Genomic DNA, 72,089 nt, shown 5'->3' with positions numbered 1-72,089 from the left:
TTTTTGTAAGAAATATTTATTAAAATTCATCATTTTTTTTTATGCTGAAGAATATTATTTTTGAATCAAGAATAAAAAGTTTGGTTTTAAAATTTAGTGTATTTTCCTTCCTTCTTTATTTTCTCTATTTCTTCCACTTTTATTGCTCCATGTATTATTTTCACCCTTAGATTAAAAGTGGGAAACGTGTAGAGGATTGGATTTCCCAAAACCCACTTATCTTCTTTCTTCCTCTCTGTCTTTTCCTTCTCCTTCCCCCTCCCCATGTCGTCCTTCTTCCCCCCGGCCCACGCCCTTGTACTCTCTCTTCCTCCCTTCTCACTCTGACCACCTCCACCATCGTTGATAGCTCTATCTAAGACAGCCACTGCCACACCTCTCTCTCTCTCTCTCTCTCTCTCTCTCTCTCTCTTGCTCTTGATCCCTCTCTCTCTTCCCTCTAATCTCACACCTCAACTTCTCTTTATTTCGTCACAACCATCTCTGTCTTTAAACCCTAGTTTCTTCTTCTTCTTCTTCTTCTTCTCTCTCTCTCTCTCTCTCCCTCCCTCTCCCTCTCCTTCCTCTTCTTTCCCATCATGATAGCTCATTGCCTCCTCTGTCATTGCCAACGACATTGCAAGAACCCATGATAACACTTCTCTTCCATCACTGTCAAACTCTCTCTAATTCTCTCCTTCTATGTTTCGTTAGTGTTCCACAAACTACCGCCGCCACCCTCCACAAAATCACATAAAGTAGTCTAATTTGAAGAGAAAGAACAACATCACAAGCCATTTGGGGCTAGGTCTTGGCTGGCTTGCAGGGAGGCTCTCTGGGGGTCATGGGAGCAAACGACGCAGGGGGGAAGGCTACACCAAGGGATGAAAATGTAAAATAAAAAAATAGAGAGACAAAATGGGCATCTACTTACAAAATAAGGGACATAATTGGAAATAAAGTAGTAAACGAAAAGAGTAATGCTATACATCATACCATCATCCCATTTGCATCTCATTATATATGATGTGGCGCATTTATCACTATTTAATGATAAAGAAACATTCAATAAATCATCATTTAATGGTGATAAATGTGCCACATCTTACTTAGTGGGATGATAGTATGGTATATAGAATTTTCCTTTTCGGTAATGTTGTATTTTTTTAAAATATTTAAAAATAAAAAAAAATATAATTAAAAAAATTATAAAAATAAAAAAAACTTCTCTAGATGAGTCTTGTGCTACATCCTCGATGTAGCATGGCTCTTATGCTTTATTCCTGTCTTCTGTTTTTTTTTTTTTTTGTCCTTTTGAATTGCATCATCTCATTGCTTACAATCTGCTGAACAGAATTGGGAATATCTTTAAGTTCATACAAGTCTTCAACAAGGAGGAGAGCATTTTGTGCTAAAAGATGAGCTGCTTTGTTGCCTTCATGCTTGGTATGGACAGCAGACCACTCTGCAAAATTATCCAGCATTCGTCTGGCATCTTCAATCATTAATCAGTAAACCACCATAACTCCAATAAACTTTAGATGCATTTAAAAGGTTTACAACCTACCTGCATGGCATCTTCCTCAAGAATAAAGTTTGTAACACCCACTTCTTTGCGAAAAACAGCACTCATATTTATTATATTATGTATCACTAATTGAACACGAGTAATCATACACCTATAACTCTCTTACAACTCATTTCACAATCAACTAGTGTAAACATGCCACTTCATTTAAAATGAAATTCAATTTTAAGAAACTACCCTTTATTTACCATGAAGTAGTAAAGGATTAATAAAAATATTGTAAGTTAATTATTTTCCATTACACAGAATTTGTGAGATCTTCGTAATAAATAACCTCTCAAATACAAATTAATCAAAACCGAAACAAATAAAACAAAAAGACGAAAAAACTAAACAAAGCTACAAGAAAACCACAAATAAATCTAAACCTAAAAAAGACTTGTAATAAAAAACTAAACAAGCTTAAATACACCAAAGCTAAAAAAATAGAAATTCTAAACAGGCCTAGAAAGAAATTTAGAAAAAAGAAAAAAATCAACAAATCTAATGATGGAAATAAAAAAGGCTTAAATAACCCAGCCGCACGATACCTTTTAAAAATCAGAAAAGATCTTTTTTTTTTTTGAAATAGACTTCATTCCATCCAATGAAACCAAAGTTACAACTGTGACTAATCAATACAGGAAAATCCAGATTACTAGCCAAACTGCTCAACTGTGAGGGGCTCCTCCGCCCATAAATTTCTTTATGGCGGACATTGTCTTAACTTCTATATACTCTCAATTGACAACAGTCAATTGAGAAAATGCTCTGTTAAAAAACAGAACTGAAACGACCTCTCTTCCGAAAAGAGAGGTACTAACACGCTCCACCCTCCCTAGGAGGAGGAGTACAAACACTCACATTCCTTCAAAGGAGGAGTGAGACAGCTACCCACCTTCCTCCAAAAGAGGAGTGAGACTTCACTGCTATGGACCTCAAGTCCAATAGCCTATTTCTTATTATTATAAAGTAAACCAAATAAAACACCTAATAACAAAATACATGACCCAGTCTAAAATAAAACATATGGGCCCAGTTTAAGCACATGGGCCCATTAGACAACTAAGCCCACGGACCATGTCTGATTGCAAGAGGGATCTAGGGTTTCATCGTAAACTTTGCCGCCGCCTCCCCTTCTTCAAACCGGCTCACCAGCGCATGGACACCGGCATCAGACGGTTTACTGGAGCTGCATTTCGGCAAGGGCACCGGCTTCAGCACATCCACGAGACAACCTTTTCCACACCTATCCCTCACGCAGGTCACCCCCCCGACCGAGATCCAATACCACCCAGCAAACGCATGTCGCCACCTATCCCTCACGCAGCCACCGTGGGGTTGCCGTGTGCTGGGCAGGCCAGCCACATCTACAACCAAAGCATTTTCAAGAAAACTACTCTGTTATATGCTCTGTTTTAAGCTCTGGAACCAGAGCGTTTTCAAGAAACCCGACCGGGAGCAACCGACCGAGAACCTCCGTCACTTTCTTTCTTTCTCCGTTCACTCCTCCGACCACTTCTCGTGCGTGGCCATCACTACTTTTCAACTCTTTCATCAGCCGGAAAAAGGGGGAGAGAGGGGAATGAGCCACCGGGAGTTTGGCCTATGCGCAGAGCCACCGTATCACCACAGTCCCTCACCAAGCAAACTTATTCTAAGAACCAGGAAACCAGAGAAAAACTAGCTAGCAAAACAGAAAAATAAAGCAGAAAAAAAGAGAGGGGAGGAGGGGGGGAGGGGAGGAGGGAGCCGAGGCTCCCACCTCCCTGTTGGACGGCGCTTCTTTAGGAGGTTTTCTCAAGCCTCTAGAGAGAAGAAGCGGGACGAAATCTTTTCATGATCAGAAAAGATCTTGATTGGGTATATACGGTACATTCATACCCATTTCTCCTTTCCCTAGCAAGAGTGGAAATTGGACCGCTGCGAAGGAATTTCTCGAGGGTAGGCCCAATGCAGTGGGCTCGAGAATCACACACGGGCTACACGGCTCTTCACATTGCTGTTGCTGCTGGACATTTTCGTGTAGTGGACGAGTTGGTAAAAAAGCTGATGCCAGAACAGAACTTGGAAACCCTCGATTATGATGGTTTCTCAGCCCTAACTGAGGCAGCTGTTGGTGGAAAAAAAACTATGGCACAGTGCATGCTTTGCAAGAACGAGAAGTTAATCAGCATTGCGAGTTCGGCTGGAATTCTTCCGGTTAATACGGCCATTTCTTTTGGGCACACAGAAACGGCTCGCTATTTGTATTCTCTCACTCCGCTGGAAGATTTGATGCCGGAAAGTGGCTATAACGGTGCTAATCTTTTTATTGATGCTATATCTGCGGGAACCTTAGGTAACAACTCTTATCTATGAATGTACATTAGTTGTTCTGGACAATTTGAAATCTTCACAACGTAATTTCCTTTTTGTTCATTGTTTTCTTCCAACACAAGTACAGATATTGCTTTGGATTTATTACAGCGTTGCCCACGTTTGATATTTGCTTATAACGGGTTTGGAAACTACCCCTTGGTGGCATTGGCTTCTACGCCTCATTTATTCCCTAGTGGAAGTCGGCTTGTGTTTTAGAAACGATGGATCTACAAGTAATGTTAGTACCACACTCTTCTCTCTTTCGTTTTATTGAAATGTTTTGGTGTTTGCACTCAGTTTATATCAAGATTACCTGAAATACAGTCCGATAGTTTCTACTTTTCTATATAAACCAGCAAGCCACTGAATACAGTCGTGTTAGCTAATGCCCGACATTAGAATGCTGTGGTAGGGTAGAGAAATGATATTAACCTATAACTAAATTTTTAACAATCTAATAAATTCATATTTTCATACCTAAAGAATGAAACCCTCAATTGAATAAAATAAAATTATGAATATTGGAGATGCTGAGGACCGGCAAAAAACATGGAGAGGTCCGACACGCAAGTTAGTGTATAAGCCATAAAATGGAATAGGTATTAAGGAAGCTTGTTCCAAAGAAAGAGAGTAAGGCCTGTCTCGGTTTAGATTAGTCCCCTACTTTTATAGCACAGTACCAATACATGATGGTAGGGCGGAGTGAACACTCATTTTCTGAGTGACAGCATACAGATATGTTCATGTCATTAAAAAGACCTATTTCTATCAAAATTCCTCTTTACTCATAGTCATTCTGTGCTATAAAACTAGGAGAAGAACATAACTAAACAGATCAATTCCTTTGACTGGTCATTTCAAGCTTCCAGTTCTTCTGAATTGCTAATGTGGTTGGATGATGCCGGCGAAAGGAACCAGTGGAAAGGCTCTCATAGGCAGACTCATAGTGTGAAATATGCATATCTTATCCAGCGTATTAAGGCCATTGACCGCCATCCAATTAATCATTGAATGCCTTGGGATCAAACCGGTGTGCAACAAAATATTCTTGTATTCTACCTTGGGATATTTTTTCGTGACCAATTGCCAAGCTGACTTGAATGAGAAAAAAATTGAAAGTTGGATCTGCGATGGATATCACCTGAATTGCCCATCTATCCTCTTGAGGTGAAGTTTGGTTTCAAACCCTGGTTCAAATAGGAGAAGGCCAAAGAGGGAAGGGCCTTTCCCCTTGGGGTAAGGAAAATCATGATCGGGATAGCTAATCCAATGCTTGTACCACGAAGCCTAAAATAGATTTTTTTTTTTACTTGCAATCCACAATGAGTGTAGAATAAGTATTAATAAAAAAACAAATTCAATTAACAGCAAATAATCAATACTTCTTGTGCAATTCAACGAGATGAAAAATATTAGAGTTATTTTTTCAAAGAAAATGCAATTAAACATCTTATGTGGTAGACAATCAATAAACTCATGCACTTGTGGTGCCCAATGCTTTTGTTGATGAAGAAAACCCAATTACTCAATAGTTTTCCCTAGAGCCTATCTTGTCTAGCGTGACATGTATAAAAATTTCTTTAAAGGTGTGTGGTTGTTGATCTAAGGTATATGTGATGAATTATCAGGAGTTTGAGAGACTGCTCATGACCTAGATTGATTTGTTATAGCATTGAAGATTCAGCAGCCACTGCTTGCCTGCTTCCGCAGGCGGAATTTCAAGTTGATGACTTAGGTTGGGTTTGGGTGTTGAGAAGTGTTGAGGTATATTGTGAATAGTAGCGAAAAAGTATGTAAAAAGTAATAATAGAATATTGAATAGTAGTAAAAAGTAGTAAAAAGTAGGTGAAAAGTAATAATAAAGTAATGAATAGTAGTGGAGTATGTTTAGAAGTGAGATACTCTCAACCACTCAGAATATTGCCACTACATACTCTTTTATGAAAACACTGATCAATTCTTATAAAAAGAAATAAATAAATGAAAACACTGAACAGTACATCTTTTAGGTAAAGAGGAAGGCAATCTTAGAATGTGAAGTGTGTGGTCTATTTATAGGGAAAAAAAACTGAAAACCTTAACTACATGTGAAGTGTGTGGTCTATTTATAAGGACAAAACAACTGAAAACCTTAACTACACGTGAAGTGTGTGGTCTATTTATAGGGACAAAACAACAGAAGACCTTAACTACACATGCAAAGGTCAACTGAGGTAAGTTGATGTCGATTGATGATGCAAGTATGGCAATTCTGGTTTGAGTGCATAGCCACCAACAAGGTCATTTAACCTAATTTTCTAACTAGAAAGTTGACTATTTATTGATCAACCCTCTTGATCTAGTATGATGCATCAGTACATCACACATGGTTAACCAAGCTATAGACCGGATGCGAACGGAGCTCATGAATAGTCAGCTGAACTATAAGAGCTGTTGACTGTGTGCTAGTTTTTTCTTCATACTTTCTATCTTCCGGTCAAACCTTAGTTTGACCATGTTATAGACCAAGATTTGTCCAGAGCTCTTGCACAGTCGACTGAATGGTAAAAGTGGTTGACCATACTTTTCATATTTCCTATTTTTGTTTATCTCAAACCTCAGTTTTCTCATGATCTTGAACAACCAATTTTTGTGGGCGGTGAAACTAACATCCTAAAATCATCCCAAGTTTCTAAGTCACCTACCATTCTACTTGAAACTTCGTCTTTTATGGACGATGTCTAATATAACACATCAATTTCTTCCCCATATTTACTAACCAATCCAATACTTGACCAAATTTGTAATCTTCAAACTTGTGGTTCATGGTAACAAGCGGACATTTACCCCGATCACCATATGATATATAATATATGTATCTACAGAAAGGAAATCGATCTCACAATACTCATAAACACTAACATTGTTATTTCTCTTGTGATTCGAAATAATGATCTATTGACGAGCTGAGAAGATTGTAATTTTCTTTCTCTTGTGATTCAAAATGAATGTATTGTGATTTCTGCTAATGCTTATTGATGAGTTGATAATATAGCTTTTACACAATGATTTCAAATGTTAACGTTATGGAGACATACTATTATATGATTTTTTTTTTTTTTTTGAGTTAATGTATATATTTTAAGCTAGACCTCAATTTACAAAAAAATTGAAAATTTTCACCTGAAAAATGTTATAATTAATACACAGATGAAGCTCTACCAAAGAATTTAAAAAATGTCTGTATCCAAGGCTGTTTACAAATAATATGTTAATAAAATGTGGGTGGCCACTTAATCTTGTTCTTTTTTCTTTTAATAAAATTATAAAATAATAGTATTGGAACTATGTTTATATTGTGAAATAGTGAAAGTATTGGTTTCTCCATTGAATCCTTTTCTTGACCAGAAAATAAGAGTTAGTTGGGCCACTCCCTCACCCTACTATAGTTTTCTCTTAAACATTCATATAGAAAGTCATTTTTACTTTATATTAGTTCATGTCCGTTTATTATGAATCCAAATCTTTTTTACACAAATCAAGTACACATGCTACTTTGTAACAGGACCCTGAGAAAGAGGTAGCTTTTGTGACCACGAAAAAGATGAAGCTTTCGTGGATTTGGCTCTTTCTGAACTTGGATGAAGAACATGTATTTCTTGAATCATGTTGGATTTATGTCATCTTTATTTTTAATGAGTAATTATGTCTTGCATCTAACAAAACTTGACCCAAGTCTTCCCCCTTCCACAATCAAAATGTGGTTAGTTGTTATGCGTCATTGAAATAACAATAGAGAATTTATATATAAAAATGGCATCTTGGTCACATTTGCATGCAATATATCTGACTATATAGTTTCTTTTTTAATGCTGCAATTTGCTGTATGAGAATGTCAATTTCATAATGTCAAGTTTTTCAAAATATTTTTATTATCCTTGGATGTACTGAAGTTTTATGTTTATTTATATATTACCTCTCAAAAGAAAATTGCTTATTAATCGAGGTCTAGATTACTATTGTGACTTAAGATTTAATTGAACGTTTTGCTGAAGGTATCCACATCCAATCATCTGGTTCTATCCTCAATGAAACTCATTTGAACATTCCAAAAGGAGACAAACACCAAAGGGATCAAGTAAACACGATCATATTAGGTATGTTCTGCCCTTGTTTCCTCTTAAGTTTTGGCTTCTAATATGAGATCCATACTTATAGCAACTTCAATTTTTGTTTCTTGTGATAAGTGCTTTAAATGCTGAAACCATAACTCCCTTTGATAATAGAAAATATTATTCTCTCTCTGCTGAAAGCATCAATGAAATTGCTTTCATCTTCAACATGATTTCTACTAATAACAATAGTTAAACACGATGTAGTTATATGAGAAGAAGTAGGGGAGCAAAAAATCATGTTGTTAATACGGTTACTTTTAAAAAAAAATGATTGAGCTTAGTGTTGATGTCTGTAGGATTTTGCTAGCTTTGTCTGCAACGGCCCTGCGGGAGAACAGGTTGGTGGACAAGTTTGTCCAAAGTATTAAAAACAATCAAAACATTTTTAAAACAATCAGTTAAATGAGAACAAGATGAGCAAAGCAAACAACCAATGGAGTCAAAAATTGATGCTCTGAAAAACAGCGAAAAGGATTTATTACCAATAAGATCTGCCCGAAAACTGTTTTTCAGGATTTTCCATTAACATTAAAGATGGTTTTCTTGAAACTGGTCCTTATTGAAACTAAGATTTTTGAGCTCTATGTGGAAGGTAGTCAATTGGTGCGTATTGTAGAACGAGGTAGAAAGGTGGTGAAAGAGCTGGGCTAAGTCTTATTCGAAGGGTAAACCAACATTTGGCTGGGCTAAGAGGTATCCTTGGGTTATGTAAGGGAGATAGAAGTATCCGTGGGGCTTGTACCTCACGGGCCATAAAAGGGAAGGGACCAACCCATATGGCCTTAAGACACATAACCCAGTGTTTGTGGGCTAAAAACAACCCAGTCACCAAGAAAGGGCCCAACCCTTCCTTAAACCTACCCTCTAGAATCGAGAAACCACCGCCAGAGCTGATGAACTATCAGATAGGGACAACACAGAATGGGTCGACGGATGTGGGTGATTTGGTGGATGATGTCTTCTTCGTCACTATGGTGGCCCTGGCATGAAGATTCTCGAGGAAATTGTACCTTTTTCGATACTCGAGGAAGTTGTACCTGTTTCGAAGTTGTTTCTGGATTGAAGTTGAACTTGGCCAAATCAGATGTAGTTTTGGTGGGGCCAGTGCATAATGTGGATGGTATGATTTCTATCTTGGGATGTAAGATATCTCATTTACCCATGAAATATCTTGGCCTCCCATTGGGTGCTCATTACAAATTGATATCCATTTGGAATGATCTCCTAGAAAAGATGGAGCGGAAACATGCTAGTTGGAAGTGGATGTATTTATCAAAAGGTGGTAGAGTCACACTCATCAAAAGTACCCTATCCTATCTACTGGCTTATTTCCTCTCTTTATTTCTGCTTCCATCAAAGGTGGCTTACCGATGGAAACAATACAGCAAGATCTCCCATGGGGAGGGATATGATGTGTTCAAATTTCATCTGGTGAAATGAGTCACCATTTGTTCCCCAATTTCCGAAGGAGGTTTGGGTATCCTAAATATGCAGCTTTTTAATAAGGTGCTGTTGGGCAAATAGCTATGGAGATATCCCCTAGAACATGGAGTTTTGTGGAGAAGTTTTAGACTTAAAAGTACGGTAGAGCATGGGGAGGTTGGTGCTCGAATGAGGTGAGTGGATCCTATAGGGTGGGGCTTTGAAAGCACATCAGATGTGGATGGACTATATTTTCTAGTTTTACCTGTTTTGAGGTGGGTGACAGGTTCTGAATCAAATTCTAGTATGACATATGGTGTGGTGACAGGGCCCTTAATGAAGCTTATCCAGGCTTCTTTGGTATAGCAAGAATGAAGAAAGCCTCGATTGCAGACCTCCTTGACCAATCTAATAGCATTCCCCAATGGAATGCCACATTTCTTAGAGCTGTCCATGATTGGGATGTTGAAGCAATTTTTGAATTTTACATCCTAGTCTATCCTGACCCTATGGGGGAGGTGTCGCGAAGACAAGCTTTTTTGGTGCTCCTGGGCGAAAGGGAGTTCATAGTACGCTCCTTCTACCAATCCATCTCTAAGTGTAATATAAATCGATTCCTGTGCAAAAGCATTTGGAAGACTTAGGCCCCCCTAGGAGGCATCCTTTTTTGTATGGACAGCTTCTTTGGGGAAGATTCTCACTATTGACAACCTAAGAAAACGCCGAATCATAGTCTTAGATTGGTGTTGTTTGTGTAAAAAGAACGGAGAATCCGTCAATCATCTACTAAAAAGAGCGGAATGACTTTTGCTAGGATAGGATGGGTGTAGCTTGGGTGATGCCAAGAAAGGTGATCGGCCTCTTATCTTCATGGAGAGAACTTCTCAGATTGCCGCAATTTGGAAGGTTGTTCCAATCTGCCTATGGTGGTGTCTTTGGAGGGATAGGAACGAGCGAAACTTCAAAGATCATGGGCGGTCATTGGATGAACTCAGAACTTTCTTTTGTAACACCTTGTTCCAATGGTCGATTATAATTGATTTTAATGGCATTTCCATTCATGAACTTCTTGTATCACCAAAACATCACTCCTAGGGGTTGCTCTTGTATGTGAACCGTGTACTTGGGCTTTTGCCTATTCCTACTATCAATAAAATCTTATTTGTGTTTCAAAAATACAATAAAATAAAATAAAATCTTATTTCCGGATAAAACAAATCTGTCCAAAAATGTTCTGGAATTTTCTATTCTTCAAATCCATCTGGAGCTCAACCAAATAAATCACCCAAATTGAAACAAAAAATCCCCGCATATCGTAAAAACCAACCAAATAAACCCAAAAAATAAAAACCTCAAATCTAGACATATTAACATAACAGCAAATGAAAAAAAATAAAGTTATGGGTGAGCCAGATCAACTCCCATTTCTTACATTTACATGCATATCAGTATTAATCACTATCTTATCTGATGTGTTGTTGAATTTCATCTCGTCCTATACTTCTTTTGCATGCATATCTGATTTTTCCTGCATCCAATCCACAACTAGAGTTTCTAATGTTTTTAGAAATATATATCATGTTATATTATCATATTAAACAACTTAAAACTATTGGGTCTTAATCTACTGCTATAATATTAAACACTAGAAGGGACATTTACGGACAATAGTTCAATAAAATATGGATATGATACAATAGTTACAATAAACCAATATTTAAAGTGATTGCTAGCGCCTTCTAACTAAGTGGAGGTTAGTACTCTCCACACGAGTGGTGACAATGATTCCAAATTTAAAATAATTACAAATAACAAATATTTAAAGGGATTGCTAGCCTCCTTTGCTCATTGCATTTCTAATGGCATACCATGTAATGAGGAACGTCTACTGAAATGATAAGATTATAATCTTCAAGAAAGATGGGTAGGATCCGGATGGCTTCAAGACCATAATCTATCGCCAAAATGCATTCAAAACCCATCTAACTAGAGGCGGAGTGGGACTAAGTACCATCATGGTCATGCTTGAAGATTAATGACACTAACTAAATAAGGTCAATTTTCAAAAAATTTCAATGAGAACTACATTAAAATGATAGTACTCCTTATTTAAGATAATAAGACTAATATTGATGCCTGTGTTCTAGATTTAGCATATTCTATAAATTTCCTTTGACTTACCAGAAAAGGAGATTTTAATGGGAATATGCACAAATTCTTTTCTCTTTCAGTGGAATATAAATATTTTATTAGTTTCCAGTAATAATTTTCTAATGTGTTTAAAGTAAGAAATTAATATATATATATATATATATTTTTTTTTTTTACTTTGCAGTGCGAACTCTATTGCACCATCTACTTTCAAATGTCCTTAACTTCTTGGGTACACTACATCCACTCAACTGCTATCATATCTTTGTTTTTTAACTTTTTTTTTTGTTTATTTTCCTTTTTGTCTTCTCCTTCACTTATCATTCATCCTGTTAAAAATTGGCATCATTTAACAAATTTTATGAAGGAATCAAGCAGTTAATGAGATGAAGTTGGTCCATGTCCAATCCCATAAACTTCTTTGTCAAATGTGTGAAGTAATATCAAATTCAAATGAACAACAAAGGATGGCCGGATAGCCATGTTTGTAATGCCATGATCCTTGCTATCAAGAGTGAGATTATTGAGTTTGTTTTTAAGGTGCTGAGGAAGAATCCAGATCTTGTATGGACCCAAAATGAGAGAAATATAAATATGTTTTCCCTTGCGGTGCTACTTCGTCAAGCCAAAATCTTGAGCCTATTATTCAAGCTTCATTTGCCGAATGCCTTGACATGTTATGTAGATGACGACAGTAATGGCATGTTACATGTGGCTGGCTTGTCAGCAGAGTCTACCATGCTTAATCGCATCCCAGGCGCAGCTTTGCAAATGCAAAAAGAACTTCAATGGTTCAAGGTCCTATCTCACTTTTTCTCTCTTTTGTAATGTATGATGTTTACTTCTTGAATTTGTATTAGCTTTTCTTTTGTTTTCAGAGGATGTGGGTATTTCCTTTGTATAAGTCCTGTGTACTTGGGTTTTGCCTATTACTGGGAATCAAGTTTCTTATTAATTATCAAAAAACAATTCTCGACATCCTTGTGAGGCCATTCGATCATAGCAGCAGGACAGAAGTAACTTCTAATTGGGATTGACTTTATACCATTTGTAATGGCCTAAGGAAGGTGTAAGCCAAATCTTGGCTTATACTCCAAGAAGACTAGCCAATGTTACAATTAGAGTCCATTCTAATCATAATGAATTTTAACTTTTCTCTCCCAAGTAATGAGGAATTTGTTCACTATCTTCCTATATGCAATTTGGGTATTGCAACTATAATGCAAAGTAGGTCTAATGAGGATCTCAAGAATCTTTTTTATTTTCTCTTCCAATGTACATTATTGAAAGGGCCCCCCTCTGTTTCCACTAACTTCAAGATTTCCTCTATTTCCACTAACTCCAAATAATATGAAATGGGAATTAAAAAGGATGAAGCATTTCCTACCTGATTTGATTTGGCAAAAAAGTAAAGAAGGATGAAGGAGAATTAAAAACCACCCACTTTGAATCGACGTCAACTTCCTTCAGTTCATGATGTTTTCATGGTTGCAGATCTGATGAGAGACAGAGACGACATTGTCGAAATAATTTTGACGAGAGAGACGATTCAGGAATTGAAGGTGACGAAATAATTTCGACGAGGGTGAGAAAGAGAGGGGGGCTTCAGGAGAGAGAGATGAGGGTGAGAGTTCAAGGGTGAGAGTTGCTTCGGTGCATTGCATCCCATTATTAGTGAAATGGGTGGGCTACATGGTCGGTTCCTATTGGAGGTTGTTCTTAGCCCAACAGTAGATGTACTGGTCAGAAGATTTTTCCTATATGCAAACTCTATAAATGACAAACAATCTTTCCGCGTTTTTAAATTCTTATGAACAACAATATGTAAGAGTTGAGTTAAAGTTTTATTGACTACTTCAGTCTGTCCATCAGTCTGTAGATGACAAGTAGTGGAATATCAAAGCTTAGTACCTAGTTTTCTCAACAAAACTTTCCAAAAGTAGTTAAGTAATTTAACATCTCTATCAGAAACAATACTCTTATGTACACCATGAAATCGTACTATCTCCTTGAAAAACAAATCAACTATATTTGTGGCATTGTTTGTTTTATGGCATGGAATGAAATGTACCATTTTACTAAATCTATCTACAACCACAAAAATAGAATCTCTACCCCTTTTTGTCCTAGACAGCTCCAAAACAAAGTCTATAGATATGTCTACCCATGGCTCACTAGGAACGGGTAAGGGTATATACAACCCATGTGGCAAAACTTTAGATTTGGCCTTTCTACGTGTAATGTACCTGCTATAAATACGAGTGAAGTCTCTTTTCATCCTAGACCAAAAGAAATGTTAATGTAAAATGTCTAAGGTTTTCTTGACACCAAAGTGTCCCATTAATCCCCCACCATGTGCCTCACTCACCAATAACTCATGCATAAAACAACTTGGCACACAAAGTTTGTTTTCTTTAAATAGATATCTATCATGCTTGCAAAACTAATCAAATACCGCCTCATCACATGCCATATACACATAAGAAAAATTAGCGTCATTGACATACATGTCTTTCACATATTCGAACCCAAACATTTTGACACTCATAGAAGTAAGAAGGACATACCTCAATGATAAAGCATCAGCAACAATGTTCTCCTTACCTTACTTGTAATGGATGACGTATGGAAAGATTTCAATGTATTACATTTATCTAGCATGCCTCTTATTTAATTTACCTTGGCCATTGAGATGCTTCAATGATTCATGATTGGTGTGGATCACAAACTCCCTAGGCCACAGGTAGTGCTGTCGCGTTTCTAAAGCACGAACAAGAGTATAAAGTTCTTTGTCATAAGTGAGGTACTTCAAGGCCGCCTCACTTAGCTTGTCACTGAAAAATGCTATGGGCCACCTATCCTGCATCAGAACGGCTCCAATCCCTATTCCTGAGCTATCGCATTCAATTTCAAAAGTTTTGTTAAAGTCAGGTAATGCTAACACAAGTGCATAGCACAACTTTTATTTAATGGTAGTAAATGCATTTCGTGATCAGCCCTGCAATGAAATCCAACATTATTTTTAATTACTTCAATGAGTGGTGCAGCAATAGTGCTAAAGTCTTTAACAAAACACTGATAAAAACTAACTAAGCCATAAAAGCTTCTGACCTTAGAGATGCTCTTAGGCGTTGGCCACTCATTGATGGCCTTGACCTTCTCTTCATCCACCTCAATACATTTTGTACTAACGAAATAATCAAGAAAAATAACTTTTTCCATGTAAAAGATACATTTCATAAAATTAGCATACAACTTTTCACATTTCAACACATCAAACACACATCTCAAATGCTCAATATGTTCATTTAAGTCCTTGTTGTAAATTAGGATATCATCAAAGTACACGACCACAAACTTGCCTATGAACGCACGTAGGACGTGGTTCATTAATCTCATGAAAGTACTAGATGCATTTGTAAGTCCAAATGGCATAACCAACCATTCATAAAGCCCATACTTAGTCTTAAAAGCAATTTTCCATTTATCACCCTATTTCATTATAATCTGATGGTACCAACTTTTAAGATATATTATACTAAAAATACATGAGTCATGCAATTCATCAAGCATATAATCTAATCTAGGAATGGGATGATGATACTTTATCGTAATATTGTTGACTGCCCTACAATCAACGCACATCTTTCAAGTCTCATCCTTCTTTGGCACTAGTAACATTGGTAGTGCACATGGGCTCATGCACTCCCTCACTTACTCCTTGCCCATCAAATCCTCAACTTGCTTTTGAAGTTCCTTTGTCTTTTCTGGATTACTCCTATAGGCTAGTCAGTTTGGAATAGCAGCTTCGGGTTCAAAATCAATCTGATGCTCAATGCCTCTAATGGGTGGCAACTCACTCGGCATCTCCTTTGAGAATACATTATCAAACTCCTGCAACAAAGAAATAGCCAAACTAGGAAGAGATCGGTTAGTTTCATCAAGATTAAGATAAGATTATTTGTAAATAAGAAAAATCATAGGGCAATATGCTAAAAAAGCCCTCTTAACCTCACTCTCTTTTGCATAAAAACTCATTTTTATATTTCCTTTTCTCTTTGTAGGCGCTCTTTCTTTTTTTTCTCGTGGATCCACTATTTTTTTCTTTACTTTCAGCCACCTCTCTATTTTCTTTTTTACTCTTTATTTTTTCTTGATGTTTCGACTTCACTCTCATTTTCCTGATGCAAAGCGCAAGCTCAAGGCCCAATTTAGAGGAAACCCAGCTGTGATGAGCCAGCCTAGTGCCCCCTCAGAAGTGGCATTGTTTTTGTGTAAGGCTTTAAGCCTCTGTTCTCTCTCTCTCTCTCTCTCTCTCTCTTCCCAGTTTCTTCCTCTCTCACTCTCTTATTTTCAATTTTGTTGAATCCGAATCTTACTCCCACCTTTGTTCAACTTCTTAACCACATTTCTTTTTCTTCACTTTTAGAAATTTCACTCTCATCAGACCCTCTATCTCTTTTGCACCCCTATGATTTTTTATTTTATTTTTTAATGTGGTTTTGAGTGCAAAAATTTTGGGAAGTTTCTAGTTGGTGTTGCCAATCTTCAAACCTGGGTAAGCACCATTCTCTCTCTCTCTCTCTCTCTCTCTCTCTCTCTCTCTCTCTCTCTCCCCCTCACACACAATTACTCCCTACGTTTTCTTTTTCTTTTTCCATTCCCATGGAATTTTTCTACAAAATAGTTTTGGGTTTTGCTGTGCAGTTCGTGCCCTTTCCCACGACTTATTGGATTATCAATTTTTTTTTTTGGTGCTACGTTTTTTTTTTTTTTTGAGACTTTTAGATTGTGCTGCTGACGGGTAGGCATTATCTCTTTCTCATTCTCTGTTTCACACACAACACTCACTTCAGTTTTTCACTCACAAATTTCACTCATCACAAATCGTAACTGCACTCTTTATTGCTCATCACGCCATGCACTTCAACATCAATGAAATTGTAGTCTAAGTTCGCATTGGTAAGACCCTCACTCGATTCACATTATTTTTCCCGTTAATTAGTTATTGTGTTACGTATAGTATTACTTATTTGAAAATATTACTGATTGTGTTGGGTTTTGAGAGTGGTGTGTTTGTAATTTCTTGGTTGGATGGAAGCGTGGATAGCGTGTAGATGATATGGTGGTTATGTGGAATTTTTGTAAGCAAAACACTTTGCGTTGGACTGCTTTGAGTTTGGAATAATGGGGCTGGACGTGCAATGAATTAAATGGATGCTTGAGGTTCGAGTAATGGTTGTATTTGTACTATTTGAGTTATATACCGACCGTTGCAGTGGAGGTTAAATTATTTGGAGGAATATTATCACCATTTTGGGTTGATATTGGCTATTTTGGAATATGTGGAAATTGTAGAGTTGTAATGGCAATATGGATAAAATTATGTGACTGTCTGGGTTAATAGATGGCTGTTTGAGTTGTGTTTATTTGCTGAATATAAGTTGGGATTATGGTTTTTTTTTTTAATTTTTTTAGATTGGATTTTCATTGTTGGTTATTAATGCTTAGTATATATTTTATGAATAGGCCGCAAGACATAATAGGTTGGACTCAAGAATTTGACAATACACTACGAGAGTCAAGTAAGTGAGGTTCCTATACTAGGCTTTACACGAACTATTTAGACTGAGGTTGATTTTCTAAAATTTTTGCATGTTTTCTTATGAAATGAAAACTTGGGAAAAACAACCTCGGCCAATTATTTGCATTACTCATAAAACTTGTATGAATGAGGGAAAATATTTTCTGACATGCATTGTGTAGACATGAGCTTCATTTTGTCATTCTGTCTTTAAATTGTAAAAAAGAGCAATATTGAAGATTTGAAAATTTGTGCATTGATTAGAAAGATGCTCTGACTTTTGTTTTCAGTATGAGAGAATGATCTGAATATATTTTGATACTCTATTTTGTTATGATATGGCATCTGAAAAACTTTGGCATGGTGTACTGATTTTGTATTTGACTCTGTCTCTTCTTTGCTATGCTCTGCTCTATTATGCTCTGCTTTATTTGGGTTTGTACCAACTCCTCTGCCTCTGAGTGCACCGACTTTAGAAGCAAGATGATTTATTTGTGGTTTTTCCTATGTGCACACTCGGATCTCTGAGAATAATAAGGGAAAGATTTCACCTCTGTTTCTGCTCCATTTGGCCGCTAGGGTTAACACAACCCTACCACGGGAGTTAAGCATGGTCTCTACTTTGTGAGATGCTCTATTTTGATGTGATGATGACGCTCAGGTTATGTTATGCCAAAGTGCCTTGGGTTTTATGTCTTAAAACCATCGCTATGTTACATTTGAAAACATGCTTTGTTTTGATTGATAACTCTGGAAAATATTTATTTCTGAATGATATACTTTGTAAATGCTCATATTTGCATGTTAGTATATGTCTCCTGCTTACTGAGTTGTTGATAACTCACCTATAATCTTCCTAATATTTTTTTAGATGATATTGATGACCTAGCTAGGGGTCAGGAATAAAATTTGGAGCTTTGCTAGATATGGAATAGGTGGTCGAGTACCTAAGTTTGCCAATGTCATTAGAATGGCTTAAATTGAGTATTTAGAGTCTTTATTGTTGTATGGATATATGAGACTTATTAAATTATTAATCTATTATGTTAAGGTTATTGGAAGATTGTGGAGACAAAGATTTATGTTAATCGTTTCTTTATACTTTGATGTCTTTATGATATGAAGTTGATAAAGATAAATATATGATTGTTTTGAAATTTTTGAAGATTTTATTTGTATTTGGAGACCCGAATATAGGTGACAGGTAGTAATCTTTCAACCCTCTCGAGTACGGGGCATTACAATTGGTATCAAAGACAAGTTTGAGGTTCTGTAGACTATAGTATGTGAGATTTTGGAACATAGGCAGATTTTAGGAAATCATTTTCAGATTTAATGTTAGAGAGGAGGGGACTATAAGAAACAATTTTGTTAGTATTTGAAGAGTTAGAATTTGCAGACTTTAAGAATGATTTTGAGGTGTAGAATATATAGGTTTATAAGCTGATTTCTTGCTAATTGGGGTTTGTTTTGATTCCAGAGAATTTATATAAAGAATGGATAGGGTTAAAGGTTTAGACTTTGGAGATAGATAAATACTATTGTTGCGTGATCCTTTTTCTCTTATTTATAGGTACCTTTATAACTCTAAAGTATTATATATATATGTTTGTTTTATGGGTACTGCTATTTGTTTTTTAATGTTTTTATGAACTCTATATCTTTGAAACAATTATTAAAGGTCCAAGTTTTTCAGGATGCCACCTCGTTGTCGGGAACGAAGTATGTCGAATTTGAGCTCAACCAATATGAAAGGGAAGCAAATCCGAGTACTTCTGAAGTACTTAGAGCTGCGGCACATCAATTAATCGATGATCTAGTGCAAAATCCCTCGGGTCGTCAATGCAACATTAATGAAGGAAGTTGTACCATGGAACAATTCAACTGGTTGCACCCCCCTTGATTTGATGAGAGGGGCGAGCTAACTCTGGCGAAGGATTGGATCATGATATTGAGGAGATACTACGAGTCCTAACCTGCACAGATGAGCAGAAGGTGGCGTACGCCACCTTCAAGCTGACTGGAGAGGCGAAAAGATGGTGGATTTCTGAAAGAACTATCAGAGAAGCCGAATGGACATAAATAGTCAATTGGCTACATTTCAAGCAGATTTTCCCGGAGCGCTTCTTCCCAAACTCGATTAGAGATGACAAGACTATGGAATTTGCCACTTTGGTGCGGGAGTCAATAATCAAGTCAAAGAGATCTAGATCCGTTGAAATCTTGTTTCAAGAACGTAAATCCGAGATCTAGACCCGTTAAAAACTTGTTCCAAGAACTTAGATTGGAGGGTGAACACCACAAAGGTTTTTACCTTTGATAAGTTTAAAAGTTTATTCAAGAACAAGTAGAGATAAACTCAACTTACAATGAAAGTTCATTCAATAGTCTAACCCTTTGAAGTGTAGCTACATGAAGTTTAAATACCTAATCCCCAATTAAAACCCTAGGCCGAAATAAACAATCCCCAAACTATCCTATGGCTGGCGCCCCCTCAATACATACAATATTAGTTCTCTTGAAACTCTAGTTCATCAAAATAAAACATATGTAGACCAAATATCCTCAAACTCAGTTATTTTAGACTAATACCTATAACTAATAAAATAAGACATTTTAATTAATTAAACAAGTCTAAAGCCTTTAAGTCATGTTGCCCTCTTTCATAGCTTGTATCACACGGATCAAAATTAGTTCTCATTCTTTCAATCCTATCTTGAATGTTGGAGTCTTGCTAGCTTGGTCCCAAGTAGATTGCACTAATTATTACATTGCTTTCTTGATCTTCTTATCTCTTAACCATATAATTGGTCCATCTGGAATATGCAAAGGATCGTTAAGACTCGATCCACCTTAATGTCCATCATATAGTTGGTGAAACTGAGGGACAAAAATGTAAAAGTGCGACTAAAACAAAAGGAAACCAAGGGAGAAAAACGACAAACAAACAAAATAGAGGGGCAAAAATGTAAATATGTGAAGAAAACAGAGGGACAAAAATAGAAAGGAAAATTGGTCAAAAAGTTACTGTTCATAAGACTAAGGGACAAAAACGTAAAATTTGAATAAAACAAAAGAAAACTGAGGGACAAAGAGGGGAAACAAACAAAATAGAGGGGCAAAAACGTAAAAATGAGAACAGATCAAAGCAAAATCGAGGGATAAAAATGAAAATTACTAAAATAGGGAAAAAAATGTGGTAAAAAATCCACTATTCATTCATGGATAGCTTCTTTTATAATAGAATAGATATATCGATTTTGGAAAATGCCGCTGGTTCCATCCATCATTTCCAACACCCGGTCACTGGTATTTGCAATCAATCAAAGCAGTAGTTTTGGAAGAGAAATCCTTTCTTCTTTCCCCACTAAAGTAAGTATATTATTGTATAATAATTAATTAATTTGTTTGGTTTTTGCTGTTAGTTTTCTTAGTGAGTAATGTTGTATATAGTCATGGAGTGCATAGTCTCTTAGTACTCTTTTTTTTTTTAAAAAAAAAAGTGAGAGCTACTATTAAAAAAATAATTTTTTTCATTTGAGTTTCAGATTTACTCACTTTTTTCAAAGCGAGCACATGAAAAGTGCATATTCTAGAACTACAACTAACATATATCTCTTATGTATATTTCTTAATTTGGATACTAATTTCTTCTCAATTTTCTCTCTTCTCAACTGTACTTTCTCTTCTCAATTTTCTTGTTTGTTAAGTTGGACATTGCTCTTTAAACTTTCTTATTTATAAATTATCAGCTTTTTTCATTTTAAATACTAAATAATTTTATTTATTTTAATTTATATCAATAGTTAAGCATTAAAATAATAAAAACTGGTTAGGTGACACAATCTTAAAAGTCATATTTAAATCAAAGATGCGAAGTAAAATTGATTGTTTGTTTAGAAAGTAAATTCAAAACTTTCAAGGTACAAAATAAAGAAATAAATAAGTTGATAATTTGTGGTTGCAAAGTGGTGTAACTTGTAAGATTTATTTTTCTTACACTTCAAATAAGGAACTTTTGCTTTTTCTTTTCGATCTCCTCTTCACGTTAAGGATTTATGTAGCAGCGAAGCATGGAATTCGAATATTGTGTTTTCTTAGTAAAAAAAAAGTAATTGTAAACTGATTAACTTATAATTTTCTTACTATTGTTTTACAACTCTATATTAAATAAATCGTAGTTTTATAAAATTGGATTTCATTTTTAATAAAGTAACATATTTACATTAGTTGATAATGGAATAAATTGTAAAAAATAGTAAAAGAGTTGTAAATTATCATTTTCCGAAATAATTTAAAATTAGAAATGATAGACATATAATCCTTTTTATAACCTTTTATACAATTATGTTTTAAATGAGAGCCAAGAATTTTTATAAAGTAACATCAATTTACATAAATACCTTCATTTTAATACATGGTTGTAAAAATGACTGTACATGTATCATTACTCAATTTAGATATCAATAAAGTAGTTTATCAATGAATTACTACCATGGTTACCATTGAACCAAGATTCTCAAGAATATTTGTCCAAAATCTAATACTTAGAGTGAGAGTGAAGAAGCTATATAAAGTGTATTGCACAATATTTTGTTGTAACACAACTGAATCTTTCATATTATAAGACTTCAATTTATGTATCTATCTTTCTCACTCTTATAAGTCCTAAAATCCATAGTATTTCTCGTCTCTGTTTTTTTTTTTTTGTTCACACCAGTTGGATAAACTGACAGATTAAACATGGAAGGGAAGACTGCCTCGCGTGCGGCTATTCTTGAAGTACTTGACAAAGATAATTATGTGGACTGGAGTATACGGATGAAAACCTATTTGATGGGTCAAGATCTTTGGGACATCGTTGAAGCAACAATCGAACCACCCAAACAAGAAGATGGAGCTGCTTTTAAGGTTTGGAGCAAGAAGAACCATATGGCTTTGCATGTCATTCAGAATTCTTGCGGAACAGACATTTTTTATGAGATTAGGAAGATTGTTTCAGCCAAAATTGCTTGGGATACTTTGGCAGAAATGTACAATGTGCCAAAAGATACCAACTCAGGTTTCTCTCTCTCTCTCTCTCTCTCTCTCTCTCTCTCTCTCTCTCCGGCCAAATCATGATTATAATGCTTAATAAAAAGAGGGTTTTTTGTGCACGTACAGTTGTTAGTGAAGTTCTTGGCAAAGATAATTATGAGGACTGGAGTGCTCGGGTAAAATCTTATTTGAAAGCTTATGATCTTTGGGACGCAGTTGAAGTAATAATTGAACCTCCTAAGCAAGAAGATGATCAAGATCATGATGCTTTCAAGGCTTGGAACAAGAAGAATTACATGGCTTTAAATGTTATCCAAAATTCATGTGGGCCGCACTCATTTTCACAGATCAGAGAGATTACTTCGGCCAAAATTGCTTGGGATACTTTGGCAGGAATGCACAATGTGCCTAAAAATACTAACTCAGGTATCTCTCTCTCTCTTCTCTCTCTCTCTCTCTCTCTCTCTCTGTGAATGATTGAGATGCTCAAATCAACAATGCTTTTGAGTGCAGTTGTTCGTGAAGTTCTTGAAGAAAGTAATTATAAGGACTGGAGTGCTCGAATTAAAACCTATCTGATGGCTCATGATCTTTGGGACGCAGTTGAAGTAATAATTGAACCTCCGAAGCAAGAAGATGATCAAGATCATGATGCTTTCAAGGCTTGGCACAAGAAGAATTACATGGCTTTAAGTGTTATAAAAAATTCATGTGGGCTGTACTCGTTTTCTCAGATCAGAGAGATTACTTCGGCCAAAATTGTTTGGGATACTTTGGCAGGAATGCACAATGTGCCTAAAAATACTCTCTCCCTCTCTCTCTCTCTCTCTCTCTCTCTCTCTCTCTCTCTCTCTCTCTCTCTCTCTCTCTCTCTCTCTCTCTCTCTCTGTGTCTGTATGAATGATTCAGATGCTCAAACCAATAACGCTTTTGAGTGCAGTTGTTCATGAAGTTCTTGGCGAAGATAATTATGAAGATTGGAGTGCTCAACTTAAAACCTATTTGATGGCTCATGATCTTTGGGACATAATTGAACAAACAACTGAACCTAATACACAGGAAGATGATGGGGTTATTGCTTTGGAGGCTTGCAATAACAAAAATCTCATTGCCTTAGATGCGATCAAGAACTCATGTGGGCCGGACACATTTTCTCAGATTAGAGAGATTACTTCGGCCAAAATTGCTTGGGATACATTGGCAGAAAAGTACTCAGCAGGTGAGTCCTTTCTCCTTTGCCTTCCGGCCTCCCTCTCTCAATGATGCATGCATATGCTCAAACATTTTGAATGTACAACATGAATAAAGACTAAAGTTGCAAGACAATGATAAATCTATTAATTAAATAAAAAAAAATTCGAAGGGCTACATCTCAATCTCAAGGCAACCTTGTTCTAAGTTTGTTTCAAATTAACTAGTATTAATACCTGGGAAAATATTAAGAATAATGATACGTATATATACGATACTTTTTACAACTATTTTAGCACCATATATCATGTGTAAAAGTACTGAAGGTGATCAAGTCAACTGGGAAACTCAAAAATTCAAACAACTTATATTTTAATGAAATAATGCAATAACATCGATTGGAGGTTGCAAATAAATTTTAAAGTAAATATATATGCCCATGTAATTAATCTATGCAATCAAACTGATATTTATTACATTAATTAATTAATTATTACATTTCACAATCAACTAGTGTAAACATGCCACTTTATTTGATATAAGTTTAATGTTTAAATAATGATAGAGATACAAGTATCTTACAACTTATTATAACTATAGCCAATAAGATAGTATTACCTCATAAAAACTACTAGCACTTTTGAATTTCATATCTCATTTGAATTTTAAACTACTTGATCGAATCGCCCTCTCTTTAAAAAGGGATTTTAAATTAATTATAAAAAAATATTGCGTATGCATCGTTATTCTCCAACCCTAAGCTAGATCCTTAATTTTCAGGATAAATAAAAGATGCTGCATAACTGAAATATATATATATATATATATTTACTAAGTTTTGCTATATATAAGTCAGTATGTTAGCATATTACTTATAATGCGAACCAATGTAATTGTTTTTTTGGCCTTGGGTTAAATATTTCAGATGCATTGACGTGGCGTTCTTTTTATTTGTATAAATTGTGGCCCTTAAATAACTACTTATTTCTTAAATTTATATTTAAAGAAAATTTCATCCATTAATTAGGATAAAAAAACATTGCAGGCACGAACCATATCTATCTTATGTATCGGAACTTGTGCAAGGCTTTGCGCAGTGGAAATTGGACCGCTGCAAAGGAGCTTCTCCCGCGTCCGCCCAATGCAGTGGGCGCGATAATCACACACAAGGGCGAGACGGCTCTTCACATTGCTGTTGATGGTGGACATTTTCGTGTAGTGGACGAGTTGGTAAAGCTGATGCCGGAACAGAACTTGGAAACCCTCGATTGGGCCGGTTTATCAGCCCTAAGTCGTGCAGCTCTTGATGGAAAAAAAGAGATGGCCCAGTGCATGCTTAGAAAGAACGAGAAGTTGATCAACATTCGAAGTCCGATTGGATATCTTCCGGTTTGTATGGCCATTAGTTTTGGGCACATAGAAACAGCTCGCTATTTGTATTCTCTTACTCCACCGGAAGATTTGATGCCGGAAAGTGGCTATAACGGTGCTAGTCTTTTTATCGATGCTATATCTACGGGAACCTTAGGTTACAACTCTTATCTATGAATGTACATTAGTTGTTCTGGACAATTTGAAATCTTCACAACGTAATTTCCTTTTTGTTCATTGTTTTCTTCCAACCAAGTACAGATATTGCTTTGGATTTATTACAGCGTTGCCCACGTTTGATATTTGCTAATAGCGAGTATGGGAACTACCCCTTGATGGCATTGGCTTCTACGCCTCATTTATTCCCTAGTGGAAGTCGGCTTGTGTTTTGGAAACGATGGATCTACAAGTATTGTACGTACCACACTCTTCTCTCTTGCTTTTCATTGAAATGTTTTGGTGTTTGCACTCATTTTCTATCAAGATTACCTGTGACACGGTCCGATAGTTTATCATTTTCTATATAAACCAGCCAGTCACTTAATACAGTCGTGTTAGCTAATGCCCGACATTAGTATGCTGTGGTAGGGTAGAAAAATGATATTAACCTATAACTAAATTTTTAACAATCTAATAAATTCATATTTTCATACCTAAAAAATGAAACCTTTAATTGAATAAAATAAAATTAAGAATATTGGAGATGTGGCTTTCCACACACCGCTCTCCTGGCAGGAGATTTCCTGTGTGAGGGGAGTGACAGTGCTAAGGACTTGAAAAAAAGATGGGAGAGGTCCGATACTCAAGTTAGTGTATAAGCCATAAAATGGAATAGGTATTAAGGAAGCTTGTTCCAAAGGAAGAGAGTAAGGCCTGTCTCGGATTAGATTAGTCCCCTACTTTTATAGCACAGAATCAATACATGATGGTAGGGTGGAATGAACGCTCGTTTTCTCATTGACAGCATACAGATCTGTTCACGTCATTAAAAAGACCTATTTCTATAAAAATTCTTAAAATTCCCAACGTACTCCTGTAAAACCACGAAATTGTCTATCAATTTTCTTAAACAAATAGGTTAGATCTCAATTATCAAGATTATGAAATGAATCAAATGCTTTAAAATAAATAATCAAACTTGCAATACACAACGATTGGTTACGAAGGGAAACTCTTTAAAGAATTCTTTAAAGGTAAAACCCAACGGGGCAAAACCCAGGAAAGTCAATCTTATTATTTGAAGAACAATTACAAGCAATAATCAATTACAAAACCTTTGCAATTCGATTCTCTTACTTGCCTAGACAAACGACCCGTTTGTCTTCTACCGCAGTAGCAGCCAGAACCTCTGGCGATCTTCAAATGTTGACTTCCCTTCTAGAACTCCAGAGGCTGAAATCCAATTGATGTTCCTTCACACTCAAAGCATGATCACACTCAAGAAGATATGAAAAATCCCATGAAAATTCTCAAGTGAATTTTCTCTCATAAATGTTCAGAATATCCTCTCTGAAATTCGTGGCTCAAAGTCCTTAAAAAGATACAAAACCGAATCCCTTTAAATAAAAAGTCTAGAAAGAGTTCTAGTCGCAGTAGGACTCTACTGACGGTTAGCAACAGACGCGAAAACGTGTTCCGATAGACTGCTAACATTTCGCAATAATATCTTCTATTATTGACTAAACTCTGTTCAGCTTTCTTCTTGATAAATAATAATCTTCCAGAACTCGATTTTAACCTCAAAGACTTATCTAAACAACACCTAAGACTTCTAAATAGACTCAATATTGTTTAGATACAAATCAATACTTATTTTACATTCATCCAAATTTAATCAAATAATGATAAGATAAACATTATCATTCATCCAAATTTAATCAAATAATGATAAGATAAACCTTATCATTTAGTCATCTAATCCTATCTAATTTTTGCCTTTACAATCTCCCCCTTTGGCGGATTGGTGACAAAACCAACTTGATGAATGTCTTGCATATACAATCTTCCCTTTGGCGGATCGGTCACAAAACCAACTTGATGAATGTAGTATGTACCTAAGACAAAAACAACCAGCAGACCAAGATCTTGTGAAAAATATCTTAATACAATAATGATAAAAAATGACATAGAACATTCCTTGAAACTCGTCCCAATAATAATCAAAGGTTAGATGTAATGTAAACCTACAAAAAGAAAGTGTTCTAGTCATCATCAATAACCATGTTCAATACTTAGTTCTCCCCCTCAATATTCTGCTGCTCCCCTTTTTATTTGTAGCAAATTCATTAAACTCTCACTTACTCAAACTCCCCCTAAATTTCACAATATCAAGATATTTAAATTTGTTTATCTCCCCCTTTTTGTCACTAATCTGAAAAGACACAAAATAGAATAAATATCACTTATGTGAGCCAAGATGAAGATACTAAGAAAGACATGATGAACAACTCACATGTGTCTCAATTTTTCATGGATTAAATGCACATAATGTATGAGCATGAATGTATGTTCAAACAATGAGCAAATGATTGAGACAACTTGGTTGAGACAAACAAACAAACACTTGGTGGGCATTCCATGGAAACCGAATGACAAAGGCTAAGGACCCACTCAAAAACCGTCCTCAATACATGCAAACAAAATGCTCAACTGAGCAACCATAGTGATTTTAACGCAACCCAACCAAATAAATCACATATAATGAATAGCCCCTCATAAATCGGCTGAAAAACATATCAACCCTAGAAATTTCAGAAGTCCGAAAATCACATAAGCCTTACCTTGATTAGGATGCAAAGATGAGTAGAACTGGATGATCTTCAGAATTTCAAAAGTCTAACTAGTAATATGAGTGAATGAAGGATTCGGTTGGTTCTCAAAAGAGGAGGAAATGTGTGTGAGAGCTGGATGCCGTGCAAAATAAGAGAGAAAGGGGGTGGGAGGTCAGCGCATGTATGAGACACAAGAAAGAAAGAAAAAAAAAACATAAGGCACATAAGTGCCGTGTGCCTAGGCACGTGCCCAAGGAAAAAGAGTCCCACTGGGACTACTGCAACACCAGCATAAGAGACCAAAAACACAGATTTAGGCTCATATCTCAAACAAACCAAAAAAAAAAAAACTTTATATTTTATTTTTGTATTTATTTTATAGAAACCAAAATAAATAGAGATTAGAAAAAATAAAAAATAAAAAAAACAAAAAAAGATTTTTATTTTTTATTTTTTTATATAAAGCAATAGGGCAAGTAACATGCCTAAATGCATTTTAGTTCAAACATAGTGTAACTCACAAAACAAATTCAATAAAATACACCCTTTTATTTACAACAATCACTATGGATATTCACTCCTCATAAGATCATCAATGTCAAAGTTCATGTGAGTGTGTGAGTGAGTATACTTATAACATAACATTTTTATGAACTCCTTTCTTCAATATATATATATATATTTTTTGATACCTTTATTCATGAAAGATTGCTTCTTATAGATGCTCACAAGAGTTTGTTGCTTCATCTTAAAAGTCAAACTTTATGCTAGGGCCTAGATACATGAGCATCTCCTCCAAACACTAGTTTGCACAATCCCTTTTTTATGTCCATTTTTGTTGCTCATCTTTTTCCACAATGATTAGAGCAACGATTCTTTCTATAAGGACTTTAAGGAGATAGATCCGTGTAGGGTGTTTGTCTTTTTCCGCAATGAATTAACACTGACTTTTTCTATATGGATCAACTCTTTGTGTTTGGCAAGATGAGAGCTCTTTATTGATGTACTAGGTTCAACTAGTATTAGTCAATTCAAGGTATGAACTCTCTCTTTGATGAGCATCTCATTAAATGATGTGAACTTTAATTATAAAAGACATATATATAAGTTTCTTACTGTGCATTGAAAATGAACTTTGCTAAGATAATTTATAGGGTTAGTATGCTCAAAGTAAATCGCACAAAATAGAAAGATGCATAGGTTCAGGAATTTATTATATGAGAACACAAATGCTCGAATTTTGACATATCAAGCATGCACTTTCCTTAAAGAAAAGATTTGAACCAAACCAGAATTTTTTTTCTTTTTTTTATATTATATTTTTCTTATTTAAAACTGAAAAACAGAAACACAAAACAAAACAGAAAAATAAAATGCATGTCCTAGGCTAATGCAATAATATAAAGGATGCAAGAACATGCAAGTAGTCCTATCCATTAATGTGACATGGCATCATCTTTGACCACCCACTTTGCTTTAAATTTTGGACTATTCTTTTTATCAACATCACTTTGTATGATCTTTTCTTTATTTTGAAAGCAAAAATTTGCTATTTCACCAATTTTGAGACTTAAAAAATTGATTTGTTGACTCATATCACAAACTTGATTCTCTAGACTATTTCCTTTCTTTTTTGGATTTCTTTCACATTCATTTTTCTTCACTTTATTCAAGTTAAAGCAATTTGGTCTTATATAACCAACAACACCACAATAATGACAAATAGGAATAAACTTACCTTTGGACTTACCTTTGGACTTACCTTGGTTGGGCTTCTTTGTCATTGATCTATCATGTGAGGCTCTTGAAACATGAGTTGTAGACACGGCCTTCTTTGGAGTTTCCTCATCTTGACTTCCTTTAACAAAAATGATATCTTTTGATGAGGTGGCAGCGGATGATGAGTCTTTAAGTTCCATATCTTGGGAAGTCATATACCCCAAACCCGTGCGATCACAACTAGATTTTTGAAAACTCAACATCTCTTATAGTTTCTATGTTGCTGTTTTTTCTTGAATCTTTTCCAATTCCTTTTCTAATGCAATTTTTTGATCCCTTAATCTTGCTATTTCAATATCAGAAATTTTGAATGCTTCAGACAAGTTATTTTTCTCACTCTCCATATTAGTGAATTTCTTGTACAGCTTCTTGTTGAGTTTCTTTAATTTGATCACTTCTTCACACATATCATTGTAAGCTTCTTGTAAACTCAACTCATGATCATCCACAACTAGACCAACCTCCGAATCACTATTGTCATCATCATTTTCAGATTTTGTTAGCTCAATATTAGAAAAATCATTAACAACAGTTGAAAAAGTCACAAAAGTATTGTCATAATCAGATGATGAACTTGAAGTTTCAAATTCTGAACTATCACTAAGTGTGACATTCAATGCTTTTCCTTTACTTTTCTTGAAATTTAGACATTCAATTCTTATATGACCATAACCAGAACATTCATGACACTTTACTTTATCAGATTTTTCTTTATTCCATTTTCAAAATAATTTTTCTTTGTAGAAAATTCTTTACCTCTTTTTTTCTTTCCACTATACTTTTTATTAAACATGAATTTTCTAAACTTTCTTACTATGAGATCTATATCCTCATTGTTAAGATTTTCTTCATCAGAGAAATCATCTTGATTTTCTTCTATAGTTTTTAAGGCAATAAACTTACCTTTTCTTGCTTGAGGAAGCGAAGATTCATACGTTTGTAAAGAACCTACCAGTTCTTCTACCCTTATTGCATCAAGATCTTTACTTTCTTCAATAGCGGTAACTTTGGGTCGAAATCTTTCAGGTAAAGACCTTAGAATTTTCCTCACGATCCTTGAATCCTCCACCTTCTCGCCGAGATTAAACCTGGAATTCACAATATCATTCAGTTTAGCATAAAAATCATTAAAATTTTCGTCTTCCAACATTTTAATCTCTTCAAATTTTGAGGTTAGCATTTGCAATTTCGAATTTTTTACTATTCTTATGCCTTCATGTGTAACATCCAAAATATCCCAAGCTTATTTAGCAATCTCACACATTGAGATTCTTTTAAATTCTTCGGAGGATACCGCCATGAAAATAGCATTAAGTCCTTTGCTATTCAAATTGCAATTGTTGATTTCATCTTTTGTCCAAGTATCTATAGATGTCTCGGATTTAGTTCATCCTCATTCAACCAAATGCCATACACGTTCATCCAAAGACTTGAGAAAAGCCCTCATACGAACTTTTCAATAAGCATAGTTTTCCCCATCGAAGTATGGTGGAACGTATAATGACGTCGACATGATCTACAAGGGCACGGATCACACTCGAATGAGTGAACCACGCTCTGATGCCAATTGAAATTCCCAACGTACCCCTGTAAAACCACAAAATTGTCTACCAATTTTCTTAAACAAATAGGTTAGATCTCAATTATCAAGATTATGAAACGAATCAAATGCTTTAAAATAAGTAATCAAACTTGCAAGACACAACGATTGGTTACGAAGGGAAACCATTTAAAGAATTCTTTAAAGGTAAAACCCTACGGGGCAGCCAAACCTAGGAAAATCAATCTTATTATTTGAAGAACAATTACAAGCAATAATCAATTACAAAACCTTTGCAATTCGACTCTCTTACTTGCCTAGACAAACAACCCGTTTGTCTTCTATCGCAGTAACAGCCAGAACCTCTGGCGATCTTCAAATGTTGACTTCCCTTCTAGAACTCCAGAGGCTGAAATCCAATCGATGTTCCTTCACACTCAAAGCATGATCACACTCAAGAAGATATGAAAAATCCCATGAAAATTCTCAAGTGAATTTTCTCTCATAAATGCTCAGAATATCCTCTCTGAAATTCGTAGCTCAAAGTCCTTAAAAAGATACAAAACCGAATCCCTTTAAATAGAAAGTCTGGAAAGAGTTCTAGTCGCAGTAAGACTCTGCTGACGGTTAGCAACAGACGCGAAAACATGTTCCGACGGACTGCTAACATTTCGCGATAATATCTTCTATTATTGACTAAATTCTGTTCAGCTTTCTTCTTGATAAATACCAATCTTCCAGAACTCGATTTTAAACTTCTAGATAGACTCAATATTGTTCACATACAAATCAATACTTATTTTACATTCATCCAAATTTAATCAAATAATGATAAGATAAACCTTATCATTCATCCAAATTTAATCAAATAGATAAGATAAACCTTATCATTTAGTCATCTAATCATAGCCAATTTTTGCCTTTACAATTCCTCCTTTATTCATAGTCATTCTGTGCTATAAAACTAGGAGAAGAACATAACTAAACTGATCAATTCCTTTGACTGGTCATTTCAAGCTTCCAGTTCTTCTGGATTGCTAATGTGGTTTGATGATGCCGATGAAAGGAACTAGTGGAAAGGCTCTCATAGGCAGACTCAGTGTGAAATATGCTTACCTTATCCAGAGTATTAAGGCCATTATTGACAGCCATTCAATTAATCATTGAATGCCTTGGGATCAAATCGGTGTGCCACAGATTATTCTTGTATTCTACCCTGGGATATTTTTTCCTGACCAATTGCCAAGCCGACTTGAATGAGAAAAAAATTGAAAGTTGGATCTGCAATGGATATCACCTGAATTGCCCGTCTATCCTCCTGAGGTGAAGTTTGGTTTCAAACCCTGGTTCAAATAGAGAAGGCCAAAAAGGGAAGGGCCTTTTCCCTTGGGGGCAGGAAAATCATGATTAGGATAGCTAACCCAAAGCTTGTACCATGAATCCTACAATAGATTGTTTTTTTTCCTTGCGATCCACAATGAGTGTAGAATAAGTGTTAATAAACAACAAATTCAATTAACAGCAAATCATCAATACTTGTGCAATTCAACTAGATGAAAAATATTAGAGTTATTTTTTTTTTAAAAAAATGCAATTAAACATCATATGTGATAGACAATCAATAATAGACAATCAATAAAGTCATGCACTTGTGGTGCCCAATGATTTTGTTGATGAGGAAAACCCAATTACTCAATAGTTTTCCCTAGAGCCTAGCTGGTCTAGCGTGACATGTATAAAAATTTCTTTGAAGGTGTATGGTTGGTGATCTAAGGTATATGTGATGAATTATCGGGAGTTTGAGAGACTGCTCACGTAGATTGATTTGTTATAGCATTGAAGATTCAGCAACCACTTGCTTGCTTCCTCAGGCGGAACTCCAAGTTGAGGACTTACTCAGAATATTGCCGCTAAATCTTACTCTCTTATGAGAACACTGAAGTCGTACTTATAAAAAAAAAATGGAAACACTGAAGTCTTTTTTAATCAGCGCAGTACATCTTTTAGGTAAAGAGGAAGGCAAAATTAGAACGTGAAGTGTGTGGTCTATTTATAGGGAAAAAACAACTGAAAACCTTAACTACATGTGAAGTTTGCGGTCTATTTATGGGAACAAAACAACAGAAGACCTTAACTACACGACCAAAGGTCAACTGAGGTAAGTTGAATGTCGATTGATGGTGCAAGTATGGCAATTCTGGTTTGAGTGCATGGTCACCGACAAGGTCGTTTAACCTAATTTTCTAACTAGAAAGTTGACTATTTATTGATAAACCCTATCGATATAGTATGATGCATCAGTACATCACACATGGTTAACCAAGCTATAGACCGGATGTGAATGGAGCTCATGCATTGTCAACTGAACTGTAAGAGCTGTTGACTGCGTGCTAGTTTTTTCTTCATAGTTTCTATCTTCAGCTCAAACCTTAGTTTGACCAAGTTATAGACCATGATTTGTGCAGAGTTCTTGCACAGTCGATTGAATGGTGAAAGTGGTCGACCGTTTTTTTCATATTTCCTATCTTTCTTTATCTCAAACCTCAGTTTTCTTTATATTTCTGGCGAGTTAAGTGTCTCAGTTGGCTGTGAGAGTGGTTTTCTTGGTTTGCAGAGGCTGTTACGTTGGGCTAGTGTGTATAATGTTTTCTGATTTTTGCTGAGGGTCTTGTGGGTTTTATAGAGAGGGAAAAAGGAACTACGTGAGTGATTAGGAGACTAGGCTAGAGTTTGAAGTTGGAGTTAATTTCCAATTGAGAAACTATGCAACTAGGAAACTAAATGGATCACTATAAGGAAAAGTAAACTGAGAGGATTGAGGCGTGAAGGATGAAAGCCAATCCTACAAGATTGTGAATGCTGAAAGGATAATGGTTTTGAAGTGTTTGAGTTGAAAGTTAATTTCAAATCAGGAAACTACTCAGTGAAACCAAATAGAAAAAATAAAATAAAAGAGGTGTATATTTTTAACAGTAGAAAATCCTATTCAAAACAAATTACTACCTCAAAACATATCTAATAATAATAATAATAATAATAATAATAAATAAAAATAAAAATAAAAAATACACTTTTGGGGTCAAGATGTTACACCATATGATATATGGTATCCACAAAAAGGAAATCGATCTCACAATACTCATAAACACTAAAATTGTTATTTCTCTTGTGATTCAAAATAATGATCTATTGACGAGATGAAAAGATTGTAATTTTTCTTGTGATTCAAAATGAATGTGTTGTGATTTCTGCTAATGCTTATTGATGAGTTGGTAATATTATAGCTTTTACACAATGATTTCAAATGTTAATGTTAGGGACACAAACTATTTATGATTTTTTTTAGTCAATGTGTATATTTTAAGCTAGACCTCAATTTATAAAAAATTGAAAATTTTCACCTGAAAAATGTTATAATACACGAATGTAAAAATGTCTGTATATATCCAAGGCAGTTTACAATAATATGTTAATAAAATGCGGATGACCACATAATCTTGTTCTTTTTTCTTATAATAAAATTATAAAATAATAGTTTTGGAACTATGTTTATATTGTGAAATAGTGAAAGAGAAATGATATTTGCAGTTGCGGTTGTGCAAGTACAGTGCAGTCTCTTTGAAAAAAGTGAATTAATACAGGACCCACATGAAAAAAACTAACTTTTTAAATTATGGGCCCCACTCTTTTTCAAAGCAATTGCACGACATTTGCACATTCCACGACTGTATGTAGCATTACTCATAGTGAAAATATTGGTTTCTCCATTGAATCCTTTTCTTGACTAGAAAATAAGAGTTAGTTGGGCCACTCCCTCACCCTACTATAGTTGTCTCTTAAACATTCATATAGAAAGTCGTTTTTACTTTATCTTTGTTCAAGGCTGTTCAATATGAATCCAAATTCTTTTTACACAAATCGACTGAGCACACACATTACTTTGTAACGGGTCCCTAAAAAAGAGGAAGCTTTTGTGATCATGAAAAAGATGAAGCTTTCGTGGATTTGGTTTGGGTTTGGTTCTTTCCAAAATTGGGCCCAAAACTCAACCCTTTGAATGAAGAACATGTATTTCTTGAATCATGTTATGGGATTGTGTCATCTTTATTATTAATAAGTAATTATGTCTCACATCTAACAAAACTTGACCCAAGTCTTACCCCTTCCACAATCAAAATGTGGTTAGTTGTTATGCTTCATTGAAATAACAATAGAGAATTTATATATAAAAAATGGCATCTTGGTCACATTTGCATGCCATTTATCTGGCTATATTTTATTTTTGAATGCTGCAATTTGCTGTATGAGAATGCCAATTTCATATGGTCAAGTTTTTCAAAAAAAATTTATTATCCTTGGACGTACTGAAGTTTTATGTATTTATTCCTCTCAAATGAAAATTGTTTATTAATTGAGGTCTAGATTACTATTGTGACTTGAGGTTTAATTGCACTTTTTGTTAAAGGTATCCACATCCAACTAGCTGATTCTATCATCAATGAAACTCGTTTGAACATTCAAAAAGTAGAAAAACACCAAAGGGATCAAGTAAACACGATCATATCAGGTATGTTCTGCCCTTGTTTCCTCTAAGTTTTGGCTTGTAATATGAGAACCATACTTATAGCAGCTTCAATTTTTTTTTTTTTTCCTTGTGATAATTGCTTTAAAGGCTGAAACCATAACTCCCTTTGATGATAAAAAATATTATTCTTTCTCTGCTCAAAGCATCAATGAAATTGCTTTCATCTTCAACGCAATTTCTACTAATAACAATAGTCAAACACGATGTAGTTCTATGAGAAGAAGTAGGGCAGCGAAAAATCATGCTGTTATTGATTGAGCTTAGGGTTGATGTCTGTAGGATTTTGCCTGCTTCGTCCCCACTCTAATTTGTCTGCAATGGCCCTGTGGGAGAGCAGGTTGGTGGACAAGTTTGTCCAAAGTATGAAAAACAATCAAAACATTTTTAAAACAATCATTTAGGGTAGGACAAAACGAGCAAAGCAAACAACCAATTGAGTCAACAATTGATGCTCTGAAAAATAGCTAAAAGGATTTATTACAAAAAACAAAGTTAAGCAAATGAATCAAATAAGATCCTTCTGAAAACTGTTTTTCAGTATTTTCCATTAGCATTAAAGATGGGTTTCTCAAAACTGGTCCTTATTGAAACTAAGATTTTTGAGCTCTATGTGGAAGGTAGTCGATCTGTGCGTATTGTAGAATGAGGCAGAAAGGCGGTGAAAGAGTTGGTTTTGGGATCCTCATCTATGAAATGGCTTGTGCAAACGTTGGAGTGTGCTTGCTCAAATTGGAAAGAGGAATTTTACAAAATCTGCCATGTAAGCAGCATTGCTTTCATTGCACAAAGATGTTCTAATGCTTATGGAAGGTTCCTGACTCTAGTGGGAATATATAGGGGGTGGAAGAAGTCTAATCATAATCCTTGAAGAAGTGGAAGGGAATGGTTGGAAAAAAATGGAGATGGAGCTTCTTGAGGTGCATGAAAGCGGGAAAATTCGGGAAGAATTCATTGAAAGGGGCTGGAACATCTAACAGAAAAGACTCGGAAAAAGGCTTAGTTAAGTCTTACGTGGAGGCTATATTGTCTCCACACGTTGGCTCTGCCATTAGAGGAGTCCACTGTAGGCCGAAGGAAGCATCGAGAAGAGATGGGCAGTCGTCAAAGGGCAATCTAGACAATTCACAAAGGCATGGTGTTACCATTGTATTGGGTGTGCTGAACATGTTGGTTAGACACACTGCCAGCCAATACCATTTACGCAACAAGGGAGGGGGGGGTGCTATGCTCAGTGGTTATGGTGCAGAGCAGATGACCTTAGATAGCCTCGAAAGGGAGATATTAGACTTGAGGGAGATAGTCAATAGTCTTACTCGAAGGGTAAACCAACGTTTTAGGTTTGGCTAAGAAGTATCTGTGGGTTGTGTAAGGGAGATAGAAGTATCTGTGGGGCTCGAACCACACGAGCCATAAAAGGAAAGGGACTAGCCCATATGGCCTTAAGACACATAACCCAATGTTTGTGGGCTAAAAGCAACCCATTCACCAAGAAAGGGCCCAATCGGGTTGGCTGATACAGGGGGATCTGAGTTTGAATCTGAGTCCGATGAGGCTCAGCTGACAAATGTGACGTTAAAAGCATTGGACTATTTCAAGAAGGTAGACTAACGCAAAACTGGTAGGAAGAGATGAGTATTCATAGGATCTGGGCAAGAAGCGGCAAATTTGGGTGAGAAGCGGTATTTGTCAGATTTGGGTGAGTAATGACTAATTTTTCGGTTGGGTGAGAAGACTTATTCCTCGATTGGGTGAGGAGAAGTGTCGACACAAGTATTTTAACTTTAACTTTGGCTGCAGTTGTCAAAATCACGCATATGACCTTAATCCGGAAAGCCCTCTACGGCCCGCACGTCGTCACTTTTAGTTAATTCTTCCATTTTTGGTCAATTTTCTTTTATGGTAATGTTTAACTTTGGTAACGATTTTATTCCAGATTCTTAGGCTAGATTTTAACCGAAGTTATCTTATTCTGTATTCTATTGTTTGGCCCTTAATTATGATTGGTTGTCAACTAGGGAAGCCCAACTTTTTTGTTAGCTATTTAAGCCCAACTTGTAGGCTTCAGAAGATTATCTTTGATTTATTTTATAGTAAAACCCTAATGTCAGTTTATCTTAGAGGCCGTGGTCGACGTGGATAGGTATTGAATGAGGAAGTCCCTCTCCGCGATCGTAATGTATAGGACACGATGATTGCAGATTTGCAAAGGCAAATAGCATAATTATCCCAAGGTCTAAAGGCGCAAAACCTGGAGGGTCAGACTTATGATCAAGAGTCTTAATCCAGTTTTGAGAACTTGTATCACAATCATGCTCCTTTTAGGGAGTACTATGGTAGGGAGGAGTGAGGTGGAGACCTAGGCTTCAAAGTGGATCTACTGGAATTTTCTGGTACTCTGTAGATGGAGGGCTTCATCGATTGGTTGTACGAAGTGGAACGTATCTTTGAATAAAAGGATTTCTCAGATCGTATGAAGGTGAAACTAGTCGACATCAAACTAAAGGGTCTAGCATCTGCTTGGTGGGAGCAGTTGAAGCGATATTGGGAGCGATAAGGTAAAGCCAAGATTGGCGACTAGGAGAAGATGAAGGGTCACTTTTTGCCCTTTGGATATACTTAGACCTTGTTTCAGCGACCTCACATGCTACGGTAGGTGATGACTGAGTTAAACAATGGTGGACTTCTTATTAATTCCAAGGAACTCCAAGTTATATTCTGGCATGTAAATTGAAGGCATTGAAAAAAGATTTGAAGGGGTGGAATGAATAGGTGTTTGGAGGAACTTAAGGGCTTGGAGAACCTATTGGAGGTAAGAGAAATGTCAGGAGTGGAAAGGGCTCGCAAAATGAGTGAATACACATTTACTTGAAACAATTACCAATTTTCTTTTTTGGATAAATAAACAATTACCAAATTAACTATAATTTGTATATATAATGTACATCATAACATAAGTTGATGGTATTTCTTTGTAATTAAGGAATCAAATCATTAACCTTATACATAATATGACTTTCATTATACTAGATAAATTATAACACATATTGTAAATTATAACTATTACTTATTATTTATAGTTGCATGTTATTATATTTTTATGGTGTCATGTTTAGGAACTTATATGTTATAATTATATATTTATATCATATGCTTGCAATACACTAATAAATATAATATTTAATAATGTAAGCTTTAATATATTCATAACTTATATTTAATAATAATATATTATATAACTAGAACTTTTGATTTATTATGTTTTCTATAAATTAAATGGTTTAGTTTAATACATTTATCTATGTATTATTTTTTTTTAATTTATAACTATCAGTTAACTTATTTAATAAAAATTTATATCATAAGATTTTTTTAATCAAAACTATTTGGTTTAATAGTTAAATGGTTAGATTTTTTTTGTAAAATTTTAAATTTTTTATATTAGTCAAAAGATAAGAATTAAATTAAAAAAAATCAAGTTCGAGCTCGAGCTACTCGAATTCAAGTCGTTTGTTTATTTTTATCTCAAGTTGAATTAGAGCAACATTAATGGTTAACGAGCTGAGTTCGAATAAGGATACTGAGTCTTATTCAAGTTCAAGCCGAGTTCAAATGAGTAAACATGCTATTTGAGCTTGAGTACCTTTGTTTGAATTCGACTCGACTCGATTTATTTGCAGGCCTATTGTAACTAATATGAGAATTTTCTTTCCGAACAATTTTCTTGGCGACCAATATTAGATGAACTACCCACACATTTAAGGATGGCTCGAGAGGCCTTTTGAAGAAATGGAGGTTAGGAAAGTGTTAAAAAGCATGGTGGGTGATAAAGCTCTTGGCCCGGATGGCTTCGTATATGGCATTCCTTCAGTCTTGTTGGGAAGTGATCAAGGGTGATATCATGGGGGTCTTTCTAGAATTCAATGAAAATGGAAGGTTTGAAAAAAGCCTCAATGCAACCTTCATTGCTCTTATTCCAAAAAAAAGAAACAAGAGGTCGTTGAGGTTAAAGATTATCGCCCCATTAACTTGGTGAGTGGGATGTATAAAATCATCTCAAAAGTCTTGGCGAATAGATTAAGCATGGTGGTGGAGAGAGTAACATCAAAGCCCTAAAATGCCTTTGTGAAGGGGAGGCAAGTACTCGATGCGGTGCTTATTAGATATTGCCAATGTATGTTTGGATGGTAGACTTAAGTTGGGAGAGTTAGGGTTTCTTTTGCAAATTAGATATGGAGAAGGCCTATGATCGAGTCAATTGGAGCTTCTTACTCTATATGCTCGAGAGATGTTGTTTCGGGGGGTGAAGTGGTGCTCATGGATCAAACATTCCATCTCTATTGCACGTTTCTCTATCTTGATTAATGGCACAACAAGCTGTTTCTTTCAAAGCTCACGAGAATTGAGAAAGAGGGATCCCTTATCTCCATTGCTATTTGTTTTTGTAATGGAAGCATTTTGCAAAATGATCGACACTGTTGTGGAGGCTAGTTTCATATCTGGCTTTTCAGTGAAGGAGGCAAATATTGGCGCTCTCAATATTTCTCATCTCTTATTTGCCGACGATTCCCTGTTAATTTGTGAGGCTAGCCATGATCATATCCGTGCATTGAGGGCTCTCCTTCTATGCTTCAAAGTCGTTTTTGGATTGAAGGTGAACTTGGCCAAATTAGATGTAGTTTTGGTGGGGCAAGTGCATAATGTGGATAGTATGATTTCTATCTTGGGATGTAAGATATGTCATTTACCCATGAAATATCTTGGCCTCCCATTGGGTGCTCATTACAAATCGATATCCATTTGGAATGATGTCCTAGAAAAAGATGGAGCGGAAACTCGCTAGTTGGAAGTGGATGTATTTATCAAAAGGTGGCATAGTCACACTCATCAAAAGTACCCTATCGAATCCACCGGCTTATTTCCTCTCTTTATTTCCACTTCCATCAAAGGTGGCTTACCTATAGAGAAAATACAGTGTGATTTCCTATGGGGAGGGATATGATATGTTCAAATTTCATTTGGTGAAATGAGTCACTATTTGTTCCCCAATTTCAAAAGGAGGTTTGGGTATCCTAAATTTCCAGCTTTTTAATACGGCATTGTTGGGCAAATGGCTATCGAGATATCCCTTAGAACATGGAGTTTTGTGGAGAGAAGTTTTAGACTTAAAGTATGGTTGAGCAAGGGGAGGTTGGTGCTCAAATGAGGTGAGTGGATCTTGTAGGGTGGGGCTTTGGAAGTACATCAGACGTGGATGGACTAAATTTTCTAGTTTTACCCATTTGAGGTGGGTGACGGATCCTGAATCAAATTCTGGCATGACATATGGTGTTGTGACAAGGCATTTAAGGAAGCTTATCCAGACTTCTTTGGTATAGCGAGAATGAAGGAAGCCTCAATTGCAGACCTCCTTGACCAATCTAATGGCACTCCCCAATGGAAAGTCACATTTTTTAGAGTTGTCCATGATTGGAAAGTTGAAGCAATTTTTGAATTTTACATCCTAGTCTATCCTGTCCCTTTGGGGGGGAGGTGAAGACAAGCTTTTTTGGTGCCCCTCAGCGAAAGGGAGTTCACAGTACGCGCCTTCTACCATTCCATCTCTAATTGTAATATAAATTCATTCCTGTGGAAAAGCATTTGGAAGACAAGGGCCCCCTTAGAGGCATCCTTTTTTGTATGGACAGCTTCTTTGGAGAAGATTCTCACCATTGACAACTGAAGGAAACACTAAATCATAGTCTTGGATTGGTGATGTTTGTTTAAAAAGAGTGGGGAATCTGTTGAACATCTACTATTAAAAGAGTGGAATGGCTTTTGCTAGGGTGGGTGTAGCTTGGGTGATGCCAAGAAGGGTGATCGGCCTCTTATCTTCATGGAGAGGCTTCCAAGGTACTTCTCAATTGCCACAATTTTTCCAATCTGCCTATGGTGGTGTCTTTGGAAGGAGAGGAACGAGAGAAACTTTGAAGATCGTGGCCGGTCATTGAATGAACTCAAAACTCTTGTTCCAATGGTCGCTTGTAATTGATTATAATGGCATGACCATTCATGAATTTCTTGTATCACCAAAACATCACTCTAAGGGTTGCTATTGTATATGACCCGTGTACTTGGACTTTTGCCTATTCCTACGATCAATAAAATCTTATTTACCGATAAAAAAATTTTGTCCAAAAATGTTCTGGAATTTTCTGTTCGTGAAATCCATCTGGAACCCAACCAAATAAATCACCCAAATTGAAACCAAAAATCCCCGCATATTGCAAAAACCAACCAAATAAACCCAAAAAATAAAAACCCCAAATCTAGACATATTAACATAACAGCAAATGAAAAAAAATAAAGTTATGGGTGAGCCAGATCAACTCCCATTTCTTACATTTACATGCATATCAGTATTAATCACTACCTTATCAGACGTGTTGTTGAATTTCATCTCGTCCTATACTTCTTTTGCATGCATATCTGATTTGTCTTGCATCCAATCCACAACTAGAGTTTCTAATGTTTTTAAAAATATATATCATATTATATTATCATATTAAACAATTTAAAGCGGTTGGGTCTTAATCTACTGCTATAAGATTAAACACTAGAAGGGACATTTACGGATGATAGTTCGATAAAATATGGATATGATACAATAGCAACAATAAACCAATATTAAAAGTGATTGCTAGCGCCTCCTAACGAAGTGGAGGTTAGTACTCTCCACGCAAGTGGTGACAATGACTCCAAATTTAAAATAATTACAAAAAACAAATATTTAAAAGGATTGCTGGCCTCCTTTGCTCATTGCATTTCTAATGGCATGCCATGTAATTATGAGGAATGTCAACTAAAATGATAATATTATAATCTTCAAGCAAGATGGATAGGATCCGGACGGCTTCAAGACCATAATCTATGGCCAAAATGCATTCAAAACCCATCTAACTAGAGGCGGAGTGGGACGAAGTACCATCACGGTCATGCTTGAAGATTAATGACACTAACAAAATAAGGTCAATTTTCAAAAAATTTCATTCAGAACTACATTAAAATGATGGTACTCTTCTAATTTAAGATAATAAGACTAATATTGATGCCTGTGTTCTAGATTTAGCATATTCTATAAAATTTCCTTTTGACTTACCAGAAAAGGAGATTTTAATGGGAATATGCACAAATTCTTTTCTTTTCCAGTGGAATATAAATATTTTATTAGTTTCTTTCAAGTAATAATTTTCTAATGTGTTTAAAGTAAGAAACTAATATTTTGTTTTTACTTTGCAGTGCGAACTCTACCGCGCTATCTACTTTCAAATGTCCTCAACTTCTTGGGTACACCACATCCACTCAACTACTATCATATCTTGGTTTTTTAACTTTTTTTATTTTCCTTTTTGTTTTCTCCTTCCCTTATCATTCATCCTGTTAAAAATTGGCATCATTAACAAATTTTGTGAAGGAATCGAGCAGTTATATGAAATGAAGTCGATCCATGTCCAATCCCATAAACTTCTTTGTCAAATGTGTAAAGTAATATCAAATTCAAATGAACAAGGGACGGATATGCCTGTTTGTGATGCCATCGTCTGTGCTATCAAGAGTGGGATTATTGAGTTTGTTTCTGAGATGCTGAAGGAGAATCCAGGACTTGTATGGGCCAAAGGTGAGAGTGAAAGAGGTATATTTTCCATTGCGGTGCTACATCGTCAAGCCAAAATCTTGAGCCTATTACTCGAGTTTCATTTGAAGAATGCCGTGACATGTTGTTTTGATGTCAATTATAATGGCATGTTACATATGGCGGGCATGTCAGCAGAGTCTACCATGCTTAATTGCATCCCAGGTGCAGCTTTGCAGATGCAAAAGGAACTGCAATGGTTTAAGGTCCGCTCTCACTTTTTCTCTCTGTGATATACTTTTACTTATAGGTGTGAGAGAAAATTTCCAGAGCTTTAATAATAGAGAAAGAAAAACAGCAAAAGTAGGTAGAGAAAATGAGGATGGACAGGTTACAATTGAGGTATTGACGGCCAATACATTTGAGGTATTGGCAGCTTATTTTTTCAAAAAAGTGATACAACACTTTGGACGCATATGTTTCTAAAATGAGTTATTATATTCTCAAGCCAGAGTGTAGAGAGCACTATTCACGTTACTTATATTGTAAAATTTGATTTGTAAGATTCAAATTTTAAAATTTATCTCTTAAATCAAATTATGTCATATAAGTATTTTACCAGATGTGTTAGATACACCGACTTATAAATAGAATTGTTTTTCTAAAATTACTATAAGATTGCCCACTCTTGTCCTTTCTTCACCACGGAGAGAAAAGAAAATGGAGAATGCTTTACTTAATTAGAAATTCTAGGCCGTCTATTCAAAAGTGTAAATCAAATTAGGGTACTATTAAATAAAAGACACATAATTAACAAGGGTTTTCTGATCGCAAGAAAAAAAAACTTTAAACTCAGTTTTCTGAACCTACTTTAATTATTTTTAGGTAAATTTGGTTACACACCTCTTGTGCCGTACCTGATTTTGTAAAATAACACCTTATGGTTTCAATTATTTTGAAACATGTCCATCCGTCAACTTTACTGTCCAACATTAACGAGAGACACATGGCCCAATCACAAATTGCCACATGTCCACCAGAATCTTTTTAAAAATAACTAAAATTTGTCTTTTTAAAAAATTAATTTTTATAATAAAAAACAGCTTTTATTATTAAAAACTCGAAAATTAAAATATCAAGAAAAAAATTGAAGGACAGCCACTGGTGGTTCTGGTTTCTGGCCACCATGTGGGCGGCCATGATCAGGCCACCCTGTGGCTGCCGGGGTGACACCTTGGCCTATGGAGGTGCAACCAACCGGTGGCTGTCCTTCAGCTTCTTTTTCTTTTTTATTTTTATTTTTTTAAATAATAAAATCCGTTTTTATTATAAAAATTAATCTTTATTTAGTTTTTAAAATATTGTGGACACTTGGCAGTTTATGATTAGGTCATGTGTTTCCCGTTAATTTTAGTAGACAGAAAATTTGATGGAGGGACCTATTTCTAAATAACTGAAACTGCAAGGTGTTATATTTTTAAAAAGAAAAACGTAGGGAGCTAATCCAAAGTTGGGTACAGCAGTTAGCACAATGGGTGGGTGACCGAATGTACCTTCTCTTTATATTTTAAGTAAATTATGTTAACGAAAATTTTCCTGAGCTAGCTTATATTTTGTAACAAACCAGCTTGAAGTGTTCAGCCCGTGTGGCCCATGGGCTGCAGTTATCTTTTACCTTGCATTTCACCCTTTATATTATTAGTTGGACTTATAATTTGCATTAATTAGTGGGCTTCGGCCCGTAGTGTTAACTAGTTGCAGATTGTTGTTTTATTAGTGGACTTAGGGGATGTTTGGATATAATTCACATCCTATTTTATCTAATCTCATTTCCTTCCCAAACATCACTCAAAATCAAATACTTTCAAACTGATCATTACAACTTTTTAAAATTAATTATTACAACTTTTCCAAACTTTCAAATAAAAACAATTCAACTTTTTCAAATTTTAAAATAAAAATTATATTAAAAAATTATATTCTAATAATATTTTTTATTCAACTTTTCTCTCTCCTTTCCCAAAACCCAAAAAATATTTAACTCAAACTATCTCACTACTATTCATAAATCATCTTACTATTATTAACAAAATTCTTATCTCATCTCATTTCCTAATCATCTCTTTAGATTGTTGCTTTTTAGCCTAGGCCCATTAGTGGGTCACATGTATTGCAACTTTTGCTCTTGGGATTTTATCCAAACAGTACGAGAAAGTTCAATTTCTTCTTCCTGAAGGTCCTCACCCTCGAAGCGAGATTATTGTTTCAAACCCTTGTAGTGTGTTACATATTTGCATTCTTGACATATTAAAAACACTTTTTCTTTCCATATTTGCATTATTACGCTTTGTGTCTCTTCTTTTTTATATCTGATGGAACTCTGTTTGTTCAAAAGAGAATTATAATTTCTTTCCTAAAGTTTTGTTTACTGATAAAAATAATAATTTCTTTTCCAATACTCTGATTTCCCTTCTCTATATAATCAAGATCATATTCATTTTCATTGCATTTTTGCTCTGCAAACTGAGAGAGAAAATAACAAAGATTGGTAGGACTTCTTATGGGTTCTGACATATAAAATTTTCCATACTAAAATTCTTGAGATCTTCATCAGCCTACCTTGGATTATAGAGTGTCCTAGTGCCACATGACATCATTATTTGGTTCATTTTGTACGTGTAAATATCTCATATAATAATTAACACATCAATATATATAATGGTGTTTACTTCCATTTCTTTCTCAGATTTTTTTTTATAAGTAAGAAAATTTATTGATCCTCATAATTAGGCTAATTAACCCCCTCTAATACAATAGCCTTAGCCCAAAGTAACAAAGATTAGGTTTTTTCTTGTATACGTCCAGTTTACTTTATTACTCCTATTGAAATATATAATATTTTTACTTATAAAAAAAATATGTGTTAGTAATTATTTGAAGTTTTGTCTTCAAAAAGTTTCCAAAAGTATATCTCATCAAAAACAAATTACCTAAAGTATCAACAAAATACAGAATGCAGCCTTTCTTGGTAATCGTTGGATTGAAAGGATGGATGAGAGAGTTATAGGGATTTTAAAAATTAATTGAGGAATGATTTATGGTTATTTGGGTTGCGGGAAACACGGACATATTTGTAGGAGTTAATGTGGTTTAGTTCATGGCCTTATTTCTAGTTCATTCTTATTGTATATGTTTGTGTGGGATCCTTGGGTTAGGCTTAAGAGAGTAAGATTTATATTTGTTTTATTTGGACAAAACCTGTAAGGCTTTAACCATTGACTTTGTATAATACCTCAGATTGTGAAAATATGTATTATGTTACAAATTAGGCAAGTAGATTATGAAGGCGATACAATGGTGTTAAATCCTACATGAGTGAGATGCTAACTAAACTTGCTCTAATTGTAACTTTAATTTCTTCAGTTGGAGCATAGAGCAGGTAAAAGATATCAAAAGCTGCATGCAAACTTGCTAGGCCTTGACGAGGATCTCAAGGATTTGTGTATAGAATGTTTTGTCCCAGATGAACTCCTGCATTTTCTTTTTTAGTATACATGCTTGGAATATGCAACATCTGGTACAACATTTAATTGGTCTATTTGGGCATAGTGCAGATGAATGGTACCGGAGTCAACTTCACACTATCATGTGGTGCTAGGGCACTATTATAAGGACTCAGAAGGCCCAAGCCACCATATCTTTGCCCATTCACCAAAAGAATTAGACAATGTTACAATTGCTACCCCTTAGAATCATTATAAAGGGCCTAAACTTCTCTGCAAGTAATGTGAGATTTTATTCACCACCTTTCTATATCTAGGAGAAGAAAAAAGGTATATACAATCTAGGAGAAGAAGAAAGGTTTAATTTGGTTAGTTGGAAAAAGGTTTGTCAATCGATTTATTGTGGTGGTTTGGGCATAAAAAATTTGAGGTTGTTTAATAGAGCACTACTAAGGAAATGGCTTTGGAGATATCACGCGGAGAAATTAGAGGTGCATATTGGGTGAGTTTGTGGAAGTTCATTCGAAAAGGTTGGGTGAATTCTCTAATCATATTAAATTAAAGGTGGGAGATGGGAAGTGGATTCTTTTTTGATATGACATTTGGTATGGGGATTCTACGCTTAAGTCGGATATTCTCTCTCTTTTTGGGATTGCAATGGATTAAAATGCAGCTGTGGTCTTTCTCATGTATTGATAATATTATTTAGTGTTGACTTTCTTAGGGATGCCAATAATTGGGAAGTGGATGATGTTATTGCTTTTCTTGGAAGACTTAATAGTTCAAGGTGATGCTGGGAAGGGAGGATAGTTTGCTGTCGGTTCATGCAGAAAATTCCAAGTTCTTTGTTTATTCTTTTTACAGAATTTGAACTCACAGGAGCTGTGAGTTTCCTTGGAAAAATATTTGGAGAGTGAAGGTTGCTACCAAGGTGGCTTTTTTCAGTTGGGTGGTATCTCTAGGTAAAATTTTGACAATTGAGAATGTTAGGAGGAGTGGTATGTGCATAGCTGATTGGTGTGTCTTGTGCAAGAAGGATGGAGAATATGTTAATCATCTTTTTCTTCATTGCGAAGTGGCCATGTCTTTGTGGAATGAGGTTTTTAATCAGACGGGTTTACTTTGGGTGATGATTCCTTCTTGTTTGATCTGGTGTCTTTGGCTTAAAAGGAATGGGAGATGCTTTGAAGACAAAGAACGTTCGATGGGAGAACTTAGGGATTTTTTTTTTTTTTTATACTTTGTCTATGGGCTAAAACTCTTGTAGTGGATGATGCTAACTTCCTGAATTTGTATTAGCTTTTCTTTTGTTTTTAGAGAGGTGGGTATTTCCTTTGTATAAGTCCTGTGTACTTGGGCTTTGCCTATTCTTGGGAATCAAGTTTCTTATTAATTATCAAAAAACAATTATTGACATCCTCGTCAGGCCATTCTAATTGGGATTGACTTTATACCATTTTTAATGGCCTAAGGAAGGTGTAAGCCAAATCTTGGCTTATACTCTAAGAGGACTAGCCAATGTTACAATTAGAGCCCATTCTAATCATAATGAATTTCAACTTTTCTCTCCCAAGTAATGAGGAATTTGTTCACTATCTTCCTATATGCAATTTGGGTATTGCAACTATAATGCAAAGTAGGCCCAATGAGGATCTCAAGAATCTTTTTTATTTTCTCTTCCAATGTACATAATTGAAAAATACATCCAACACTTTATTATTCAATCGAGGGTGGTGTTTTTAGTGTGAATTAGACTGAATAAGAATAATCTACAATAATTGAAGCTAAATTTTAATTTTATAGTTAACAGTTATGAGTTCTGCTTAGAAACTCATTCTTTGTGTGAATTGTCTTCAAATGCTACAATTCTATTAATATTTTGGTAACCTTTCATTCTAAGATTTTGTTTAAAAAATTCAGGAGGTGGAAACTATTGTCCATCACAAGGTTAGAGAACATAAAAACGAAGATGGTTTAACTCCCCGAGAATTGTTTACACAGCAGCATGAGGCTATGCTGAAAGCTGGAGAGCAATGGATGAAGAACACAGCAACATCTTGTACAGTGGTCGGTGCCCTCATTATTACCATAATGTTTGCTGTAGCCTTTACTATTCCTGGTGGTAACAAGCAAGATACAGGCTTGCCACTATTTTTACAGGAAGACTTGTTCATTATCTTTATAATTTCAGATGCCTTGTCCCTCTTTTCCTCTTCAACATCAGTCATGATATTTTTGGGAATTCTCACATCTCGATATGCAGAAGATGATTTCCTCAGGTCTTTACCAACAAAAATGATAATAGGCCTTTCCACCCTCTTCTTTTCTATTGCAACCATGATGATTGCCTTTTCTGCTGCTCTTTTAATCATGCTACGTGGGCATTCATGGATTGTTGAGCCTATAATTTGTTTGGCTGGTGTTCCAGTCGCCCTCTTTGTAATGATGCAATTTCGTCTTCTTGTTGAAATGTTCATTTCAACTTATGGACCAGGCATCTTAGATAGGAAAATAAAGCTTACTTTTAACTAATAGCTTGTGCAGTATAGTGAATAATGTGTTATTATGTGTAAAGATGTAAACGATTTGAGTTGGAGTAAACAGTGAATTGTAAAAATTTGGTCATTTACTTTTATCACTCGAGTTGGTATTCCAGTTTTCACCAAATTTATTTTGTATTCATGCGTAGCTCTTTATCTTTCAAGCAAGTTTGAGTTTGTTCACGGTTACTGAATTTTAACCAAATAGATTACTTTTATACATTGTAGTATATTGTATGACTTTATTTACAAATTTTTACAAAAGGAAAAAAAATGCAGTTTTGTAAACATTTTTAACTAGTTTATATATGCATCTATCAATTATATTCATAAAACTTTAAGCAACACATGGTATTTGGAATATTTTTTATTCTTATCCTTTTAAATGCTTAATATTCTCATTGTGAATTTAAAAATAATACTAAAATATGAAATTATTTAAATTTATACATACTCCGATCATTTCATAATTATTTATGATTTTGTGCTCGCAAGACTCATTTAATAAATAAATTGAATCAAGCTCGACTTTAGTCAACTAATCTAGAGTAGACAAGTTGTTAATGTTAAATATCTCATATAACAATTAGCACATCAATATATATAATGGTGTTTACTTCCATTTCTTTCTCAGATTTTTTTTGATGAGTAAGAAAATTTATTGATCCTCATAATTAGGCTAATTATAGCCCAAGTACATAAATGGTATACAAGAGAGAAATACCTAATTACAGCCAACAAACAAAAAAAGAAGCATATAAGTCATTAAAATTAACCCCCTCTAATACAATAGCCTTAGCCCAAAGTAACAAAGATTAGGTTTTTTCTTGTATACGTCCAGTTTACTTTATTACTCCTATTGAAATATATAATATTTTTACTTATAAAAACAATATGTGCTAGTAATTTGAAGTTTTGTTTTCAAAAAGTTTCCAAATGTATATCTCATCAAAAAGAAATTGCCTAAAGTATCAACAAAATATAGAATGCAGCCTTTCTTGGTAACCGTTGGATTGAAAGGATGAATGAGAGAGTTATAAGGATTTTAAAAATTAATTGAGGAATGATTTATGGTTGTTTGGGTTGCGGGAAACACGGGCATATTTGTAGGAGTTAATGTGGTTTAGTTCATGGCCTTATTTCTAGTTCATTCTTATTGTATATGTTTGTGTGGGATCCTTGGGTTAGGCTTAAGAGAGTAAGATTTATATTTGTTTTATTTGGACAAAACCTGTAAGGCTTTAACCATTGACTTTGTATAATACCTCAGATTGTGAAAATATGTATTATGTTACAAATTAGGCAAGTAGATTATGAAGGCGATACAATGGTGTTAAATCCTACATGAGTGAGATGCTAACTAAACTTGCTCGAATTGTAACTTTAATTTATTCAGTTGGAGCATAGAGCAGGCAAAAGATATCAGAACCTGCAAACTTGCTAGGCCTTGACGAGGATGTCAAGGATTTGTGTATAGAATGTTTTGTCCCAGATGAATTCCTGCATTTTCTTTTTTAGCATACATGCTTGGAATATGCAACATCTGGTACAACATTTAATTGGTCCATTTGGGGCATAGTGCCGATGAATGGTACTGGTGTCAACCTCACACTATCATGTGGTGCTAGGGCACTATTGTAAGGACTCAGAAGGCCCAAGCCACCATACACCAAAAGAATTAGACAATGTTACAATTGCTACCACTTAGAATCATTATAAAGGGCCTAAACTTCTCTCTCTGCAAGTAATGTGAGATTTTATTCACCACCTTTCTATATCTAGGAGAAGAAAAAGGTTTAATTTGGTTAGTTGGAAAAAGGTTTGTCAATTGATTTATTGTGGTGGTTTGGGGATAAAAAATTTGAGGTTGTTTAATAGAGCACTATGTAGGAAATGGCTTTGGAGATCTCACATGGAGTCGGTTCATGCAGGAAATTCCAAGTTCTTTGTTTATTCTTTTTACAGAATTTGAACTCAAAGGAGCTATGAGTTTCCTTGGAAAAATATTTGGAGAGTGAAGGTTCCTACCAAGGTGGCTTTTTTCAGTTGGGTGGTATCTCTAGGTAAAGTTTTGACAACTGACAATCTTAGGAGGAGTGGTATGTGCATAGCTGATTGGTGTGTTTGTGCAAGAAGGATGGAGAATCTGTTAATCATCTTTTTCTTCACTGCGAAGTGGCCATGTCTTTGTGAAATGAGGTTTTTAATCAGACAGGTTTACTTTGGGTGATGATTCCTTCTTGTCTGATCTGGTGTATTTTGCTCGAAAGAAATGAGAGATGCTTTGAAGACAAAGAACATTCGATGGGAGAACTTAGGGATTTTTTTTTAATACTTTGTGTCTGTGGGCTAAAACTCTACTAATGGATGATGTTAACTTCCTGAATTTGTATTAGCTTTTCTTTTGTTTTTAGAGAGGTGGGTATTTCCTTTGTATAAGTCCTATGTACTTGGGCTTTGCCTATTCTTGGGAATCAAGTTTCTTATTAATTATCAAAAAACAATTCTTGACATCCTTGTCAGGCCATTCTATCATAGCAGCAGGACGGAAGTAACTTCTAATTGGGATTGACTTTATACCATTTGTAATGGCCTAAGGAAGGTGTAAGCCAAATCTTGGCTTATACTCCAAAAGGACTAGCCAATGTTACAATTAGAGCCCATTCTAATCATAATGAATTTTAACTTTTCTCTCCCAAGTAATGAGGAATTTGTTCACTATCTTCCTATATGCAATTTGGTATAGGCCCAATGAGGATCTCAAGTATCTTTTTTCTTTTCTCTTCCAATGTACATGATTGAAAAATACATCCAACACTTTATTATTCAATCGAGGGTGGTGTTGTTAATGTGAATTAGACTGAATAAGAATAATCTACAATAATTGAAGCTAAATTTTAATTTTATAGTTAAACAGTTATGAGTTCTGCTTAGAAACTCATTCTTTGTGTGAATTGTCTTTGAATGCTACAATTCTATTATTATTTTGTTAACCTTTCATTCTAAGATTTTGTTTAAAAAATTCAGGAGGTGGAAACTATTGTCCATCCCAAGGTTAGAGAACTGAAAAACATTGATGATTTAACTCCCCGAGAATTGTTTACAAAGCAGCACAAGGCTATGCTAAAAGCGGGAGAGCAATGGATGAAGGACACAGCAACATCTTGTACAGTGGTCGGTGCCCTCATTATTACCATAATGTTTGCTGTAGCCTTTACTATTCCTGGTGGTAACAAGCAAGATACAGGCTTGCCACTATTTTTACAGGAAGACTTGTTCATGGTCTTTATAATTTCAGATGCCTTGTCCCTCTTTTCCTCTTCAACCTCAGTCATAATATTTTTGGGAATTCTCACATCTCGATATGCAGAAGATGATTTCCTCAGGTCTTTACCAACAAAAATGATAATAGGCCTTTCCACCCTCTTCTTTTCTATTGCGACCATGATGATTGCCTTTTCTGCTGCTCTTTTAATCATGCTACGTGAGCAATCATGGATTGTTGACCCTATCATTTGTTTTGCTGGTGTTCCAATCGCCCTCTTTGTAATGATGCAATTTCGTCTTCTTGTTGAAATGTTCATTTCAACTTATGGACCAGGCATCTTAAATAGGAAAACAAAGCTTACTTTTAACTAATACCTTGTGCAATATAGTGAATAATGTGTTATTATGTGTAAAGATGTAAACAATTTGAGTTGGAGTAAACAGTGAGTTGTAAAAATTTGGTCATTTACTTTTATCAATCGAGTTGGTATTCCAGTTTTCACCAAATTTATTTTGTATTCATGCGTAGCTCTTTATCTTTCAAGCAAGTTTGAGTTTTTTTTTTCTCTTTTTTTCTTCTTTTCTTTTCTTTCTTTCAAAGCAAGTTTGAGTTTGTTCACGGTTACTTAATTTTAACCAAATAGATTACTTTTATATATTGTAGTCTATTGTATGACTTTATTTACAAATTTTTACAAAAAGAAAAAAAATGCAGTTTATATATGCATCTATCAATTATATTCATAAAAATTTAATCAACACATGTTATTTGGAATATTTTTTATTCTTATCCTTTTAAATGCTTAATATTCTCATTGTGAATTTGAAAATAATACTAAAATATGAAATTATTTAAATTTATACTTACTTCGATCATTTCATAATTATTTATGATTTTGTGCTCGCAAGACTCATTTAATAAATAAATCGAATCAAGCTCGACTTTAGTCAACTAATCTAGAGTAGACAAGTTGTTAATGTTAGATGGCATTATTGTATTAAGCATAACTCATGAGGGCATAATCGTTAATTGAATGTTTAGTATATATTGTGGAACATTAAGGAGTAATCGATCGAAGCGGAGTTGAGCCATAATTAATCACTTAAGTACTTAATTAGCTAACATATAATTATGAATTATATTCAATATATAGGTATAATTGACTAGGCATAACTAATTGAATTACATATTATATATTTAGTAATAAAGGTAACTATGCGTATGTTATTAAATGTAATATGTATAGAAGCATATATATATGTGTGTGTGTGTGTGTATAAAACTATTAATATATAGAAATAAAATATATATATATATTCAATGATTTATGGACAAGCTCTAACCGAGTTGAGCTAGCTAGTCGAGTTGTGCATGAACGAGTGAGCTTTAACGAGCTTTAATCAAGTTGAGTCGAGTTTAATTGAGTATGTATCATTTATTAATCGAGCACATTTCTACTTTCATGATCGAGTTTTTTTTTCATGAATCAAGTTCTGTTCGAATTTAACCGAACAAGTATCGGGAGCAATTATATGGACTGATTCATTTACAACCCTAATTGAATTCCATCTTGTTTTTGTTCTAACTTTTACATACTTGTTCCAGCCGAGATTGGTTTGTGCCAATGCATACCTGTTTCAGCCGAGACAGACTAGTTTAGAACCGATACAGAATAGTTTGGAGCCTATATTCAACATCACCGATATTTCCAACTAATCAACTAGTACAAGCCAAAATTTGATCATTTAGGTTTGTCTCTTGTGCTCTTTCCACATATTTCACACGATTTCAGCTCGAAACCATTCTTGACTCATTCTGTCCGTGTCCTTTTTATTTTTTTCCCCTTTCAAAATCTAATTTATTTTCTTAACTTCTCGATCACCAACATGTCGCATATTGAGTGGCTATTTTTGGTCACATCATGCCTAAGTGACATGTAGTGATGGATGGGAGTGATTACATTAAATATAGTAGGAAATTAGTAATTACAGTATTGAAATTGTTCAAATTGTAACATCGGGGAGTAATCTTACGCATGAACTCATAGGAACTAAATTGTTATTTGGCCATTTTCATTTGTATATACTCAAATCTGATCATGTCTAAGCTGCCTGAGTATCTTCTCAGAACCTGCCGTCTTAACCATCTTGATGCCTCCAAAGCAGGATTGGTGAAACCATGATAACCTCCCAATACTTTTCTTAATCAGGTCATAAACGTTGACATTGAGATCAAGATGCAAATGCTCTATGAACTTGCAGGACTCATTCTTTTACTAAATCAAATTGAGATTGGCAGTTGGTTATTTTTGGTGTATATATCATTAATTGATAAATAAATTTTGTGGAAAAGATTAAATTTCTTGTTACTGATTTTTGTATTTAGATTATGGTTTGTGTAATTCAAGCATATTGTGTCTTTATTTTTGTTACGTTTCGCTGCATTTTTCATATTGTTTAGTATTACTCAGTACACTTGCATGATGTTCATTATTATTTAAATTTAGTAAATAAAAATATTATAAACAGCTAAGTTAACATACATGATTTGAATCAGGAATTTTGAGCTCTATATCAAAGTCCAAAAGCATATCTCCTCCCGAAACTAATACCCTCATGCCCAAACACCCCTCTCTACCAATTTTTCCACCAGAGAGAAGGGGGCTCCTCCTCTTCCTCCTCTTTCCCTATCCATCTACATTGTCCATGAACTATTTTAGTTGTTTAGTTGTATTTGTTGTCATTTTCCTTCAAGGCTAAAAAACAATGATTTGTAGTTTTCTAGCAACCTTCGAGACACATCTCCCATATGAGAAGATTCCCAAGGTGCCGATTCTTCAAATAGAAGAAGCAGTGTGCTAAAACGACGTGTGAGTGTCTCTCATGTGCCACCAAAAGTGGCGCGTGGGGCACAAGTGCCTTCCCTTCCCTGAGCCAAGTTTGCCACTTTTGCTTGGCCAAAAACTTCATTTGAGAGCTTGTCCAAGCATTAGGAGAAACCCCTTACATAGTAGCAACGTAATCACATTGACCCTTGTAGCCTTGGACATAGGGAAAGTCTTACCAAGCAAGAAAACGTGTAAAACCCTGGGCGAGAAAGGGCTTAGACTTGCTAGATTGAGCAAATGCATAATTCGGGAGAGTAAAGACTTAGAGCGATGGGCGAGCAACAAACATGGTGGTACAACTACATAAACGTGTTCAGAAACTATTTCCACACCTTGTTGAGGGATCAGACTAATGACTGGACACATTTCCTACACTAGGATAGGAGTTTAAACAAGCACCCAAAAACTTGGAGTGCTCAAAGACAATGTGGGAGTGCTCGGAAGTGACCCCCGATCAAATGCCCTCATGCACTCCTTAATTCTGCAAAATGACATCACAATAAGAAGAATCACGAGCTCACCTCCCACTGCGACCACGAGTAGAATCTTTATCGCTACGTATACAACATTCAGCCTTGACAGACTGAAAGACCTGTTTGAGAAGCCCGCTTCTCCTTGGCCAAACTTCAGAATGCAATAGAGATCATCATTACAACTAAAATCACCTCCTTTAATCTAGCATTCAGCTTGACAATTGGGAACTACTTAGCAATGGGCCAATTTCACAATACATGACTAGGGGTGAATTCGATTTGATCTAGTTGGTGCATAGGGGGTTTTTGAAACTGGACCAAACCCCTTCAATTCAGGATTTTTCCACCCTGGATTGGGCCAAATAGCCATATGGATTAGACTGAACTGTTAGCTATCGGTCTTGTCAGTCCGTTCAGTCTAGCCCAATATCAAATAAATTAATTAATTTTTATTTTTTTTAGACAAATTAATTAAAAAAACTATTTAAATTACTAAAATTAAAATTAAGTTTAATTAAAAAAACTATTTAAATTACTAAAATTAAAACTAAGTTAATTCTTAATGTGAATTATGATATATTATTAATTGGTAGCATATATTATTTAACATTATATTGTCAATAATAATAGAATAGATGAAAATTACATAATTAACTTATATAATTACTATATAAAATAATATATTTATATATAATATTTTAAATATATATTGTTCGGTCAGTCTCGATCCAGTCCAAAAATCACCCACCTAGGGACGAGACTAAAAACCAAATTCATCACAAATAGAGGACCAAAATCAACCAAATAAATTTTTAGTCCGGTCAGATCAGTTTTGCCTGTCTAGATTGAAAATTTTACAGCCTTACACATGACAGAGGACCTGTGATGCTTTTCTTTTTTTAACTTTTTATTCTCCATGCCAACGATCTCTTTGTCACTCACCTTTTTACAAAAGAAACTTATAGCATCCCTCTCTCTCTTTCGCTCTAGCTTTCTTTTAGAAAGAGGAACTCCAGTTCTCTAAAACTTAAGCTCATCCACACTTGGACACTTAAGGTCATTATTGGACTACTAGAAAGACTATCCACCAATGACCAAGATCAATAGACCTTTGCTATTCAGGTAAGTGTCTGCCGTGATGATATTACAGTATGTGTGGATGGTTTTGAAGTATGCATGGCTTACATATTTGTAAAGATGAGATCTCTTTATTTAGTACTTCCTCATACCACTACTCTATTATGTAGATTATTTACTCTTACAATGCTCATACAAATGTTGTTCAAATCCTTTCTCATATATTTTACTTGAATTATGCAAATTCTTATTGTATTATATCCCAATTTTCAGTTGATGTTTTGAAAGGAGGATGTTGGTTGGTTAATTGGAAAGGGATGGGGATGTGTGTGTGTGTGTGTCTCATGACCCCAAGCTGAGATGTCGTGTTATTTGGGTGAAACTCCCTTAGTCACTTAGGAGAGTGTAATAATGGAGTGACATCCCATGTGTTGATGCTAGGTGTCAATGGGCTCAACCAAGATGATAACGCTCTTTGATCGAAATTGTTGCCTCTCTGCTGGCGAAGGCAAGAGGGTGTGGTGGTGGAGGGTGTGGTGGTGAAGGATGGGTACGCAAAGCCAAGCATCACTTGTTACGTGCAGTCGTTACCCATGTTATGCACCCAATCATTATAGAGGAGGTTGTGGTGCTTGGTAATATGGATAATGGTTTGAGATGTTTGCTTTTGGTATAAGGGATGGCCATTCTAGTTTATGGAGAGCCTAGGGTTCTCGGATTTATGAGCTTCTATTATATGTTGAGTTCTGGAAAACGTTATGGTGTTGAAAGTTATATTGTTTATGACTACTTAAAAGATTGAGAGTATGTTAAGTCTTTGTTCGGTTTCCTCATCTTTTTTTAACTCAAAAGCATGCACATAATTATTCTTTCGTTGTTCAGGGTACTACATACTTCTGAAGTGAGTATTGGTTGCTTGGTTCTCTTTCCTTGGTAAGCTTGTATCATTCCCTGGATCTCCTTATATCTCTTTTCCCTACATGTTCATTTTCATCTCATACATTATATGCTTTGTCTTATCTCTTAAATTTGTTAGATTTCTTAAATCTCACTATGGTAGTCTCACTATGATTTCACTTCTTGCAAAAACCATAGACTTTGATGTAGATCTCGGCAACGAGGTTAGTTATGAGCAGAAAGACCCTTCATAGCTTGGAGAATGAGGTGGGGGCCTGTTCCAAATTGGAATTGATTTTGTAGTTGACTAGGTTGTCTTGACTCTAAGAGATTTGATGAATAGCTTATGGGATATAATAACTTTGTTAAATTGTGGTTGAGATATGGTGACTTATGAGTGTTGAAGAAATTGGGCTAGGTGCTTATAATATTATCTCTAGTAAACTAAATTGATAGTTAGGTCTCAAGGCCTTTTTTTTTTTTTTTTTTCTTCTTTAGCTTTACACACATGTGCTTAGCAAATAAGCACACATCAATTCACGAGGAATGTGAGGGGTGTGATCCATGTGGTACACATCCCTAGAATTGCGGTACTCTGCCAAAACACAAGTGAGGGTTGGGGCCGCCACGACTTCCCACCCTTAAATCTTCTAGATCCGACCTTCATGGCCGCATCATGATAGGCAATTGTCTCATGCATTGACGCTGATGTCTTTTGAAGTTAGCTCAAACTACAATCCTTCCATTTTCGCATCTATTTTATTGCTTTTCCTTAATCTTCTAGCAGGGATATTCTTAGATCCAAAAAGTAAAGTAAAAATTTGAAACTATTGGTGCATAATGATCACCCTCCCTTCTTCAGTCTCTTGGCGGTCTTTTTCTACCATAACTTACGAGCTCCACCTTTTTTACTTTTGGCCCCGAAGTGAGAACCACATGTATTCCCTTGAGAGCGCATGGAGTTTTGCGATGGTATATAACGTGAGGGAGTTAGGATTTTTTATATGGATTCTCATTATAAAAGTTGTTCACTTTGCCACTAAATCGTGAAGATGAGGAAGTGGATCTTCGCCAATTTTTCCATCGAAAAGGAGGGGCTCCCTCCTCTTCATCCTCTTTCCCTATCTATCTATGTTGTCTATCGACTATTTTAGTTGTTTAGTTGTATTTGTTGTTGTTTTTCCTTCAAGGCTGAAAAACAATGATTTGTAGTTTTCTAGCAACCTTAGAGACACATCTCCCGTATGAGAAGATTCCCAGGTTGTCGATTCTTCAGATAGAAGCAACAGTGTGCTAAAACAATGCACGAGTGTCTCTCACGTGCCACCAAAAGTGGCGCGTGGGGCACACGTGCCTTCCCTTCCCCGAGCCAAGTTTGCCACATTCGCTTGGCCAAAAATTTCATGTGAGAGCCTGTCCAAGCATTAGGAGAAACCCTTTATGTAGTAGCAACGTAATAACATTGACCTTTTAGCCTTGGACGTAAGGAAAGTCTTACCAAGCAAGAAAACGTGTAAAACCCTGGGCGAGGAAGGGTTTAGACTTGCTAGATTGAGCAAATGCATAATTGAAGAGAGTAAAGACTTAGGTGAGCAATGACAAACGAGTTATGTTGGGGCAGGCAACATAAGTAATACGGCAATTGGGGGAAGCATTAATGTGGGTGAGGGAAGAATAAACAAGAGTAATGCAGTACATGCAAAGAATACACAACAGGCGACCAAAGGACTAATTAAATAGAGCGATAGGAGCAACAAATATGGTGGTACAAGTGCATAAAAGTGTTCAAAAATTGTTTCCACGCCTTATTGAGGGATCAGACTAATGGTTGGACACATTTCCTACACTAGGATAGGAGTTTAAACAAGCACCCAGAAACTTGGAGTGCTCAAAGACAATGTGGGAGTGCTCGAAAGTGACCCCCGATCAAATGCCCTCATGCACTCCACAATTCTGCAAAATGACATCACAATAAGAAGAATCACGAGCTCACCTCCCATTGCAACCACAAGCAGAATCTTTATTGCTACATTTATGACATTTAGCCTTGACATACTGAAAGACCAACCCTATTTGAGAAGGCCGCTTCTCCTTGGCCAAACTTCTAGAATGCGATAGGGATCATCATTACAGCTACAATCACCTCCTTTAATCTAGGAACTACTGGACAACTAGGAACTACTGAGCAACAGATCAATCCCACGACACATGACAAAGTACTCGTGACGCTTTATTGTTTCCATTTTTATTCTCCACGCCGATGATCTTTTTTTCTATCACCTTCTTGTAGAAAAAACCCAGAGCATCCCCCCCCCCCCCTCTCTCTCTCTCTCTCTCTCTCTCTCTCTCTCTCTCTCTCTCTCTCTCTATCTCTCTCTCTCTAGCTTTCCTTTTAGAATGAGGAACCCTAGTTCTCTAAAACTTAAGCTCATGCACACTTGGACACTTGAGGTCATTATCGAATTGCTGGAAAGACGACCCACCATGACCAAGTTCAATATACCTTTGAATTCAGGTAAGTGTCTTATGATGGTATTACAATATGTGTGGATGGTTGTGAAGTATGTGTGGCTTACATATGTGTTAAGATGGGATCTTGTTATTTAGTACTTCCTCATACCACTACTCTATTCTGTATATTATCTACACTTACAATGCTCATACAAAGGTTGTTCAAGCGTTTTGATAACCTTTCCTACTTATGTTTTGGGATAGATTTTCCCATATATTTTACTTGAATTATGAATATCTTTATGGTTTTATATCCCAATTTTCAGTTGATGTTCTAAAAGGGAGATGTTGGTTGTTTTAACAGAATGGGTAGGGGGTATGTGTGTGTGTGTCTCACGACCCCAAGCCAAAATGTCGTGTTATCTGGGTGAAGCTCCCTTGGTCACTTCGAAGAGTGTAATAATGGAGTGACATTCCATTTGTTGATGTTAGGTGTCAATGGTTTGGACCAAGATGATAACGCAATTAGATCAAAATAGTTGCCTCTTTGTTGGTGGAGGCTAGAGGGTGTTGTGGTGAAGGATGGGTATGCAAAGCCAAGCATCACTTGTTACGTGTGGTTGTTACCCATGGGGTGCACACGACCATTATAGGAGAGGTTGTGGTGTTTGCATAATAAGTATAATGGTTTGAGATCTTTGCTTTTGGTAATGAGGGATGGCCATTTTGGTTTATGGAGAGCTTGGGGTTCTCGAATTTATGAGCTTTGGTTCTATGTTGAGTCCTAGAAAACGTTACAGTGTTGAAAATTATATTGTTTATGATTACTTAAAATCTTGAGAGTATGTTCAATCTTTGTTCTATTTCCTACTCAAAAGCATGCATATAATTATTCTTTCATTGTTCGAGGTACTACATACTCCCAAAGTGAGTATTGGTTTCTTGGTTCTCTTTCCTTGGTAAGTTTGTATCATTCCCCGAGTCTCCTTATATCTCTTTTCCCTACATGTTCATTTTCATCACATATAGTATACGTTTTGTCATAGCTCTTAACTTTCTTAGATTTCTTGAAACCTCACTATGATAGTCTCACTAAAGAAACCGTAGACTTCGATGAAGATCTAGGCAAACAAGGGTGGTTATGAGCAAGAAGACCCTTCATAGCTCAAAGAATGAGGAGGAGGCATGTCCCTATTTGGACTTAATTTTGTAGTTGACTAGGTTGTGACATTAGGCTAGGATGGGTGCTTATAATATTATCTCCGGTAAACTAAACTGATAGTTAGGTCTCATGGATTTATTGTTTTTAATCTTTCTTGTATTTTTAATTTCCAAATTATTTTCCATTCAATCTGGATTGCACTCCTATGTTGCATGAATCTATGCTCTTGATCTTACCAATGCGTAGATTTTATAGTGTATCTAACTACTACCATCGACACTTGAGGTCCAAAACAGTGTGTTGTTGGTCTCTAGATTTGATAGATGAATGTTTAGGATCTCTGATGCAGATTGATCATTGAATAGTTAATACTTTGTCACCTTTCCAACTCTTGATTTTCATAGTCAATAATGTCTGCCACTTTGATGTTAATAAGTCGATTATCCAAGTTCCCGTTTGGTCCTGGCATGGAGTCTAGTAAATTGAGAGCCCGATTACGCCTAAAGAATAACGCGGTAGTTATAGCACAGCTTTGAGGTATTGATTCCACAGGGAGACAAATTAAAAGAATGTCAGAAGGAACAAAAAAACTAAAGAAAAATATTAAATGATTAATGGAGAACAAAAATTAATTTTAAATGTAAATTAAAGTGAAACAAAGTGATTAACGAAAAAAATACTCAAATTTGACGAACAATAGAGCGTCGGGAACCCCTTGCACAAATTCGGCATTTCAATTATTCTTAATTCATTGAATAACTCAATTAAGAACTCAATTTCCGAAATTCTAAATCAGAAGGTATAGATTTATAAACCAAGCTTAAACCAAATGTAACCTTTTGAAAAATCATTCACCACTTTTAAAATACGTAAATTATTATTCTTATTGAGAAAATCTAACGACGACAATATACTCAGGGAGCGATATTGCAACAAAGAACTAAATCAATATAGATAAATAATTTATCCAAACATAATCAAAGAACCAATCCATTCAATAGGAAAAGCATGACTGAATCCATAAATAGAATAAATTCTATGATTATTCGGAGAAGAAAACATCAACATTGAATTGAGAATGATAAAACAAAAGAGTTTTAGTAATTGAAAATCAAATACATAAATTAAAAATATCATCTAATGTGCAAGTTCATCCCTAACCCTACTTGAATTTAGTTACTCATAAATATAATGGACAACAAAAATCTCCACAAAAAAATAAAGCAAACAGCGGCCATGGAAGTGATTTTTTACTCTCTTCAAATCTGCCTCTTGTGCCTTTCCTCCCCTTCTATTTCATGCTAATAATATGCTTACATAAGGTAGGAAAGAAACCCTAATGTCTTCATAATTCCCGCATAAGGAATGGTGCATGATATGGTGCAAGATATGATCTAGCGGGTTGTGCAGGTGGCTAGCTTTCAGACTTCCAGCTAAAGTTTGGGTGATTTCTCTAACCAGAATTGTATGTATCTGAGTAGGGTGAAAAGGGTTTTTTATACATGCCAAGAAAATTGCAATGTTCCTCATACACTACTCTCATCTCATCAAGCGTTAGGCAATCTTGTGCAAGATGATCTACTCACTGACAGATAAAACAAAGTTTAGAGGCATCAACTTGGGGAATAATATAAGCTGCCATAGTTTCCTTCATCTTCAATGGCTCTAACTCTCTAGTTAGGCCCTTCATCCTTGCCTTCAAGTTATCTTCTATTTTGAGATGATAGATGCCTCCACTAGAATGAGTTTGATTAGAGCGTGTTCGATTGATACTGTCAAAAGCATTTGGTTTTGTCCAACTGTGAGCTTTTTTTGCAAGTTCATTAAAATACTCTATTGCCTCATCTAGGTCCTTCTGCAAAAACTCATCATTACACATCATTTCAACAAATTGACGCTCTCTAGAAGTGAGACTTTCATAAAAATAGCTAACTAGATGCCAGCTTTCATAACCATGATGGGGACACAAGCTAAGTAACTCTTCAAAATGTTCCCATGCTTGATACAAAGTCTCATTATCCTTTTCTGTAAAAGTTGAGATTTGCCTTTTCAAAGTATGAGTCTTATGATGAGGAAAGTATTTATTGAAAAACATTTGGGTCATCTCAGCCTATGACCCAATCGACCGTGGTCTCAATGAATAAATCCAACTCTTCCCCTTATCCTTTAGTGAGAAAGGAAAGAACTTAAGTCGAACAACATCTCCAGTGCCAGGTTGACCATAAAATGTAGCAACAACCTCTTCAAACTCTCTAATATGCACATATGGATTTTCACTCTCTAAACCATGAAAAGTAGGGAGAAGTTGTATTACACCTGGTTTGAAATCTATTGGAGGAATATTTGGTGGAAATATAATGCATGATGGTGTTGCTATGCGTGTAGGGTGAAGGTACTCATGTAGAGTCCTAGGTTGATCTTTGTGCACACATTTTTTCAAGACTAGATGGATTATCAAACAAATGATTAGGAAAATTAGACTCTAACTCTAACACTAGTTGTACAAACCGACTCAATGCGTCTCTATAGCTGTGCTTCCAAGGTAGAGAAAAACGCAACACTAACAAAAATTACAAAAAGAAAAAGAAAATAAAATAAAGATGCAGCAAGTTAAAAAAAGAAATGAAGTTACCGCTTTTACAAACTGCTGAAAAGAAAAACTATCTAGCAATTTTTCTACTGTCTCCCCAGCAATTGTGCCAAAATTTGATTACGCCTAAAGAATAACGCGGTGATTATAGCACAACTTTGGAGTGTCGATTCCACAGGGAGACAAATTAAAAGAATAGCAGAATGAACAAATAAACTAAAGAAAAATATTAAATGATTAATAGAGAACAAAGATTAATTTTAAATGTCAATTAAAGTGAAGCAAAGTGACTAAAGGAAAAGTACTCAAATTTGACGAACAGTAGAGCGTCGAGAATCCCTTGCACAAATCCGGTATTTTAATTATTCGTAATTCATTGAATAACTCAATTGAGAACTCAATTCTCGAAATTTTCAATTGGAAGGTATAGATTTATAAACCAAAATTAAACCAAATGTAACCCTTTGAAAAATCATTCATCACTTTTAAAATACGTAAATTATTATCCCTATTGAGAAAATCCAACGACGATAATATACTCAAGTAGCGATATTGCAACAAAGAACTAAATCAATATAGATAAATAATTGATCCAAACATAATCAAAGAACCAATCCATTCAATAGAAAAAGTATGACTGAATCCATAGACATAATAAATTCTATGATTATTTAGAGAAGAAAACATCAACACTGAAATGAGAATGATAAAATAAAAGAGTTTTAGTAATTGAAAATCAAATACATAAATTAAAAATACCATCTAATATGTAATTTCATCCCTAACCCTACTTGAATTTAGTTACCCATAAATATTTTGGTAACTAAATATAATGGACCACAAAAATCTCCAGAGAAAAATAAAGCACACGGCGGCCATCGAAATGATTTTCTCCTCTTTTCAACTCTGCCTCTTATGCCTCCCCCCCCCCCCCCCCCCGCGGCCGCCTTTTATTTCGTGCTAATAATATGCTCATATAGGATAGGAAAGAAATCCTAATGTATTCATAATTCCCACAGAAAAAAATGGCCTAAATTTTAGGGCTCATCTTGGCAACCATGTACATGCTTCATGAGTTTGAATTTGGAAATCCTTATTAGAGATAAATTTATAGCCCTTTAATATAGCTTTCTAACTCATCAATAGTAGTATCAATCCAATATGTGAGTGGAAAGTTAAGATTAAAATACTAAAATATGTCCAGGTTGTCTCCTAGCAAATTTCAGACTTGGACTTCTTGCAGTTTCCTTTTGTGATTTTTTTTCTTGATCCAAATTGCTCTCAAACCCCATGAAAGTCCTCCTTTACATTTGACTAGGCTTTTACTTTCTCTTTTATAAACTCTTATATTAAACATAAAAATATGCTTCAGAGTATACCAAAATAAATAGAAACTCAATTCAAGAATACACATTAATTTATATTATTTCTATTCACATTTTAGCATTTTAATACAATAATAGAGTATTTAGAGTGCACTTTCGAGTGCTCATCAGAGCCCATGGGTCTTTTTGTAAATCAATGTTGTAGCTGTTTTTTACTTTTTATCACATCCCCTTTTTTCAACACATTTTTTCGTTTTTATTCTTTAAAATGTTTTGGCTATTAGTACCTACACCCACATATTATCCTTGCTATACAAAATGTTCTACCAAATTTTAGCAATTTTAGCCCTTCCATCAGTGTTGGTTTGCTTTTTGCAAATCGCTTCCAAAGCCGTTGGAGTGCAGTGCCTCTTGCTCCCTTACACATCCTACCAAAAGTCTTTTACCTTTGCATCAATTGAGCTACAACATTCGTTTGTAAGGAAGAAAGAGACCATCCAATACATAAGCATAGATGTAGCTACAAGTCGAATAAGTGTGGTTCTACCTGCTTGTGATCTTAGACATGATTTTTTGTTTGAGGATTTATTGAACCAAGGGAAGGAATCTCCTCATGATGGTGAAATGCTGGTGACAATTATGAGGCAGTCGGACAAACAATGTCCGACTAAGGTGGAAGTACGGGAGCAGCATGTTGTAAAGAGCCTGGTAGATGCAGGACAATAGACGACGAAGGAAGGTTTGCCTGACACTACGTGCGTAAAGGGCCAAGACAAGCCCAATGCAAAGTTAGGAGCACTTTAAGATAACTTAGAGGTTGGAGGAGCTTAAGAGACAGTAGGTGTTGTACTCAAGGCCCATGCTCCCGCTAGATAAAGGTTTAATCCTTCTTTTATCTTAGCTTGGGGTACGTACAACCTATTATATTGAACAACATATTCTCTTCCAAAAGAGGGGTTGATACCAGGGGAGCAGTCCTACAAAGGAAATGCACTAATGAATGTCTATAAAAGATAACATAGAGAAAGAAGCACGCTCGGGATAAAGGAATATGTACCTGTAGGCCATATCGTTTGACCTTAGAAGAATGTCCTAAAGCCACGTGGGAGACTCTCACAAGGGGAAGGATGATGGGTTTAGTCCAAAGGCAAGCGTTTTGTCCCATCAGTCACTCGGTCTCTACCATTTTTCAAGTCTAGAGAATAAATGGATGACTTAGATCAAAGGTCTCTCATTCAAGAAAAATAGAGGCTAGAGGAACCGTCAAGTTCCATTAGGACTGTAATTGGTATTCCTGCCATATAAAAGACAATGAAAGAGAGTCAACATCACACTTTAGAGATTGTATAGAAATTTAAACTCTTTTCTTCTTTCTATGCAAAGGCTTCAAGGTCACCGAGAGCTCAAAGTCTTCGTCAACCTAAGGATCATCACTCTAGAACAACCATTGGTATTTAGAATACTATCCAAGTAGGTACACTTCTATGACTATACTAGAAATGTAGGACAAATGCTTTTGGGTATCTTTAGAACTTGCATGTTCCACCTTTTGTCTCATTCTCTCATGAAAGTTCATACTTTTCTCAATATGTTTATTGATTACTTTGATGAAATGATTTAAAGGTAATATGATTTAAAGTGATGTGCTTTCAATGTGCTATGTACTCATGAATTGGGTTGAGGATTCCCCATTCCATTCATGAGCGGCACGTTGCCATGAGTTTCATACATGTAGAGGGATTCCCGATTATGATCGGAATGATTGGCTTCACATGATATCGCGGGCAAGGAGAGTCATTGCATTGGTCAGGTGGAGTGTCCTAGTGATGTTTTGGTAAAGGTGTTCCACGTGGTAACCAGGTAGAGAGATTCCCTGTGTCGAACGGGTGGAGTGATTCTAGTTGGGTTTGGTGAATGTGTTCACGTATTAACCGGGTAGAGAAACTCCCCATGTCGAATGAGTGGAGTGATTCCTCCGCACTTGGTAATATTTAGGAATATATATGTTTTGCTCAGAAGGTGACTTCTCGCCATGCTTGTGAATATATATAATATGTATGCTTTGCTTAAAGGGTGATTCCTCACCATGCTTACAATATGTGTGTTCTTAATCTTATTTACATGAAATGGTGCATGTATATTCATTATCATTGTCTTCCATTTTTAGTACTTCCGAGGGCCAAGGGCTCCACATATTCTCTCATGACTTCACATGTTCTTTTCTTTGAGCACTGGATGAACCAAGGTAGTAGGCCTACGGAAGATGTTGTCCAAAAGAGTGTTTTTTTTTTTTTTTTAACATGTGGCATTCACACATGCTAGGCTTGATATTAGACACAGCTGTAGGTTTTTGTTAAATAACACTGACGATTTTGTCTAGTTTACTTTCAAGCCTAATTGTTAGGGATAAAGTTGACTGTGTCCTGTCCATCACTAATAATAAGGAAAGAAATAAAGTCAAGAATCTGTAAGATGCTGTTGTGGAGGTTTTAAGAACTTGTATGTGTATATGAAGACCATGAACTATGTGTGGGTTGTGAGGCTAAATGATAGAAAGATAATCAATTAAATACAAGTTGTAGTTTAGAGGGGGTTTTAATAGTATGGCATCGTTTTACATTGTAAGGTAGGGTCTTAAGTGGAACAATGTCATGCAAGTCTGAAAGTTAATTGGTAAGGAAATGCTATCATTTGTAAAGGAATCCAACTATAAAAATGAACTGAAATGAAAGTGAAGGCATTGGAAGTTTATTCAATTTCAGATTTTCATCTCTCGGTCCATTTCTCTTCTCTCATTCATCTTCTTGTTCTTAGAGAGTGACTCTCTCAAATCAATCATCTGAAGGGGCCCGTTACCATTGGTATCTAGAGTGAGTAACATGGCAGAGGGTACGAGGTCATATGCGCAAGTTCTTGACTCAATTAATCAGTTAAGGCAGCAACAAGAAAGGTAGCAAAAGCAGTTAGAAGATACTCTATCCATTGTGATTCAGTAGCAAGAAAGTGCTTGTGTTGATAGGTAAAATCAAGAAAGAAAGTTTGCTGAGATGGTGCAACAAATTTCAAGGATTTTGTTGAATACATCTATGGGTAATGATCATGGAACAAGACATCATTAAGAAAACCAGAATCTTGAAGAGAATGAAGCCAATGATAGAGGGCAGTATCGTGAGTCAGTTGATAGGGGGATCTTTAAGAGCATTAAGATAGAATGCCCAATATTTTCTAGAGGGAATCCTGTATCTTGGGTGTATAAGGCTAACTAATATTTCTTGTATCACCAGTGCCACCAAGACAAAGAATTTTTTTTGTTTCTTTCTACATGGAGGAAGAAGCTTTGGTTTGGTTTCAAAACTCCATAGAAGCAAGTCTTTTCCATTCTTGGGAGGACTTTACTCAGGCATTACAAGTGAGGTTTGGATTGTTTGTTTATGATGACCCAATGGAGGCTCTAACGAGGTTGAAGCAATTGGTTACTATTGTGGCTTATAAAACAGAATTCGATTTGATTTCTAATAATAAGCTGAGTTGCTTTATTAGTGGTTTGAATGATGAAGTGAGGTTTATTGTGAAAATGTTTAATCCCAAGAATTTGAATGATGCATTTGGTTTGGCCAAGATTCAAGAACAGAATTTTTAGAGTTCAAGGAAAGCTTGGAAGTATAGTTCTTATGATTCAAGAGCTGGTGTACAAAAATCAATGCAAAGGAGGCTATTTCTAAAACACCTTAACAGAGGATTTCAGAAAGTTAGATGCAAGAAAGAAGGAAAAAGGGTATTTGCTATTTTTGTGAAGAAAAATATCATCAAGGGCATAAAGGTGCCAAACTAAGATTATATGTTTTAGAGGGCATGAATATGTCTCAAATGGAGTCATGGGAATTGGTAGAAGGCACTACAAGAAATAGCCCAACCTCAAGAAGAGCAACCTGCTACTCAAGTGGCCTCAATTTTGATTCAAGCAATGATGGGTACATCAATTCCTCAAACCATGAGGGTTATTGGACATTTGAAGAAGATAAAAGTTGTGATACTTATTGATAGTGGCAGTACTCATAATTTTGTGGATACCATGGCAGCCATTAATTATGGGTTGTCCTTACAGATAAGGCTGTACAGAAAATCGAAAAACCGGCCAGAACCGATCAGACCGGCCGCCGGAGTAGGGAACCGGCCGAAACCGTCAGAGAACCAGTCGGCCGGCGGTAGGATTTAAGCCAAACTGACGTCGGCCGATTCGGTTCGCAGCTCGCCCAGGGAAAAACCGCTGAACCGGCCGACGTCAGATATCTCTTTATTTTTTCAAATCTGTGTAAATGAAACGACGCCGTTTTACTTCACTTAAGTGAAACGACGTCGTTTCGATGACGCATGATATAAAAAAAAATAAATGCAACGGCGCCGTTTAGTCTAGGGTTAGCCAGAAGGTGTACTTCTCTTTTCTTACTTCACCAGCTCGCCGTCACCTGACCTCTACTCTCTCTCACCCACCTCTGCTCTCTCTCTCTCTCTCTCTCTCTCTCTCTCTCTCTCTCTCTCTCTCTCTCTCTCTCTCTCTCTCTCTCTCTCTCTCTCTCTCTCAGACTCTCTTCTCTACTGTAATCGGTGAGACCACAACCTCGCACGCTGGCATGAGCCACCACCTCCTCCTCCCTCGTCGTTGAAGTCCCGCTGCACGAAAGGAAAGGGGAAACCGATCCCCAAACCGTCGAACCGATCGATGCCGACTGATCAAACTCCGGCCGATTCTCTTCTTCCCTGTCGATCGGTTTCGGTCGAGATGTTTGGAGATTTAAGGTGTCGGTGGGGTGTCGGTTTGCCACCGAAACCGACGCCGAACCTTCGGTTTTCAGCCCAGCTTACAGAGGTCTAATCCATGCAAGTTAAAATTGCTAATGGAGATATGATCAACAGTGAAGGGTTGTGTACTGAAGTGGGAATTTAGATTCAAGGAACTACATTTGTATCAAATTTTTGTACTTTAGAGTTAGGTGGATGTGATATTGTCCTAGGGGTGCAATGGTTATTGTCCCTAGGGCCCATTCTTTAGGACTTTCAAAATCTGCAGATGCAGCTTAAGATTAAAGGGAAAGCTATTTCTTTACAAGGATTATCTTCTCCTTGTATTCCCTTGATTAAAGATGGTGAAATTTCTAGTTTAGCTGGATTAGAACATTGAAGCATGTTCTTGCACATAATTTTTGTGCAACCTCAAGAAGATGTTGTTAAAGAACCTAAGAGGATAACAAATCTGTTGAGCAGGTTCAGCAGTGTTTTTGAGTAACCAATTTGCTTACCTCCTCAAAGATCTCATGATCATCAAATCAATTTTGAAGTAGGGGGTTGTGCCTATGAGTGTGAGGCCATACAAGTATCCTTACTATCAGAAGACTGAGATTGAAAAGATTGTTAAGGAGCTACTGCAATCTAGTGTAATAAGGCCAAGTCAGTCCCCTTTTTCATCTTCTGTGCTTTTAGTGAAGAAAGGGGATGGTTGTTGGAAGATGTGCATCGACTACAGGGTTTTAAATGAAGCTATAATTAAAGATAAGTACCCCATCCCTGTTGTAGATGAATTAATTGATGAATTATTTGGTGCAACAATTTTTCTAAGCTTGATCTTCAATCAGATTGATTGAGCTGAAATATTGCATATTTCATACATTTAGAACCAATACATTTTAATTAGCTCACGACATTATTATTGATTTTAGATGAAAAAATGGTTAATAAGCATAAATATGAGTTGTGACTTTTAATTGATTAATATCATGTTATGCTTAATTTTATAACTTGTGATTTAATTGGACAATATTTTTTCACATACGTAACATATTTTTGATATTGAATTCTTCATTTTAATTTATTTTTGATTTCTTATTTAAATGAAGAACACAAGAATATGGAGCTAAATAGGCAAAGGAAATGCAAGGCATTGGCTAGTCATGCTCTTCATTGAAAAGAAAAGTGAACAGAACGGAAAGGGAGAGAGGATGCAACATTATTTTTGGGACTGGGACCGAAAGAAAAAGAGAGTTTTCCTTTTGGAGCAACGCAGCAGCACATGGACAGAGAGGAAAAAAGCTGGCAACGGAACCACACGCTGAACCAAAAGGGAAACTGCATGCAACATATTTTTGGATGCAAACAGAAGACACGGGAAGCTCCTAGTTTTGGTCTCTTTGGGTTTTGAAAAAAGAAAGGAACATGACAGTGAGTTGGAAGCAGGTTCTAGCACGAAAAAGGGGATTGATTTACAGAGTCGTTAGGATGGAGCTACTGAGAGGCTGGCAGAATGAAAAAGGAAGGGGGACGTTTTCCCTTCTGGTTTGGGATGCAACACAGACTAGGGGAGGAGGTTTGCGTAGAGGTCGATGGAAGGCAGCAGGTGGGAAAAAAAAAGCTGGGTTCATGTGAAAGAGGGGGAGTGAAAACGGAGAGAAAAAAAAAAAAAAAGCTTGGAGTTCATGGGGGCTTCTTTTGGCTTTTCGGGGGTTTGACACTGCTCTGGTTTTTAGGCTGTATGGAAAAGCTTCATAGGAATGAAGGGCTTGTTTCTTTCATGGTGAGGAGTTTTTCCTCCTGTTTTTGACGGACTGAGAGCAGCTGGGGAGTTCGGGGTAGTGTTTGTTTTCATTTAACTATGGAGCTTTTGGAATAAAGGGCTGGACTTTCAGCTCTGTTTTTGGAGGGAAGAAACAAAGCAGCTACGAACTGCCAACCAGGAAATTTTCATTTTCGTTTTGAGGAGGAAAAGGACACGAAATAGAGGGGGCTGGTGTGTACTTGACCGAACGGAAAGAGACGTGAAGGCA

The 72,089-nt window shown here is 35.7% G+C and overlaps 2 protein-coding genes and 1 non-coding gene across 13 annotated transcripts; all 3 read left to right on the top strand.

The window, feature by feature from the left end:
- The first annotated feature begins 2,638 nt into the window (after nucleotides 1–2,638).
- On the top strand, nucleotides 2,639–12,612 carry LOC122291889. Of its 11 annotated transcripts, XR_006236793.1 has the most exons (5): nucleotides 2,639–3,887; nucleotides 3,993–4,145; nucleotides 7,942–8,043; nucleotides 11,819–11,866; nucleotides 12,002–12,612. XR_006236793.1 is itself a non-coding variant. In XM_043099923.1 (3 exons), exons 1-2 carry the CDS (start codon nucleotides 3,386–3,388, stop codon nucleotides 4,121–4,123), a joined length of 633 nt encoding a protein of 210 aa, XP_042955857.1. In that variant the 5' UTR covers nucleotides 2,640–3,385; the 3' UTR covers nucleotides 4,124–4,145; nucleotides 7,942–8,191. The 11 variants fall into 11 exon arrangements, 1 of the variants encoding a protein (XP_042955857.1); XR_006236799.1 differs by having other exon boundaries at nucleotides 4,016–4,145; nucleotides 11,819–12,612; XR_006236797.1 differs by lacking the exon at nucleotides 11,819–11,866 and having other exon boundaries at nucleotides 12,320–12,612.
- A 9,280-nt stretch (nucleotides 12,613–21,892) lies between these two features.
- On the top strand, nucleotides 21,893–49,239 carry LOC122291609. Its single transcript, XM_043099413.1, has 9 exons — nucleotides 21,893–22,280; nucleotides 22,382–22,681; nucleotides 22,769–23,474; nucleotides 24,492–24,974; nucleotides 25,079–25,231; nucleotides 35,373–35,474; nucleotides 42,768–42,815; nucleotides 42,943–43,367; nucleotides 48,525–49,239. Exons 3-9 carry the CDS (start codon nucleotides 23,156–23,158, stop codon nucleotides 49,134–49,136), a joined length of 2,142 nt encoding a protein of 713 aa, XP_042955347.1. The 5' UTR covers nucleotides 21,893–22,280; nucleotides 22,382–22,681; nucleotides 22,769–23,155; the 3' UTR covers nucleotides 49,137–49,239.
- Nucleotides 49,240–63,308: 14,069 nt separating this feature from the next.
- LOC122293117 lies at nucleotides 63,309–63,417 on the top strand. The gene has a single exon (XR_006237171.1). It is a non-coding gene; the product is annotated as a small nucleolar RNA R71 (small nucleolar RNA).
- Nucleotides 63,418–72,089: the final 8,672 nt, after the last annotated feature.

This window comes from Carya illinoinensis, chromosome 13 (genome assembly GCF_018687715.1).
Source record: "Carya illinoinensis cultivar Pawnee chromosome 13, C.illinoinensisPawnee_v1, whole genome shotgun sequence".
NCBI lineage: Eukaryota > Viridiplantae > Streptophyta > Magnoliopsida > Fagales > Juglandaceae > Carya > Carya illinoinensis.
The sequence above is the reverse complement of the archived record's forward strand: the minus strand, read 5'-3'. Positions and strand labels throughout refer to the sequence as shown.

What these genes read in the sequence shown, in the direction of transcription:
- LOC122291889 (XM_043099923.1), top strand. Translation starts at nt 3,386, where the DNA reads ATGATCAGAAAAGATCTTGATTGGGTATATACGGTACATTCATACCCA. An exon ending in TATATCTGCGGGAACCTTAG is followed by an intron (nt 3,888 to 3,992) that starts GTAACAACTCTT and finishes ACACAAGTACAG; the next exon opens with ATATTGCTTTGGATTTATTA.
- LOC122291609 (XM_043099413.1), top strand. Translation starts at nt 23,156, where the DNA reads ATGATTCAGATGCTCAAACCAATAACGCTTTTGAGTGCAGTTGTTCAT. An exon ending in TATATCTACGGGAACCTTAG is followed by an intron (nt 24,975 to 25,078) that starts GTTACAACTCTT and finishes AACCAAGTACAG; the next exon opens with ATATTGCTTTGGATTTATTA. An exon ending in ACGATGGATCTACAAGTATT is followed by an intron (nt 25,232 to 35,372) that starts GTACGTACCACA and finishes TTTTTGTTAAAG; the next exon opens with GTATCCACATCCAACTAGCT.